The 71,680-nt window shown below is 44.6% G+C and overlaps 2 protein-coding genes and 2 long non-coding RNA genes across 22 annotated transcripts in view; 3 read left to right on the forward strand and 1 right to left on the reverse strand.

Annotated features, from left to right (window-relative positions):
- The first annotated feature begins 22,235 nt into the window (after positions 1-22,235).
- On the forward strand, positions 22,236-25,571 carry LOC109742703 (uncharacterized). Of its 2 annotated transcripts, XM_045229811.2 has the most exons (4): positions 22,954-23,984; positions 24,084-24,193; positions 24,320-24,542; positions 24,684-25,571. In XM_045229811.2, exons 1-4 carry the CDS (start codon positions 23,081-23,083, stop codon positions 25,082-25,084), a joined length of 1,638 nt encoding a protein of 545 aa, XP_045085746.1. In that variant the 5' UTR covers positions 22,954-23,080; the 3' UTR covers positions 25,085-25,571. The 2 variants fall into 2 exon arrangements, with proteins under 2 accessions (XP_040249921.1, XP_045085746.1); XM_040393987.3 differs by having other exon boundaries at positions 22,236-23,984; positions 24,320-25,202.
- Positions 25,572-34,130: 8,559 nt separating this feature from the next.
- Positions 34,131-40,031, forward strand: LOC109742700 (uncharacterized). 17 transcript variants are annotated; one of them, XR_012187460.1, is made up of 11 exons: positions 34,131-34,908; positions 34,994-35,089; positions 35,593-35,689; positions 35,934-36,117; positions 36,215-36,295; positions 36,401-36,525; positions 36,637-36,708; positions 37,137-37,202; positions 37,627-37,814; positions 39,500-39,689; positions 39,943-40,031. It is a non-coding gene; the product is annotated as an uncharacterized lncRNA (long non-coding RNA). The 17 variants fall into 17 exon arrangements; XR_002227920.4 differs by lacking the exon at positions 39,943-40,031 and having other exon boundaries at positions 39,500-39,926; XR_005759803.3 differs by lacking the exon at positions 39,943-40,031 and having other exon boundaries at positions 36,430-36,525; positions 39,500-39,926.
- Positions 37,549-45,788, reverse strand: LOC109742704 (sirohydrochlorin ferrochelatase, chloroplastic). Of its 2 annotated transcripts, none has more exons than XM_040392272.2 (8): positions 45,525-45,788; positions 45,187-45,251; positions 44,512-44,697; positions 44,195-44,397; positions 44,051-44,112; positions 40,864-40,974; positions 40,626-40,718; positions 37,549-37,823 (listed from the first exon to the last, which is right to left on the reverse strand). In XM_040392272.2, exons 3-8 carry the CDS (start codon positions 44,580-44,582, stop codon positions 37,755-37,757), a joined length of 609 nt encoding a protein of 202 aa, XP_040248206.1. In that variant the 5' UTR covers positions 44,583-44,697; positions 45,187-45,251; positions 45,525-45,788; the 3' UTR covers positions 37,549-37,754. The 2 variants fall into 2 exon arrangements, with proteins under 2 accessions (XP_040248206.1, XP_073357340.1); XM_073501239.1 differs by having other exon boundaries at positions 45,541-45,766.
- A 24,225-nt stretch (positions 45,789-70,013) lies between these two features.
- Positions 70,014-71,680, forward strand: part of LOC120967451 (uncharacterized) — a 2,964-nt gene continuing 1,297 nt past the window's right edge. The window contains exons 1-3 of the long non-coding RNA XR_005761223.3: positions 70,014-70,628; positions 70,807-70,892; positions 71,001-71,125. This is a non-coding gene — a long non-coding RNA (uncharacterized lncRNA). The remainder of the gene's footprint in view (positions 70,629-70,806; positions 70,893-71,000; positions 71,126-71,680) is intronic.

Raw genomic sequence — 71,680 nt, forward strand, 5'->3', positions numbered from 1 at the left:
CACTTATAACTGTCAGTAAATTTTGAGCATGCGTTCCGTCACATTCCAAATTGCAAACCTGTTCACATCGATCAAAACCTAAACATTTTCCCACTTAGGAGCGTATTACTACTCGGTTATAAATACTACTCTCCAAGATGACTGCACATTCCTCCTCGACTCCTCATCGACAAAAACAAACAAGTCATTCATCATCATTCCCTTTGCATCTGCCATGGCCAGCGTGAGTTCTGGGTCGAGAGATTGCCACCAGGGAGATGCGAGCATGGAAGCGGAAGCACGAGAGATGTCCCGCCTCGCCGCGGACGCAACCGGCATGTCCCGTCGCGCGGCCGTAGTAGCACAGAGGTCCCGTCGCGCCGCCGAAGTAGCACGCAGGTCCTGCCGCGCCGTTGATGCGGCAGACTGGTCCGGCCGCGCTGCGGAAGTAGAAGAGATGTCCCGCCGCCTCGCGAATGCAGCAGAGATGTCCTCCCGTGCCGCGGCAGCCTGGGAAAATGTGTCGTAGGCAGGCGAGGACTCTTACATGCGATCGCCCATAGCCAGATGGATAAGATCTCCGGCTGGGCGAGGTTGCAGGACGACATGAAAGCCTCTTTTAAAGAGGCTACCGACGTCATCCGGCAACTAAATGAGAGCAATGCGAAGCTCCGGGCCGAGCGCGACCTGCTGAGGGTGAAGATCGCCGGAAGTGCGGAGCAGTAGGAGGAGACCAATGCCTTGTTGAAGAGGACCTGCGTCATTGTCGAGAAACTTATGGACGAGAATGCCATGCTGCGCATCGAGCGCAGAAGGCTGGTGGAGGAATCCGTGGATGCTCTCAAGCAGCATCTTGAGGACAAGAAAGAGCTCATCGCGCTCGCCGCGGAGACTAGTTCCCGTGGCCTGCAGCAACGTAGAGATCAGCGAGCCAGATCGTTGTCTTCCTTCTTCTTTTGCCCTTGTGTATTTCGGGCGTTGCCGCATGTGGCTTTTTTTAATTATATTCCTAAATAGGTAACACAATTATTATCCACTGTCATCGTCCTTATATTCATCATGCTTGCTATAAGTCGCAGTCGATGCTATATAGGTCCGTCAGATCTTACATCAAGATCCGTGCAAAACTTACTTTTCAGATTTTCATTTTTCTCTCTTAAATCTCAGTCCAGTGAGACATATAGCCACGCCGTAGAGCAGCGGCTCGGGCGCCATTAATGGAGACGTTGGGAGAGAGGTGCGCGGTGGGTAGCACTCAAAGGGCTCTCCTCCCGATGAGCACGCGCAGGGGTCTGATCGCACGCCTACCGTACTCAAATAGCTACCCCGCACGACACCTCCTAGACAATAAAAAAGGGGGACGCGTGGCGGCACGTAATTGGTAAGTAGAACGCCCACGGTTTCAATAATACTTGTGTTTCTGATTTATAACGTGACAGCACTTGTTCCAAAATGACTTTGTTGATTGTTAATGTGTGCGCCTTCGCAAATCGGATAGAAAAAATACCACAGCATGTTGGTGCCATGTCATGACACCATGCCAAGTTTCATGATTTTCAGGTGTAACATCCCAATTTTCAATTTGGATGTTTATAATAGATCATTCATATGCATCCATGATTTATGCATTTTTGCCCCATTTGTTTTATTTGATTTTTGATCCAAGGAACTTTGAGCAACTCAAGGACCAAAACAGAGAGTTGGAAGTTTCCCTAAAAACCAATTTTGAATTTTTTCGAAGTTGGGAGTTTGGATCAAATTTGGTTTCACCAAAAAAAATCATTTCCATTATATCAAAAATAAAATAAAGAGAAGATAAAATGACTTATTCAAAATCAGAAAAGAAAATATTGGAAATCGAATTTGGAACCAAAATATATTTGTTGAGTTTTATTTGCAATTTATTTTATTAACATAGGAAAAAGTTTATTTTTGAAAACTTGCATTTTAGGCCAGATAAAAGTTCACTAGGTCATATATAAGACCATATTACTATGTGAATTTTCTGGGAATTCTTAGACTTATTTTCATTCGTCTTTTGGTGCTTTAATGCTGCTGTAAAAAAACGTTTAAAAAAAACGCAGCCCAGCAGGCCCATGCCCACGCGCTATCTTCTTCTTCCTCTCAACGTTACACAAACATGTACGCACCCACGCACGGCAGCACCCCACCTAGCGCCCCACCCTCTCCCTTCATCTCCCTCGCTCAACTGACTTCCTGAATCGGTTCCCCTCGCCTCCCTCTACCCCTTCCCCTTCCTAGTGCGCCTTGGAGTCGCCTGTAATGGCCATTACGAGGCAGAGAAACAGCCACCATTAAACACCACAATCTTTTTGGATTCTGACCTCCCCAAGCCCAATATAAAGCACCTCTGGGAGCCTCTCTCAACCCTCGTCCGAAGCCCTCTACTTCTTGAGATTTCCCCCCTCCCTAACCTCGCCAATTGCTCGTCGGAGTTCGTGGATTCCGACACTTCTCCACCACGCCAGGAGGCGATACCGACCCCGAGGTACTGTTCCTCGGATCTCATCGTCCACTACATCATTCCGCACGCGTCCTTCACCGAAGCACACCGGAGCCACCTTCTTCCTCGTTGCCAGCGACAAGTCCGGTGAGCACCCAGCCAGCCAATCAGAGGGCGCCACTTGGCATCTGGCCGAACTTTTTTTCTCTTTTTCCAGTATTTTTCCAATCTCAGATTCTATACCAATTTTTGTTTCTAGTATATCTTTTAATCTATAGATCCGATTTAGTTGATTCTTTTTCCCACGGTTTCATAAAAATCTCCTCTATCCAGAGAACCAAATGAAAAATATTTTTGAAAGTTTTAAATTTTGAATTTAAACAGATCTGAATTCAAACTTCGTTAGGTCGTAACTCGAGTTTCGGAACTCCGTTTTAGGTGATTCTTTTTGCAAAACGAAGCTCATAACATGTACTTTCTGTTAGACCCAAACACACATATTTTTGCTACTGTAAAAATTACGTTCTGTATAGAAACTTTATTTGGATGTTTTGGAGTTTTTCTGAAGTCTTTTATTTGTTTTCTTTTGGATCTTTGCTTGTATGCTTATGTATGTTATTGCTTGCTTACGTTAGATCACCCGGAGTGCGAAGCTTGCTACTACGAGTCTTTAGAGTTCAATGATCGTCAGCAAGGCAAGTTCACACTTTGATCATATTTTTCAATACCCAGTTTTTACTATGCATTAGTTTCACCCTCAAAGATTGCATGAGTAGGATTGGGAACATGTGGTTATGCTTTGTAGTTCATGTGGTAGGAATCTATGACCTTTGATCACCCCGGGAATATTCGTTATGCCATATATTGCTTAGCCATGCTCGTAGACGGGGATTGGTATGTGTGATCCATGCAAGTTGCGAGAGATAATAATTTTGGGACAACATAAGGTGGCAACTTTAATACACATCTGGGTGGATTGTTTGGGGCACCTGGAGTAACCAGTGCTTGCCCAAGGGGAATCCCGGAGTACCCGTGTGATTACCCTAGGTCTGCCACCCAGGCTCAAAGGGATCATAAGATATTTCATGTCTAGAAACTTTCGTGTGCAGCCACAAGCCATTATGGGCTCTAGCATAGTTGAGTAAGTTGTGTGGCCTCTTTCCGTGGTAGACTAGCTGATGTAGGGGAAAGTAGGTGTACCGGTCTACCCAGGGTTTGGAGGAAATACTTCAGAAAGGCTATGTCTCAATCTTCCGATCATGGAGGTGGTCGAGTCTTGTGGGGAAAAGTGTGCAAACCTCTGCAGAGTGTACAAACTAATCAAGATTATCCGTGTCCCCGGTTATGGACAATTTGAGTATCTATAAGTGAATTATTGGATGATCTCATCACTCTATTTAATGAAATTATTGGGCTAATAATAACTTGGGAATTTTGGGATTGAGTTGGAGGAACCTTCTCAATAATGGCATTTTAATTTAGTAGAAAAAAAGTTTATTCCTTTGTTGTAGGGTAAAATTAGCTTTATGCAAAATTAAACTTAGAGCCTCCACCAGCTAAATTTGCATATAGAGATAGTCTTTTCATATATTATTATTCTATGGTGTGAAATTGCCAGCATATTCCATGTGCTGACCTACACGGCTGCAACGTCTCATGTTGCAGACTTTTCCGACGAGGATTAAAGGTGCGATAGGTCGTTGTTCTGCACTCAGTTTGCCGTGGAGTTGGATGGACTCATTTACCTTTGAAGATTCCGCAGTTATTTTTATTTAGATGGCCTTTGGCCATATTATTGTAATAAATACTCTTTTGAGGACCTCAATGTAATAAAGTGTGATTGAACTCTGTTATAATTCCTCGAGTACTGTGTGTGTCAGCATACCGATCCAGGGATGACACTTAAGCACAGAGACTTCGATCCATTTTGGGTCGGGTCGCTACATCAGGCGTGTTTTGGATTTACAGGAATTAAAAAACCAAGTTTCTCAATCTTTCCGGCTGAGCCACGACGCCCAGATGTTTGAATTTCATTACCATTTCTTGCATGGGACCTAGAAATTCACCCAAGGACACACATGTGATTTTTCAAACAACTTTGGTGCACTGGAGCATGTGCTTGTAGTTCAAATTTGAATTATGCACATTAAATGCGCAGAAACTCAATTATTGTATAAAAAGGACAAACGAACCCGGAATAATTCCAAAATTTAGCACGATACTTTTATTTGGTCTAATCTGCCTGTGTAAAAAATTAAGGCGGGAGAAGGCAGCGTATGTCGTTTCACACACGAAGGTGACACGTTCCCTCTCGGAACCACGAGCCTTCTTGAGGGAAGCTCCGGTTTGCAAGAAGCTTACACCAAAGCTTGTCCCAATTCGGTCAAAAAAATTACCACAGCATGTTGGCGCCATGTCACGACACCATGCCAAGTTTCATGATTTTCAGGCGTGTTTTGGATTTACAGGAATTAAAAAACCAAGTTTCTCGATCTTTCCGGCCAAGCCACGATGCCCAGATGTTTGAATTTCATTCCCATTTCTTGCATGGGACCTATAAATTCACCCAAGGACACACATGTGATTTTTCAACCAACTTTGGTGCACTGGAGCATGTGCTTGTAGTTCAAATATGAATTATGCACATTAAATGCGCAGAAACTCAATTAATGTATAAAAAGGCTAAACGAACCCGGAATAATTCCAAAATTTAGCACGATACTTCTGTTTGGTCTAATATGCCTATGTAAAAAAATTAGGCGGGAGAAGGCAGTGTACGTATCTCGTTTCGCACACGGAGGTGACACGCTCCCTCTCGGAACCACGAGCCTTCTTGAGGGAAGCTCCGGTTTGCAAGAAGCTTACACCAAAGCTTGTCCCAATTCGGCCAAAAAAATTACCGCAGCATGTTGGTGCCATGTCATGACACCATGCCAAGTTTCATGATTTCCATGCGTGTTTTGGATTTACAGGAATTAAAAAACCAAGTTTCTCAATTTTTTCGGCCGAGCCACAACGCCCAGATGTTTATTTCATTCCCATTTCTTGCATGGGACCTATAAATTCACCCAAGGACACACGTGTGATTTTTCAACCAACTTTGGTGCACTGGAGCATGTGCTTGTAGTTCAAATTTGAATTATGCACATTAAATGCGCAGAAACTCAATTAATGTATAAAAAAGGCCAAACGAACCCGGAATAATTCCAAAATTTAGCACGATACTTCTATTTGGTCTAATCTGCCTGTGTAAAAAAATTAAGGCGGGAGAAGGCAGTGTACGTATCTCGTTTCGCACATGGAGGTGACACGTTCCCTCTCGGAACCACGAGCCTTTTTGAGGGAAGCTCCGATTTGCAAGAAGCTTACACCAAAGCTTGTCCCAATTCGGCCAAAAAATTACCGCAGCATGTTGGTGCCATGTCATGACACCATGCCAAGTTTCATGATTTTCAGGAGTGTTTTGGATTTAAAGGAATTAAAAAACCAAGTTTCTTAATCTTTTCGGCCTAGACACAACGCCCAGATGTTTGAATTTCATTCCCATTTCTTGCATGGGACCTATAAATTCACCCAAGGACACATATGTGATTTTTCAACCAACTTTGGTGCATTGGAGCATGTGCTTGTAGTACAAATTTGAATTATGCACATTAAATGTTCAGAAACTCAATTAATATATAAAAAAGCACGCAAAATAATTCCAAAATTTAACACGATACTTCTATTTGGTCTAATCTGCCTGTGTAAAAAAATTAAGGCGGGAGAAGGTAGTGTATGTATCTCATTTCGCACACGGAGGTGACACGTTCCCTCTCGGAACCACGAGCCTTCTTGAGGGAAGCTCCAGTTTGCAAGAAGGTTACACCAAAGCTTGTCCCAATTCGGCCAAAAAATTACCGCAGCATGTTGGTCCCATGTCATGACACCATGCCAAGTTTCATGATTTTCAGGCGTGTTTTGGATTTACAGGAATAAAAAACCAAGTTTCTCAATCTTTCCGGCCGAGCCACGACGTCCAGATGTTTGAATTTCTTTCCCATTTCTTGCATGGGACCTATAAATTCACCGAAAGACTCACATGTGATTTTTCAACCAACTTTGGTGCACTGGAGTATGTGCTTGTAGTTCAAATTTGAATTATGCACATTAAAAGACCAGAAACTCAATTAATGTATAAAAAAGGCCAAACGAACCTGGAATAATTCGAAAATTTAGCACGATACTTCTATTTGGCCTAATCTGCCAGTGTACAAAAATTAAGGCGGGAGAAGTGAAAGATCGTGGATGTCGCCTAGAGGGGGGGTGAATAGGCGCTTTAAAATAATTACGGTTTAGGCTTGAACAAATGCGGAATAAACCTAGCGGTTAGTTTGACAAGCACAAAACCTACAACAACTAGGCTCACCTATGTGCACCAACAACTTATGCTAAGCAAGATAAACAACTAAGTGATAGCAAGATATATGACAAGAAACAATAAGGCTATCACAAAGTAAAGTGCATAAGTAAAGGGTTCGGGTAAGAGATAACCGAGGCACGCGGAGACGACGATGTATCCCGAAGTTCACACCCTTGCGGATGCTAATCTCCGTTTGGAGCGCTGTGGAGGCACAATGCTCCCCAAGAAGCCACTAGGGCCACCGTAATCTCCTCACGCCCTCGCACAATGCAAGATGCCGTGATTCCACTAAGGGACCCTTGAGGGCGGTCACCGAACCCGTACAAATGGCAACCCTTGGGGGCGGTCACCGAACCCGTACACTTTGGCAACCCTTGGGGGCGGTCACCGGTACCCGTCAAATTGCTCGGGGCGATCTCCACAACCTAATTGGAGACCCCGACGCTTGCCCGGAGCTTTACACCACAATGATTGAGCTCTGAACACCACCAACCGTCTAGGGCGTCCAAGCACCCAAGAGGAACAAGCTCAAGGGCACCAAGCACCCAAGAGTAATAAGCTTCTCAACTTGTAACTTCCACGTATCACCGTGGAGAACTCAAACCGATGCACCAAATGCAATGGCAAGGGCACACGGAGTGCCCAAGTCCTTCTCTCTCAAATCCCACCGAAGCAACTAATGCTAGGGAGGAAAATGAGAAGAAGAACAAGAAGGAGAACACCAAGAACTCCAAGATCCAGATCCAAGGGGTCCCCCTTACAAAGAGGAGAAAGTGATTGGTGGAAATGTGGATCTAGATCTCCTCTCTCTTTTCCCTCAAAAACTAGCAAGAATCCATGGAGGGATTGAGAGTTAGCAAGCTCGAAGAAGGTCAACAATGGGGGAAGAACACGAGCTCAAGAGATAAGGTTCATTGGGGAAGAAGACCCCCTTTTATAGAAGGGGAAAAATCCAACCGTTATGTGCTCAGCCCGCACACGAGCGGTACTACCGCTCCACGAGCGGTACTACCGCTCCACGAGCGGTACTACCGCTCTGGCGGAAGAAGCAGGGAAAAGGAGCAACCAAACATGAACCTTGGGGCGGTAGTACCGCTTATAAGCGGTACACGGGACCAAAAATGCAGTAGCGGTACTACCGCCCGACCAGAGCGGTACTACCGCTTACAGGCGGTACTACCGCCCATCGGGGCGGTACTACCGCTTATAGGCGGAACTGCCGTGCCTTACTGCCGTGCAACTACTGCAAAACTCGACACGAAAAATGCAAGACCCAAAATCGAGGAGGTACCAGCGCGGAACCGTAGCCGTACTACCGCTTATGGCCATAGGCGGTACTACCGCTTTGGACAGCGGTACTACCGCTTGGGGTGATAAGCTGTACTGCCGCTCTGGCCGCGGTACTACCGCAGGGAGAAAACCAGAACTGCCATAACTTCTTCATATGAGCTCCGAATTGAGCAAACTCAAGCTTGTTGGATACAAGACGATGAGTAGCATCAAAACAGCGACTGGTTATAGTAAGAAGAGGCAGGGGAGGTATGCCAACAAATAGAGGAGTGAAACCTCCAACCGAGAAGAACCGGCATCCTCCAACATCGAAAACATCATAGAAGATGCGAGTGAACTCCGTTTTCGATGACCTCGAGCTTGTCATCAAGATGACCATAAGCTCCAAAACTCACAAAGAGAAGAACCAAACAAGAACCAACAAAGATGATGCAAGGATGCAATGGTTTGAGCTCTCTATGAACGATACGATCAAGCTACTCATCGAGAGCCCCCCTTGATAGTACGGCAATCGATCCTATAACCCGGTCTCCCAACTACCATCATGAGACCGGTAAAATAGAAAACCTATCAAGAGCAAACCTTTGCCTTGAACATGGTCCACTTGAGCTAGATGAGGACGATCTTGACTCCCTCAAGTTGGACCACCTTTCTTGGTTGTGTTGGCTCGATGAAGACTAGTTGATTGCTCCCCCATACTCCACTATGGGTGAGCCACTCTTCCGCACATCTTCACCAGTCCATTGTCACCACAATGGACGGCAAGCTTCAAGCATTTGATCTCGTCATGATGCTTCACTTGAACTTGCACACCGCAACATCTTCACAAGTCCATTGTCGCCACAATGGACGGCAAGCTTCAAGCATTTGATCTCTTCATGATGCTTCACTTGAACTTGCACACCGCAACCTAACCCCACAAAGAACTCTCACGAAGATCATGGGTTAGTACACAAAGCGTAATTGACAATGCTTACCACACCATGGGATCGCTTGATCCCTCTCGGTACATCTTGTGCGCTTTGTGTGTTGATCAACTTGATTCACTCTTGACTTAGTCTTGATCAACCTTGACTCTTTCCAACTCTCTTCATTTGGATGATGTCTTGAAGGTAAACATGAATGCTCACACAATCTTCTTCTTCAAGACATGCTTGCAATAAGCTCTACTCTCACATGACCAATCTTTGGATAATTCCTTAATAACACCTTGGTCACCACATAAACTCCTTGAAACCAACACATGGACTTCAAGAAAAGCCTATGGACAAATCCTTCAAATATAACTCAAGGCAACCATTAATCCATAGAGATTGTCATCAATTACCAAAACCAAACATGGGGGCACCGCATGTTCTTTCAAGAAGGGAGTGTACGTATGTCGTTTCGCACACGGAGGTGACACATTCCCTCTTGGAACCGCAAGCCTTCTTGAGGGAAGCTCCGGTTTGCAAGAAGCTTATACCAATTCGGCCAAAAAAATTACCGCAGCATGTTTGTGCCATGTAATGACACCATGCCAAGTTTCAATGATTTTCACGCGTGTTTTGGATTTACAGGAATTAAAAACCAAGTTTCTCAATCTTTCCGGCCGAGCCACGATGCCCAGATGTTTGAATTTCATTCCCATTTCTTGCATGGGACCTATAAATTCTCCCAAAGACACACATGTGATTTTTCAACAAACTTTGGTGCATTGGAGCATGTGATTGTAGTTCAAATTTGAATTATGCACATTAAATGCCTAGAAACTCAATTAATGCATACAAATGCCAAACGAACCCGGAATAATTCCAAATTTAAACACGATACTCATGTACTAGTTTCATGTTCACTGTACGTAAATGTTCTAGCAATTCAAACACCATCCTTTCCCTCCGTAACACCATTTTGTCTTTCAAAACATAATGAAAAAAATCAGGTACACCACAAACAGTTTACTAGAAATAATCGTGTGGGATGCGATATAAAATATCTTGGGGCACCGTCTTGTCTGGCTTATGCAGGAAGCTTCGTCGTCTACAGTCCACCGCCCCCGCTTGAACCATACTTGCGCGCCAGTTTCTCGCGGCACCGAGTGAAATTTTTTTGCCACCGCGGAAATATCTATCTCCCCGCCCCCTTCCTCCTACCAAAAGCCACATTTCCACTATTCCTCCTTGTTTTCCAAGTTCAAACCTTCACTGCTGCTTACTGGCAGCTCAGCCTCCTCGCCGGCGACCCTTCTTCTTGCAGCGCCGCCTCCTCGCCGGCCAACCTTCTTCTTGCAGCGCCGCCTCTTTGCCGGCGACCCTTCTTTTTGCAGCGCCGCCTCCTCGCCGGCGACCCTTCTTCTTGCCGCGCGGCCTCCTCGCCGGCGACCCTTCTTCTTGCTGCGCGGCCTCGTCGATATGGTCAGGTAATCCACACCCCACTCACACCATCCTCCTCCTTTCCCGTCCCATATGCCCCGACCGATGGCACGACACCTTCCACTGAAATCACTGCCCCCCTCCTCCAATTAAGCGCCGCCCACAGCCATTTTGCACGCAGTATAACGTGGAGCTCAGTAGCATGCGGCCGCACGCACACACGAGGTCGCTATGGCTGCCATGCGTGTCGACCGCCAGATCTTGGAGGAGCACCTCGTCTTCGAGGCCACCATCGACATCGCCACCCGGTTGTCTACTTTAAAATACAGTTCGTGCTATTTTCTCGAGGCCACCGCCAGTGCCTTCTAGTGGTTTGTCCTCCGTAATGTTAATATGCAATCTGATGTTCAGTTAGCAGTTTGGTCCTATGAAATGTAATGTTCAGTTAACACTTTGGTCCAACAATTGCTACATTTCGTAGTACTATTCTCAAGCATTCTTTGTTTTGTTAACTGTCTTATCTTCTAGTACATGTTTCTATTATGCAATGTCATGCTCAGTTAACTCTTTTGGTTCATTTAGTCTGCTGTCCATTTAACTGTTTGGTTCAGTTCTGCAATTTGATTTTCATTTGTTGTGGGTATAATTTTGTATTGTTATGCATGTGACACCAATCGAATTTTGGTTGTACTCAATACATATTCTACTGATAGTATGGCAACTCTCAATTAACCTGATCAAGATCTTCCTTATGTGTGTTGCAGGGAAACAATGGGAGACACTGCGGTTTACCATCGAGGTTTGTTCAAGCAGGGTCCTTTGGCTAATAGCACATTATTGTGCAGTTGCAGGAATCATTCTAATATTTAGGTTTCTTACAATTTGGTCTTGTACATGTAGGTCCTGCTGTCAGAGGCTTAGACCCACTGTTCGACCCATTTTCCATATGGGGAAATGAGATGTCCATGAATATTAGTCAAGTCAAGAAACTCAAAAAGATTGTTAGAATGAAGCATGGCCAAACTATATGATTTTGTAGGGATGAGCTTTCTTTGGCTATGTTATTTTGATAAGACATAATTGCTTGGTTAGTATGCTTGAAGTATTATTATTTTTATGTCAATATTAAACTTTTGTCTTCATCTTTTGGATCTAAACATTCATGCCACAATAAAGATAATTACATTGAAAATTATGTTAGGTAGCATTCCACATCAAAAATTCTGTTTTTATCATTTACCTACTCAAGGACGAGCAGGAATTAAGCTTGGGGAAGCTTGATACGTCTCCAACGTATCTATAATTTTTTATCGTTCCATGCTATTATATTATCTGTTTTGGATGTTTAATGGGCTTTAATATTCTCTTTTATATTATTTTTGGGACTAACCTATTAACCGAAGGCCCAATGCAAATTGCTGTTTTTTTGCCTATTTCAGTGTTTCGCAGAAAAGGAATATCAAACGGAACGAAACCTTCACGAGGATCTTTCTTGGAACAAACGCAATCCAGGAGACTTGGAGTGGAAGTCAGAGACGCAACGAGGCGGCCACAAGGCTGGAGGGCGCGCCCCCCACCCTTGTGGGCCCCTCGTAGCTCCACCGACCTACTTCTTTCGCCTATATATACTCTTATACCCTGAAAACATCCAGGAGAGCCACGAAACCACTTTTCCACCGCCGCAACCATCTGTACCCGTGAGATCCCATCTTGGGGCCTTTTTGGCGATCTGCCGGAGGGGGGTTCGATCACGAAGGGCTTCTACATCAACACCATAGCCTCTTCGATGATGTGTGAGTAGTTTACCACAGACCTTCGGGTCCATAGTTATTAGCTAGATGGCTTCTTCTCTCTCTTTGGTTCTCAATACAAAGTTCTCCTCGATGTTCTTGGAGATCTATTCGGTGTAATACTCTTTTGCGGTGTGTTTGCCGAGATCCGATGAATTGTGGGTCTATGAACTTGATTATCTATGAATATTATTTGGTTCTTCTCTGAATTCTTATATGCATGATTTGATATCTTTGCAAGTCTCTTCGAATTATCGGTTAGTTTGGCCTACTAGATTGATCTTTCTTGCAATGGGAGAAGTGCTTAGCTTTGGGTTCAATCTTGCGGTGCTCAATCCCAGTGACAGAAAGGGAACCGGCACGTATTGTATTGTTGCCATCGAGGATAAAAAGATGGGGTTTATATCATATTGCTTGAGTTTATCCCTCTACATCATGTCATCTTGCCTAATGCTTTACTCCGTTCTTATGAACTTAATACTCTAGATGCATGCTGGATAGTGGTCGATGTGTGGAGTAATAGTAGTAGATGCAGAATCGTTTCGGTCTACTTGACACGGACGTGATGCCTATATTCATGATCATTGCCTTAGATATCATCATAACTATGCGCTTTTCTATCAATTGCTCGGTAGTAATTTGTTCACCCACCGTAAATGCTATCATGAGAGAAGCCACTAGTGAAACCTATGGCCCCCGGGTCTACTTTACATCATATAAGTTTCCGATCTATAATTCTAGTTTACTATTTATTTTGTAATCTTTATTTTCCAATCTATACAACAAAAATACCTAAAATATTTATCTTATTATCTTTATCAGATCTCACTTTTACAAGTTGCCGTAAAGGGATTGACAACCCCTTTCTCGCGTTGGTTGCAAGGTTCTTGATTGTTTGTGCAGGTACTAGGTGACTTGCGTGTAGTCTCCTACTGGATTGATACCTTGGTTCTCAAAAACTGAGGGAAATACTTACGCTACTTTGCTGCATCACTCTTTCCTCTTCAAGGGAAAACCAACGCATGCTCAAGAGGTAGCAGCAAGTAACATACCGATGGAAAAGGGAATTACGTATGTTGTCATAAGGTTCGACCGATAAAGATCTTCGTAGAATATGCAGGAGCCAATATGGGCATCTAGGTTCCGCTATTGGTTATTGACTGGAGAGTTGTCTCAGTCATGTCTACATAGTTCTCGAACCCGTAGGGTCCGCACGCTTAACGTTCATTGACGATATAGTGTTACATGAGTTATATGATTTGGTGACCGAATGTTGTTCGGAGTCCCGAATGAGATCACGCACATGACGAGGAGCTCTGGAATGGTCTGGAGGTAAAGATTGATATATAGGACGATGATATTCGAACACCGGAAGAGTTTCGGAGTGCACCGGGTAGTCATCGGATCGCTGAAAGGGGTTCTGGACACCCCCGGGAGGTGTATGGGCCAAGGGGAGAGACACACCAGCCCACAAGGGGGCTGGCGCGCCCCTCTCCCTGGTCGCCGACCCTAGGGAAGGAAAGGGGGCTAGCCCCTCCTGCCTTGCCCTTCTCATGGGAGAAAGGAAAGGGGGGGCGCCACCATCCCCTGCCTTTCCCCGCTCACCTAAAAAAGGTAGGGGGCGCGGCTAGGGGTAGAACCCCAAGTGGGATTCGACCCCACTTGAGGCGCCTCCTGGCTGCCTCTTCCCTGTCCATAGTTTCGTCCCTCGGTCATATTTTCGTAGTGCTTAGGCGAAGCCCTGTGGAGATAGCTTCACTATCACCGTCACCACGCCGTCGTGCTGCCGGAACTCATCCACTTCGCCGTCTTGCTGGATCAAGAAGGCGAGGACGTCACCGAGCTGAACGTGTGCTAAACGCGGAGGTGTCGTACGTTTAGTACTCAATCGGTTGGATCGCGAAGAAGTTTGACTACATCAACCGCGTTATTAAACGCTTCCGCTTACGGTCTACGAGGGTACGTAGACACACTCTCCCCTCTCGTTGCTATGCATCTCCATGGATAAATCTTGCGTGTGCGTAGATTTTTTTTGTCTTCCATGCAACGTTTCCCAACAGTCAGAACTCTAACTTCCTAAGGCTAGCCATAGTGGGGGTAACATAAGCAGTATCATGCACTTGGGACTCACAAACATGCTTATGTGGCATACAATTAAAGAAGAAAGAGAGGGTTATAGTAATATTGATAGATACCGTATCATAATTAATGTTATGCTACTATGTGTCATGCATGACAATAAATAAGACCACATATGATACTAATCTATGATACTATGCACTATAGGTGTAGTATCATACACTAGTATCATATGCATAATACTAGTGTATGATACTCCTCACTATGACCAGCCTAAGAGCATGGCTAATAGGAGCGCCAACTATTGGTTGTATCTAGTAACCATGTTATTTACAGCCAACTTGATAGTCAACTCATATAATAGTTAGATATAGACATTTACTATTTTACCATTGTTTGACCCACCTTCTTCTCTCACAAAGTTTTTTGAAGTCTGTGTTGCAGCTGGCTACTAATCTATTGCTCTATTCTCTTCTCTCCTTTTCTCTACAACGCAATAAAAATATTAAATTTAAATCATTATACTCTGCTTACAACACCTTAATGTACTTGTTCTAAGCTAACCAGTTAATATTTTTGTTGCATCGTTATTCATGATTTTTTATATGTTTTTTTCATCCTATAATTACCCCCCAAGGCTTTGGTGAGCCGACCAGGAACCGGTGGCACACCCCGTCAGACACCCGACAATAGCATGTCCGTCCATTGCAGGGCGGGGCAGGGCCCAATGGCATTCAATGGAAACTTGGAGTTCAAGCGAAGCGCCCAAGCCATTCATTACTCATGTAATTTTGGGTCACACTTTTTACTATTATATATTTATTTCTCATACGAACTAATGTTTGACTTATTTCCCCTTGTTGTATGACACATGATGCATTGCTTGAATTTGGATTATTTGATAGCTAGAATGTGGTATTTCTTCTGATTTACTCAGGAGACGACATTCAAGAATTCAGGTGTTCTTTATCTTTCTTCTTAATTGTCACCTAAAACCATTTATTTGGTTTTGAGAAATAAAATAAGAGAAAACTTACAGATCAATTAATTGAATCACAAAAATATGCTATGCACAAATATTTTTACTCTTATTGAATCGCGGTAAAGTTTCTAATTCAATAAGAATTTCACGGGCGAACATTTACTCTTTCCTGTCTTATTTATTAATTTATGAACTTACCAAATAAGACAATTTTTTTGGTTTGTTCCGCCTTCATTTAATAAAATGCCACCGTTGAACATTGGAAGGTGATAGGTGTTCATATCCCCCCCTCTCTCCACACACACACACACACACACACACACACACACACCTAAATAGTTGATCCCTACTAACTTATTTATCTTACAAAGCAAGCATGCCAGCTCATCATATAACCATGCATGAAAAATGTTCACCTTAACATGCAACCATGCATGAATAAAGGTCCACCACAACATGCAATTATGCATGAAAGTATACTCTAGTTTATTAAAAAAACATATATTCAATTAATATATCACAAATATAAATATATATATATATATATATATATATTAATTCTCATGTTATTAATTTAAACATTCATGTTAATACAATCAAATCTCATTAAAGATGTTGCAACCAATTTCTGCTGCAACACACTTGGTATCATCTTTTTTAAGGGGACGTGGTATCATCTATAGTTGTTAAAGAATTAGGACTGAATTATAAGGCAGCACAAGGCCCATTATACTTAGTTCGCACAAGCGCCTCTAGGTGGGAGCAACTAGTTAACCAGCGCTTCTTCGGGAGCCTCGCAACGATCACTTGCGGGTGGGCTGAGAGCGCGCCACTTGGCGCGCTCTCCGCTACCGCCACGTGTCGCGTTCTGGGCGCTCCCTCTGAATTTTGTTTTTTATTTTTCTCGCGTTTTCTACTTTTAAACTGCTTTCCCCCGGGTTTTTTAGACTTTTTGGTTTTCTACCGGTCTTCCTTAGCTTTTGGACCAATTTTTTTTTCGAAAAAATGTTTTCGCGCGAAGAAAATGCATTTTCATTTTTTTGCTTTCGCGAGAGGCACAGTTTTGCTTTCGCGAGAGGCATGGCCGTGCCTCTTGGAAACGAAAAAAACGCGTTTTCTGTTTTTTTCTTTCGCGAGAGGCAGTTTTTTCGTTTGATTTTTTCGTGAAAAAGATGTTTGTCAAAACCTATCAACATGATATCTAGTTTTGAAGATCTCGATGCAAGCAATCCAATGATGAAAATAGTTCGAGATTTGGACGCACGGTTTAAAAGATAAAACGTTTTTAATAAACGAATCTACTGAAAAAGGGAAAGTCCCAGTTTGCGACAAATGGCACACATGCAACAGACCACTTGTCGCAACCTGGGGAGATGGGAGTGATCTTTGCAATAAGTACTCCTCAATTAGTGATTCTGACTCTAGGTTGTTAGGACCGGCCGGAGCATGGGCCATAGGAATTACCTCAAATAGTAGACCACCAGGGCTATATCTCGCCCGTACCTATACCTATTAAGAATCGCCTACAGGCGGGAGCATTCGGGTCGGCCCAACAATGTAACGGGACGTAAGGCCTTTTCTGTTGTTGTTTTTTTGTTTCAATTTTTCCACTTGTAGCACGGTTTTCCTATGGTTTTTCGTTTTTCCTTTTCCTTTACTTTTTTCTTCGGGTTTCTTCCCTTCTTTTCCCCTTTTATGTCAAATACACATTGGAACACTTTTTATTGATAAAAAATATAACTATGATTTTTTTTAAATTGTACAGACTTTTTTTGAAAATATCACGAATACATTTGTAGAACTCATCAATATTTTCTTAATGTAACGTACATTTTTCTGATTGTACGAAATATTTTTTTAATTATATATATATTTTTTAGATGTCACGTACAAGTTTTTTTGAAACACGTGACATTTTTTAAATGTTACAACAAAAAAAAGCCACGCCCATAGACCCCACACGCACTATGATTTGCAGACAAGTCCGGTCCAGAAACGTTCCAGTTCACGAACGGGTGTTGTTATGCAGCGATGCAACGAACCACACATTATAAAGGGTAGGGAAGGTGGCCTGATCGCTTAACAGGAGTAATTGGACCAAAATATCGATATATATGATCCCGACAGCGGCTGCGGCAAGAGCGATGGATGGCGGCGACATCGAGAGCGGCGGCGTTTGGATGATGGAGGCGGAGCCAGACAACTGTGGTCGGTTCAGGGTTACCTTCGCCGTGGGCCTAGTGACTCTCTCTATTATGGTACTCTCCATATACCTAATGGGTCCAGACGCGTTCGATCCCGACCCTCCAAAACCGGAGAGCATGTTTGTTTTCGTCGCCGGCATTATATGCCTCGCAGTAGGTTGCTGTTTCTTCCTGCTCTTTGGAAGTCTCATCCAGGAGTGGAGCTTGGCCATCCCGAGGGACGTAGACTTGTAGATAAGTTGCTGATGTAATTGACAAGTATACCTAGTACGTGTTGTGTTCTTTATTGATTAACTCTCACCCAGCCGGCTAGTATACAGGCCGTGTGCACGTAGGAGCAAAAGGGAATATCCCGATGTATGGTTCTTACTGGCTACTGGATGATACAGAGTTCACAGTCGGTCATAATCTTTTGTTGTTCCAGACTGTTGAGCGCTCTATACGCATGTACTTTAATTTCCTTTCATCTCATTAGCATTTAGTCTTAAACGTGATGATCTCTCTATTCATCTATATATTGGCACTCAATGCCCGTGAATATATGTGATTTGCATCCTATCAATCCTCTACATGATATCAGCCAAACTCGACCTGCCCACCCTCCCAACCCATGCTGCTGCCCCATCGTTCCCCTTTGTCGCCGCTTCTACCCGCACCCACCTCGCCACTGCTTCTGCCCGTCTCCTGCACCTCCTACCGCGCCACTCCCACCACCTCCTGCCACACCGCTTCTCTCCTACCCACCCAACTTGCCGCACCGCCGCTGCACCCAAACCCTATACCCCTCTCTAACCCTAGCCGCCTCCGAACCCAACCTAGTGGACTTCTCTGGCAACTCCTCCCTCTCCAGAAGTAGCAATCCCTTCGCCAGTCCACCCGCCCCATCAGCCGCTAGCATCCGGGATCTTCTGGTCTTTGATCATATCCCGGTGAAACTCTCCCACACCGAGGCCAATTTTTACGCATGGAAGACGTAACTCGGTCTTCTCTTCCGCAGGAATGGTCTCTGCGACCACGTCGACGGCACTGTTGATTTCTTGGCCATGCGTGCTGATAGTGATTGGATGGCCATCGATACCACCATCATCCAGTGGTTCTTCCTCACTATCTTGAAGGAGATTTTTCACACCGTGGTGCGTGACGGCGACTTCGCTCGCACGATGTGGACCAAGATCACCGACCTCTTCATCGACAACAAGTTGCGGCGCATCGTCTTTCTTCAGGGAGAGTTTTTTTGGTCTTCACCAGAATGACTCTTCCATAGACGAGTTCTCACTGCTTCTCAAAACTCTCTCTGATGAGTTGCAAGACTTGGAGTTCCCGATCTTGGATGAGCTTGTCCTCTCCATGTTGATGGTCGGTCTCAACGAGGATCTCGGCAACGCCGCCTCCAACCCGGCGCTTCTTGCCACACCGACATACGAGAAGGCCGTGGCATACCTTCGTCTCAGGAGCGCCGGCTGCGGCACTTGCATGTGCGCGAGTCACACTGCCCTCGCCCTCCGACTCTCCCGCGGTGCCGCAGCCCCGACCCCTCTGGCGCAGGCGCAGCCCCCCACCCCAACCCCCGCGCGCTCGTTGATATGTCTCCAACGTATCTACATTTTTTTATTGTTTCATGCTATTATATTATCACCTTTGTATGCTTGCCATTTTATATTGTTTTTATCGACTAACCTATTAACTCAGTGTCCAGTGCCCCTTCCTGTTTTCTGCATGTTTTTGGTTTTTTCCAGGAAATCCATACCAAACAAAGTCCAAACACGATGAAACTTTTTAACGATATTTTCTAGACAGAAAGTGGCCCTAGAAGCTTCGGGAGAAGACCAGACGACCCACAAGGCGACCACAAGGCAAGGGCACACCCTGGTGCCTTTTAGGCCCCCCGTGGCTCCGTTTTCCCTAATTCCTGGCCTATAAATTCCCATATATTCAGAAACCCCTGAGGCAAGACCCAAAAACAATTCTTTCGCCGCCGCAATCCTCTATTTTTTCGCTATCCCATTTGGAGCCCTGTTCCGGTGTGCTGCCAGAGGGGGAAACCATTGGGGAGGCGATCTCCATCAACCTTGCTGCCTCCATGATGATCTGTGAGTAGTTCCCACGGGACCTACGTGTCCATAGCAGTAGCTAGATGGCTTTCTCTCTCTTTTTATCTTCAATACAATGATCTCATCTAAGATCAATCCGATGTAACTTATGTGGTGCGTTTGTTGGGATCTGTTTTAGGTTATTGTCTAGGGAGAGTTGCCATGTGTTTATTCAGAAACATGGCAAGTAATGGGTTGTGGTTAAGAGGTACTTGTCATGTTCTTACTAACCAATATGGCAAAGTGTTCAGGTACTGATTCAGAGAAAGTTGCCATGTTTGTATTCAGTGACATGGCAAGTAAATACGTTGTTATCAAGAGGAAGTTGCCATGTTCTTATACAAATTGTGAGGATCAAAAATATTTGCTGTGATTGTGAACATTGACATGGCAACCGAAAATTCCAGAGACATACTACACAAAATTTCTGTGGAATCTTAAACAAAGGAAACAAACGTTTGCACCAAAAAGCATTCTAAATCCAGGGTTCATACAAAAATGAACAAAACATGCGTTGTGGGTGAAGCCTTACACGGTCAAAAATCTCAACCCCGAGCCCAAGGCTTAGCTACACCGCGGGGACAACCCCCGGCGACGGGAAACGGCCTCCCATACCATTCAGATGCGGGTTCGCCATGGAACCGCCGTGGAAAAACCAAAGGAGCGGCGTTGAGCAGTGAGTATTCTCGCGACGCTGTGGGTGGAGCTTCCCACGGGTGGAATGTCAACTGCGCGACGACGGGAAACGAGATCCCGCACCCTTCCGCCGCGGATTCTCCATGGAACCACCGCGGGATCACAGAGAAGAAAGGGGGCCATCGAGGGGTTCGCGGGGTTAACTTTGCGCGGCTTCAAAGTCGACGCGATGGAGCGGCTGCGTGGACTCCCGGCAACGGGAACCGGCCTCCACGACACTTCCACGGAGAGTCACCGTGGAATCGCCTCGCCGTTTCCCAAAATTGCCACGAAGATGGGAGAAAACGGAGTGGAATGCGGGGTGGACGGGAAGTAAAGGCGACTGGGTGATTAAACGGCTATGTGTCGATATAACCGCGAGGCAGCGATCGTGGAGAGTGGCCGTTCGGGCAAGGCAAGCGGTGGAAACGTCGCCGCGCGCTGACGTGGCACTCGAGCCAAGGGAGCAATGATGTAAGATTCGAAAATGAATGGAGATCACTATCATTTAGGTTGTTAAATGGTAAAAATTGCAAAAAAAAGTCAAGTCTGTCCCCTGTGTGACGGTGGGGTCCCTGTTTGGCGACAAGCAGAGCGATTAGGTTTTCCTCGCCCCTGGCGGCCCCTCTCGCCGGCGGCGGGTCGATCTGGTCGCGCCCCCCTCCGATCCCCTCCAGTCTCCCATCGAGGTGGTTGTCCCCTTGCTACTCTCATCTCCCCCCACCCCCCGGTCAGCCTTCGGGTATCAGTGCACGCGAGCGTACACCCCCACCATCCTTTGGTTCCTCTAGGATAGTTCGATTTCTTCCATCTCCAAGGTGTGGGGAGCACGGGGTTGGTCGGGAGCCATGGACAGCGTTGAAGACAAGTTGAAGCGCATGAATCTCTCAGAGGCTGAGAGGAGGGGTGTGAAAATCGGCTGGAGGAGAGCGGCGGAGCAGAAGGGGAGTGTGGCTAAAGCAATGGGGAAGTTGTTCTCTGATAAACCGGGACATGTAGGAGGTATGGAGCTGGCGCTAGGCAAGATTTGGTGCCCGATGAAGAGGCTGGAGGTGAAGGAGATGGGAGAGAACCGATTCTTGTTCCTTTTTCATCAGGAGGCGGGGAAGAGAAAAGCACTGGATAATGGCCCATGGACCTTTGGCAAGGAGCTGCTCGTGATGGAAGACTTCGATCCTCGCAAAACACTAGAGGATTACACTTTCGACACGGTGCCGATCTGGGCGAGAATCTACAATGTTCCGCTGGGAATGATGTGTCGGGAGGTGGGGGAAGACTTGGGGGAAGAAATTGGTAAATTGATGGAGGTTGATGCTGGCGAGGATGGGACGGCATTGGGTAAATGCTTGAGGGTAAAAGTGAAGATCAAAGTCACTGAACCTCTCATGAGGGGACTGTACCTAGACGTGGAACCGGAAGAGGGGGAAACAGGGAGTGACATGGAGGTAGGCATGACCGATGGAGAGAGATCAAAAAAGGATAAGGAAGGGAGGATCTAGTGCCATTTTGAGTACGAATATTTGCCTGATTTCTGCTATACTTGTGGGAGGCTTGGTCATGTGGACAGAGAGTGCAGCATCAGGCTGAGAAAGGGCCAGAAAGCTGAGTTTGGAAGATGGCTGAAGTATGTGCCGGAAAGAGCTCATGTCAATGAGGCAGGAAGAACAAACTGGAGAGAAAACAGTGGTGGCAGTTCAGGCAGGAGGTATGGGTGGCTGAATAGCGAGGGGAGGTCTAGGAGTGATGTGGAGTCCTGGAAGAAATCGAGTGGAAGTGGGGGAGACAAGGAAAAGAAGAGCACGATCGAAACTGAAGTTACAAGTCCTCTAAAGATCACACTGCCAGCCAGCGAGCAAAATAAGGAAAAGAGTGGGGATAAGAGCAAAAAATGTCTGAGGTTTGGCGCTTTGGAGGAAGCGGAAGGATCAGGGAGTGCGGCCACAAACGAGGCAGTCCCAAACAAGCAGGGGGACCCTTCTGCAGGGGTAGAGAGAGGAGCAATAGACGCCGAGAGAGGTGGAAAGAGTGATATAAAGGGGGAACTGCAGCCAGATGTGAAGGCTCATACCTTAAAAAAAGAGTAAGAAGGGCAGGAATGGCACGTTTAAGCGTGTGTCTAGGGAGAGTACGGGGGTAGCAGCTTCAGTGGTCATCGGTGAGAAGAGGAAGGGAGAGGACATGGATATTGATGTTATGGGGGGGCCAAAGAAGACGAAGGGAGGGGGGAGTGACAAGGAGGGAGACGGAGCCGTAAAGAAATGTGAGGATGCGGGGCTGCCGGGACAGCCCTGCGGGAACCAATGAAGCTTATCTCATGGAATTGCCGGGGGTTGGGGAACGGCCCAGCAATTCGCAGCCTTCTGGAGCTCCAGAAGGAGGAGGACCCCGATGTGCTTTTTTTGTCAGAAACAAGGATGGTGCGTGGCAGGCTGGAATGGTTGAGGTGGAAGATGGGCATGACCAATATGATTGTAAAAGACTGCGAGGGGCAGAGTGGTGGACTGGCTTTGTTTTGGTAGAATCATGTTAATCTTAAGCTAATTGGTTTTGTCTCTCGGCACCATATTGATACGGAAATAACTGAATCGGACGGATTCGTTTGGCGGTTCACAGGGATTTATGGAGAACCAAAGCATGATGAAAAGGATAAGACGTGGAAATTACTGCGAAACCTGAAACACCAAAGCAATAAGCCTTGGCTGTGTGCCGGAGATTTCAGTGAGATCCTACATTCATGGGAGAAGGATGGAGGAGCACCTCGAATTCAAGCTTGCATGGACCGTTTTAAGGCGGCTCTAGAGGTGTGTGAGCTACGAGATCTCGGCTTTGTGGGGGACACCTTCACTTGGCGAAATCACAGTCATGATGCTTCCCGGTACATTAAAGAAAGACTGGATAGGGCGGTCGACATGCAGACTTGGTGCAACAGATTCCCAGCATTCCGTGTCATCAATGGAGACCCTCGGCACTCGGATCACCGCCCGATAATTATTGAGCTGCAGGGAGCTGCTAAGCTAAGAAGGGGGTCGGCGAGGAGTTTGGAGCCCAGATTTGAAGCGAGATGGCTTGAAGAGGAGATGTGTCGAGAACTAGTTCGAAACAAGTGGGAGAGAGAGATGGCGGGCAGTGACAAGAAGGTAGCAGAGGTGACAAGAGGAGTGATGACAGACCTTGTTGATTGGAGTAGAAATATCCTGGGGGACCTAGATAAGAGAATTTGCAGAACAAAGGAGTTAGAGCGGTGTAGACGTGGTAACATTGGGCCGGAGCAAGTTAGGAGGGAGGAGGTGTTGCGATTCATGCTGAACCGGTTGGAGGAGCAAAGAGAAACCTATTGGAGGCAACGGGCACATGTACATTGGTTGAAGTGCGGGGATAGAAACACAAAATTCTTCCATGCAGCAGCCTCAGAGAGAAAGCGAAGGAATAAGATTAGAAGGTTGAAGAAGGAGGATGGAACGGTGGTGGAGGAAGAGGGGGCCATGAAAGATGTGGTGACTAACTATTTTTTGAATCTTTTTACCTCCCATGCAGGTACGAGGACGGAGGAGCTCTTGGGTCACGTTGACCCTCGAGTGACTCCGCAAATGAATGCCTTACTCGGCGAGGCGTTCACAGAAAAGGAGGTAGTTGACGCCTTGCAAAGTATTGGAGACCTAAAGGCCCCGGGTCCGGATGGTATGCCATCTATCTTCTATAAAAAATGTTGGGATATTGTGGGAGAGAATGTGATTACTGAAGTTCTGTGTGTGCTTAATGGGGGTCCTATGCCTGAAGGTTGGAATGATACATGTGTTGTCCTCATACCGAAGGTGCTTAATCCGGAGAGCATGAAGGACTTGAGGCCCATTAGTCTGTGCAATGTGGTGTATAAACTCATCTCGAAGGTACTCGCTAACCGGCTGAAACAAATACTCCCTGACATCATTTCACCAAACCAGAGCGCTTTTGTACCAGGCCGCTTGATCACGGATAATATCTTGCTTGCTTATGAATGTACCCATTACATGCAGAATAAGAGAACGGGAAAAGATGGCTATGCTGCGGTGAAGTTAGATATGAGCAAGGCATATGACAAGGTGGAGTGGGACTTTTTGGAGAAGATGATGTACCAGCTCGGCTTTGAGGAGAGGTGGATTAAGCTGGTAATGCTATGTATCTCCACTGTGTCATACAAGTTTAAGGTGAATGGAGAATGCACGGATGTGGTGGTGCCCCAAAGAGGTCTCCGTCAAGGTGATCCTCTATCACCGTATCTGTTTTTGATTGTTGCCGAGGGGTTTTCCTCCTTGCTTAATAGAGCGGAAAGGGAGGGAAGATTAAATGGAATACGTATTTGCAATGGTGCCCCGAGTTTAAACCATCTACTGTTTGCAGATGACTGTTTGGTACTTATGAAAGCTTCGCGAGAGAGTGCCATACATCTGCAGAACGTGCTAAATCTGTATGAGGTGTGCTCGGGACAGAGTGTGAACTACGACAAGTCTTCCGTTATGTTCAGCAAGACCACAGGTGCAGTGCAGAAACAACAGGTGCTAGCAGAGTTGCAAATTGGAAATGTGACCAGATCAGAGAGGTACTTGGGGCTGCCGGTGTATGTGGGCAGGAACAAAACCAAAATGTTTGAATACTTAAAGGACCGCATGTGGAATCGAATCCAAGGCTGGTTGGAAAGGCTAATGTCGAAGGCAGCCAAAGATGTGCTCATAAAAGCTTGTGCCCAGGCAATACCCACTGTCGGGGATATACCCCGTGGTATGACCCGGCCGGAAGTATGACCCGGCCGGACTTGGCATTTCGCTGATGACCCGGCGGAGGACTAGCGACTCATGGGTCTGGCGGCTCATTGGTCAGACAGCTCATGAACCAGACGACTCATGGATGGCCCCGACGGCGGGTCAGATAGAAGACAAGGCCCAAGGCCCAGAAGGCCGGCTCACGTTTATGATGGGCCGGCTTAAGAAGAAAGGGATGACGAATATTTCCTTTATGAGGAAGCAAGACCCGGACTTGTAATTAACTTGTAAGAGAAGATAGACTAGTCCTAGTCCTACTAGGACTCCACATGTAACCCGCCCCTCTAACTTATATAAGGAGGGGCAGGGCACCCCAAAGAGGGACAAGCAACAAGAAATAATCTCTAGGGCTAAACACCGAGAGCTGGAGCCGGCGACTCTCCCGTGATCATAATGAGGCCTAGCCTCAACAGCACGTAGGGTTGTTACCGGATGATGTTTCCCGGGGCCCGAAGCTGTCTAAACCCTTGTCTTGTGCGTTGATCCGCGCTGCGTCTCTCATCCCAATCAACCCCTCTCAAGCTACTACATAGATGCGCTGGCCTCACGACTAAGTCCTCACGCTAAGGACATCTGCCGTGACAATTCCACGACAGTTGGCGCCCACCGTGGGGCTTGCGCACGGTGGTGTTGAGTTCTTGAAGGGATCTCTTTTAGGGATCGAAAAGTCTGCAATTTTTCGGATGAACCGGTTTAAGAGGACTTGCGTCAACTTCAAAGGTCACCGGTCCAGATTTGGGATCTATGAAATTTAAGGTTCAGGAAAAATTAGGGTTACTGCTGCTCTCGTCTGACGATCCTTCGAAGCCAACAGGAGATATTTCCAGCTGTGCACTGCCGCACCGCCGATCCGCCGAGACCGGCAAAAGATCTGGTCTTGCTGAGATAGGTCGCCGCTTTATGGTAATATGCGAGTTGCTATCACTACTTCCAATACAACCGTCCGAACCCGAGTCACGCACGACGGCCGTTTGCGGCCTCGCAAGGTTTCTAGATCAGCCTAGCACCAATATCTACAGTACGGATCGCAGACAGACGTGGAAAAATCAAATGTCTACAGGGCTAATGGATGCCCACGTCTCGTCCACGGGAAGAGCCCCTGTGCAATTACTATACCTGCATGGATTCCAGGGAAAAGAGTTTAAAAAAAAAGAGGGCCGCCATGTAGAGGGCATGGGTGTGGACTGAGGGTCAACCGGCCCGGTTCATATCCACCACGGGCACCCGCGCTTCGCTGACCCGCCATGGCCGATGCATGAAGAGCCGCCCCGGTCTGCAATGCTACCTCTAAGCCGCCTGGATCACCCCTCGCCTCCCGACTGAGTCGTCGTCGCGCTTCACCTCCCCCGGGTCGCCGTTGGGCTTAAACGAGCCGCCTGCATTGTTTCTGAGACGACACAAGGGCGCATCTTGGTTTCTTTCATCGTGCGTGCGTTACCTCAAAACGCTGCAGAATCGGCCACGACCCGGATTACTCTGAGCTGCTGCTGAGGTCACCTCCGCCCTTACGCGACGTCGCCTGCAGATTGAGCCGGCGCGTCTCTGCGAAAACTGACGCCCACAAGTTCGCCTCCACCCTCGCGGTAGCGCCAAGCCGCCTCGCGTTGGCATCCTTCAGCCGTCTGGGCCTCGCACAACCTCCGCCGTGAGCCGCCCTCCGGGTTACGGCTGAACCGCACCCGTCTCGTCGCCTCCGCAGTCACGAGCCAACCGCCCGCAGTATCTTCTACCGCCACCGCGACTTCATCCTGCAGTTTTCCGCCACCGCGACTTCATCCTGCAGTTTTCCGCCTCCGCCGCCGTGGCCTACCGTATCAAGCCGTCCGGCCTCGTGGCCGTCTCCGTCGAAGCTTCAAGCCGGCCTCGCGGCCACGCGCCTCTGCGTCCGCGCCTCGGTCCTGGCTGCCGGTTTATGTGCCTCTTTGACCAGGACTGTGATCCGCTAAGGGCTTTTACGAGAACTGACACCGCTACGGGGCAAGCCGGTTTTAACCGGCCCGGTTATCATGAATCGCTACTGCCAAAGTCAAATCCCAGGCTGTTCACCTCGGCACCACGGCGCCAGTGAACCGGCTTCCCCCTGCGCAAGATCCCGCACCATGAGCCGCCTGATGCCTCCGCTCGTGGGTCACCGACGCACCTGTCCACCCGCCGCCGGCTCGTGCGCCGCCCTGATTAAATCGCCTCACTTCACGCCGCCACGGCCCGTCCCTGCGCGACTCGGCGAACGAATCATCGATCTTCACCAAGTCGAGCGCCGCCGAGTCATCCTTGCTCGTTTTTCTGCCACGAGTGTTTCTGCTTCTGCGTGACCCCCCCCCCCCCCCCCGTGTGACCCGCCGTGGTCGGCTGCTCCTCTGTTCCAGGGTTTGTCCGCACCCTCGTCTGCACCAAGCCGCCGCAGGCTTCTAGCCCCTGCGCCCCCGCAGTCCCTTCTTCTGCTGCTGCTCCGGGTCGCGGGAGAATCGCCCTTCTTCTACTATTACTCCGGGCCGCCGGAGAGCCACCCCCGCTTCTGCTACTGTGCCGGGGCTATATTGAGCCGCCCTTGCCGCTTTGAGCCGCCGGGGTTATATTAAGTCGCCGGTCTGCCTGAGCCGCCGGAACTATATTGAGTCGCTGGTCTGCCGGAGCCACCTCTGTCGCGATAAACGGATCATCCGTCGTCCGGACAAATCAGGTGATATCCATCCAAGTTTGTTTTATTAGCACATATTGTTTTTGTCAAAGAACAGTTTACCTTTGCCTTGGTCTGCAATATTGTTTATGCAGGGCAATTATTTATAACAAAAAATGATATTATACCACGGAGATGGAGGCACACCAACATCTTTTGGCACAGGTGGTCGTCGTTACTCAACGGACTCCCGCACCGGCTTACAACGCCATGGTTGTCTCTCGCGACCGCACCGGCTTACAACGCCGTGGCCGTCTCTCGCGACCACGCCAACTTACAACGCCGTGGCCGTCTCTCGCGACCACGCCGGCTTACAACAAGGAGGACAACTCACCCGTCCGCACCGGTTTACAATGCCACGGCCGACTCATCTGTCTGTGCCGCCTCTTATGTTACGGTCGTCTTTACCGTCCGTCTCTCGCGGCCTGGTCTACATCAACATACCAGGCCGCACTTGTCTAGATGAGTTGTTTATTGATTATGAGCAAGCCACTACTTGGGAAGCCCGGTTTTCTTCCAACAAACTGGAGGCAAATTATCATATATTATCAGCCGTCGTCTGCACCGGATGGTTCAATGGGCAGGCGCACGAGTCGCCGCCACTACAGTTTGGTTAACTTCGAACAACCAGTTGGAAGGAGCCATTGGCCGAGTTGTTGACACGGCTCATATGGGATCATTTATAACCCGCCGCAGTCAATTCAACCTTCTGTGGGTTCACATCGCGCTATTAATGCGCTGATGATATACACCCTCTGCTCTGGTACAATATGGAGAATCTCAAGCCAACTCCTCGAATCGTCTTGAGACTCGGGGGCTACAATGGCATGACTCGGGAATTTCGAGTCATTGGAGGGAATGATAACCCGGTTCCAGAGGCTACTACCATATTGATGAAAATTTAAAGGCCGTCAGAAATTTGCTGGTTCAAAATAAAGATTCCGGTTTAAAATCCGGTTTAAGAGATATCTTTCTCCCGCAAAAGTTTTGAAGCTCTCAAATCCGGTTCAAACATCCGGCTCAAGGTAAATTTATATCTTACGAAGCTTTGAAGCTCTCAATATCCGGTTTACAAATTTCCGGTTCAAAAAGAAGTTGTCTCTCGCAAAGTTCGAGTTCTCAGGAAAAATTAAAGGGGCCAAAGAGAGTCTGTTACAAAGCACAACTCAAATATAGATACCCTGCTTTAATGACCATTGGGAGCTGATCGTATTCCAATTTAGCTTAACCCTTTGGGTGTGACCCTGATCGTATTCGAATCAGAGTCGTTAAATATTCTCATGATCACTAGGGGGCTTCCTGTTCAAACATAGGTCGTATTCGAACCAAAGAGAACATAGCTGTCGGTACCCTCTTGATCGGCACACTGCCGAGCTCACTAGGGGGCTTCTTGATCGTATTCGAATCATAGCTCAACCCTTTTTTGGGAACCGACGTGGATCGTATTCGAATCAGCGTCGTTAAACAACTCTCAAGGTCATTTGGGGGCTTCCTGTTCAAACATAGGTCGTATTCGAACCAAAGAGAACATAGTTGTCGGTACCCTCTTGATCGGCAACGCCAAAGCCACTGGGGGCTATATGATCGTATTCGAATCTTAGCTTAACCCCTTTGGGACGGTTTTCTGATCGTATTCAAATCAGAAGCCTCAAAATTGTTGAAGTCTCTTTTTGCAAACAATTTTTGGGATTTTATTTGAAGCTCTTTTGAACACATCTAAAGTGTATATGAGTGGTTTCTATTTAAACCCGGCTTGATTTTCGATGATAAGTCGCCGGCTTATGACAATCATCATCTATGTGGAAGCATTGGCTTCTAAGGATTGGGTTATCACCCTTACTGCATAGGTATCTTAAACCGGCAGTATGATTCAATATCACAGGAACCGGTTTTCCAAATCGGATTATACTATTATTCAAATCTTTAATAGCCAACATGGCTGGATTTCTATTATGGTTATCAATAGCCAATATTTTGATGGAGGTCTTCAAAGTCGCTTTAGCGCAATGATTATTATTTTATTAATGGACATGATTTATTTTCACAATGGAGGGAATAGTCCCGAGTCGCTGCAGGCTTACGACCCGGCACTTGGGGCTACATTATTCAAATTGAGATCACATCAAATATGAAAGTCCCATGTCACTGCCAGCATGCACCATGGCACTTGGGGGCTAATGTAAAGTCAATTTTTGACCAACTTATTGAAGACCCGACTCATCCCATTGTAATGAGACGGCCCTTGGGGGCTACATGTTGTTGCTCAAGTCTACATCTACAAAGTCCCTGCTCATTATTGCATAATGACCCGGCCCTTGGAGGCTACACCGGTTGAAGTTTTGTGAGCATAAGACAATTACAAGTCCCAGGTTGATGCAAGCATGACAACCCGGCACTTGGGGGCTACATAATATGGAGTATTCAGTTGTTACTAGTGACTGAGATGAACAATATGGATTTCTTCAAAGTGGCAGCATTTATATTGAAGCAAGGCTTAAGCTATCACTTTGTTTTACTCAAGACTTGGGGGCTACAGGTATTATATTATTATCGAAGAAATATTTTCAAATTCTTTGTTTTTAGCAAACCAAATTGACCCGGCGTCACCAATCATTATGACCCTGTGTCTACAACCCGGCGTCATCCATAATCATGAACCGGCGTTGGCAACAATCATGACCCGGAATTATCAGCTTTTATAACCCGACAATGGTGGTAATCATAAACCGGCAAGTTTTACATCTTCAAGCCAGCTGGATATCAGTTGAATATTTCAGAGACTAATATTTTTGTCAAGTCAGAGCATTGAAGGCCAATTCAAATGGATTCTTTATTTACAAGAGCCAATATCAGCAAATGGGTTATGAAGCTGGCCTATTGACCCGGATATTCCAGGAGAAAATGTCAAGGACTCAAGGATGATCAGGTGCCGGTTTACAAGAATATTTAACCCGGAGCACAACCTGTCAAATTTGTTCTTGTGTTTATGTTGCAGGATCAGTTTAACATGGATAAATCCAAATTAAACGGGGGGCTAATGTTGGGGATATACCCCGTGGTATGACCCGGCCGGAAGTATGACCCGGCCGGACTTGGCATTTCGCTGATGACCCGGCGGAGGACTAGTGACTCATGGGTCTGGCGGCTCATTGGTCAGACAGCTCATGAACCAGACGACTCATGGATGGCCCCGACGGCGGGTCAGATAGAAGACAAGGCCCAAGGCCCAGAAGGCCGGCTCACGTTTATGATGGGCCGGCTTAAGAAGAAAGGGATGACGAATATTTCCTTTACGAGGAAGCAAGACCCGGACTTGTAATTAACTTGTAAGAGAAGATAGACTAGTCCTAGTCCTACTAGGACTCCACATGTTACCCGCCCCTCTAACTTATATAAGGAGGGGCAGGGCACCCCAAAGAGGGACAAGCAACAAGAAATAATCTCTAGGGCTAAACACCGAGAGCTGGAGCCGGCGACTCTCCCGTGATCATAATGAGGCCTAGCCTCAACAGCACGTAGGGTTGTTACCGGATGATGTTTCCCGGGGCCCGAAGCTGTCTAAACCCTTGTCTTGTGCGTTGATCCGCGCTGCGTCTCTCATCCCAATCAACCCCTCTCAAGCTACTACATAGATGCGCTGGCCTCACGACTAAGTCCTCACGCTAAGGACATCTGCCGTGACAATTCCACGACACCCACCTTCGCTATGTCATGTTTTGATCTAACAAAAACTTTGTGTGAGCAAATGGGAGAGATGATCTGTCGATTTTGGTGGGCAAAGCAGGAGAAGACCAAGACTATGCATTGGCTAAGTTGGGAGCTCATGACACAACGGAAAAAAACTGGCGGTCTCGGGTTCAGAGACTTGCATGGGTTTAACTTGGCCATGCTTGCTAAGCAGGCATGGAGGATACTCACTGAACCAGAGTCCCTCTGTGCACGGGTTTTGAAAGCCAGGTACTTCCCGAGCACCTCGATCCTGGAGGCACAAGCTAACCCAGGGATCTCTTACACTTGGAGAAGTATTCTCAAAGGGGTTGAGTTGCTGAAAGAGGGACTTATCTGCAGAATCGGGGATGGAACCAGTGTTAAAATTTGGTCTGATCCTTGGCTGAATAGAGAGGGTTCTCGGCGACCGAAGACGGAGCGGGGTAGATGCTTGCTGACTAGGGTCTGTGAACTGATCGACCCGGATACAGGCTCATGGGACGAACAGTTGGTGCGATACATTTTCGTAAGCGAAGATGCAAAGGTGATCCTGTCTACACCCATAAGAGATGATTTTGATGACTTCTACGCATGGTTTTTTGATAGCAAAGGTACATTCACGGTGAAGTCTGCATACAAGCTGTATATTAGATTGCGTGATGCGGGGCTGCCGTCCACCTCCCACCCTGTTGATGGTGACATCGATTGGAGGAACATATGGAAGATCACATGCCAACCAAAAATGCAGCAGTTTATTTGGAGACTGGCGCACAACAGTCTGCCTTTGCTTATGGGCCTGAAGAGAAGAGGCATTGAGTGTGATACTTTGTGCGATTGTTGCAGAAGGCTCGACGAGGACGGGGCGCATCTGTTCTTAAAATGCAAAGAGGTGAAGCAGGTATGGCGAGCACTACAAATGGAAGAGGTACGGCTGCGTATGTGTGCGTGTTCTGATGCAAGAGGAGTGGTTAAATTACTGCTAGAACTGGACGAGGAAAAAAAGACCCTAGTGGTCTGTATGCTATGGTGTTGGTGGACGAGGCGGAACAATATAAATGCAAAGGAGAAGGGGGAAACGATTGATGGTTTACTGTCGAGAATCCGTGCGTGTACTTCTGACTATCTGAACCTGTGTGCAGCAAAAGAATGTTCAGAGAATGCCAGTGTTCAGGAGGTTTGGAGAAGGCCAGTGGGTGACAAGCTAAAGATCAATATTGATGGTTCTTTCCATGCAGAGACTGGTACAGGAGGCTGGGGCTTCGTTTACGCGACAACCAGGGGGATGTGAGAGGCTCGGGTGCGGGCTGCCTCCGGCATGTGGCCACGGCGGTACAGGCGGAAGCAATGGCGTGCTCGGAGGCCATGCAAGCTGCTGTTGAGTGGGGAATGACAGACATAATTGTTGAAACAGACTGCCAATCTCTGGTGCGTGCAGTACAGGGAACTGAATTTGATCTAGCACCTGAAGGAGTTATCTTCAAGGACCTGCGTCTTTTTGCTCTTCTGCACTTTAATTCTGTTAGCTTTTCTATTACCCCAAGGGGCTGTAATATTTTGGCCCATGTACTTGCTGCCATGGGTGCTCGTGGACAATCTCCAAAACAGCTGTGGTCTGAGGAGTTGCCGGACGATGTAAAAGTTAGGACGGCCAGCGTTTCTACGGAGCCAGTGGGTTAATGGGATCGGGTGTTCCATCTCAAAAAAAAAATATGGTAAAAATTGCAAAGATAAATTCAAGAAAAATAAAGGTTTTTCAGTGGCAGGAGCATATGCCCACATGGAAGCATATGCTCCTGGTTTTCAAAATGTGTTTTAAAAATATTTTGAAATGTCACAGAATTTTGACAAAATGATTTCTGCATACATCTCGACATTCTACGTGCACACAAACTTGTTTTGCAGAAAACCGACAACTTATGTCACATGTAAAAAGACAAAATTTAGTGTTAAAATAGGCTTTTCATGAGATATTTTTTTGTCTTTTTTACACAAGGCGTATAAAATGTCAGATTTTCACAAAATTTGGCGTGCGCACATACAATGATGAGATGTACACGTCAAATTTGTGTTCTGAATTTTTTGACATTTTGAAATATATTTTTCAATGGCAGGAGCATATGCTCCCATGCGCCAAAGTGAATTTCGAAATAGCATCTTTATAGTTGACACGACTAAATGGAAATCATACCGCAGCGGAGTTGAGTGATCATACGATGGATCGAGAAGCTCTAGGTGGATCGGGGCGAAGGGTCTAGTAAAATCTCCGCATGCCCTTCACTTTGATTAAATTGAGTGTTTCATTCACATCTTTACCTGACAAATTTACACAGTCCATATCTACAAACTGAACAAAACCATTAACATTAATCAGTATAATAGTGATAGGTTCTGTAACATGGCATGGGACACAGGGTTAAGCTCGCACAAAATCAAACTTAGGGTCTCAGCCATTTGAGGCGCTCATTTGCAAGAAACAAGGTTGGTTGTATACAATTTTCAAAATTATGGGGATAGGACTGTTGAGCAAAGTAGCCTCCATTGTCTTTCCCATAGAACCCATTAACGGTGGCGCAAAGGGCGCATCCTGGTGACGTCCACGTTGGATTAGCTAGAAGACAAAGAGATTTACTTCGAGAAGAAAGAGAGAGAGGGATTGGCCAGCGATGAGAGAAAAGGATTGGCCCCCACTCCCCATTGCCCGATTCCTCTCCCTCTCCCTCTTGTTGCCGCTGCCGCCACCGGCGACCTCCCTGCAGCCGCCGCCATCAGCCACGCCCTCCCCAACGGCTGACTCTCCCACCCCTTTTCTCCTCAACATCGGCGACCTCTCCTCCCCCTCGCACCAGATCGAGCAGCATGTCGGGCAGGGCAGAGCGGAGCGGGGATGGGAGGAGACGGGCAGACGGCGGCGGAGCGGGGATGGGAGGAGATGGGCAGACGGCGGCGGAGCGGGGATGGGAGGAGATGGGCAGACGGCGGCGGCGGCGTCCTCCTCGCCCATCGGCGCGCGACACCTGTCAGAGCCCCGTCGGCTCCGTCGATCTGCCAGACCTAGGTCGCCGGCGTGGCTGCTGTCTCAGGCGAGAAGAGTGGTCGCGTTAAGACGCGGGAAGGGGGAGCAGCCAACCATGCTCAAGGCCGTCCGTGGCGGCTGCAAATCGAGGCTGCGGCTACAAATTGAAGGTCAGTGCGCGGCGGCCCTCTCTCCTTCTCATCCCCTCTCGCTCGAGCGAAAGTTGCGGACATAGTGGCGGTGGCCCGTCCGTGGCGTCGTCCTCAGCCAGAGAAGGGGAGAGGAGGGCGAGATGAAGAGAGGAGGTGGAGGGAGATGGTGAGTCCATGGAGAAGCACCACCGGGAGCAGATCCGGCCATCCGCGGCAAGAAGGCCACGCCCCCCTCTACCTCCGTGTCGTCACCCAGGTACTCATCCATCTTCCTTCTCTACCTGCTAATGGTTGTTTAAGTGTGTCTCATATCCGTGTGTTCTGGTGTCATGTGGTATTAGGTTCAGGCATAGCATACTGATGCAATTGAGGTGCATCCGCTGGTGCCGAACAAACAGCATAAAAGCCATCTTCAGCACCAAACCATCTATGCATCGGTTGGTTAATTATCAAGTGGTCTTTGTCTATCAGTTTATTTGTTGTTAGTCTAACATTTAGTGAAGTGCCAAGACCAATTATTAATTATTAATTAGCAACGAAAAACTCCATGTTTATATGTATACTTTTTTATGATTGACACCAACATGTTTGTTTGCGTCAAATTCAGCATCATTTTCTTACTGGTAAGTCTCCATCTTCTTTAAACTATATAACACAATCAGATCTTTACTTTCAACATTCACCCAACTGGACACCGTTATTTCTATTGCAAAAAAGAAAGGATTGTTCCAGTCAATTGTTGAAATGTACTGAAGAATATTTTGTTATTGACACTCCCTTTTCCTATGTAGTAGATGCCTCTGGTAATTGTGGCACACAGCTGCATATTACTCATGCATCTAGAAGTTCATTTGCGTGATAATGTTTGCTTATGTTTACATGCCCAGTTGACAAATATTCCAAAACTTATATAGGGTGTTACTTTTCCTTGGTTGCTCAGTGACTGAATGAACTGGTGCACTCTACTATGGCTGGAAGTAGGCAAGGTGGACTAATCGCAGGAGCTTCGGCTGCAATGATGTTTGCTAGATTGAATGGTAGCGATTTCATTCTCATATCCATCAGAATGGTAGTATTTTTTCGGAGTTATGTATTAGGGCCCTGTTCGGAGGTACTCCGCTCCCCAGCTCCACTCCCGGAGCAGGTGGAGTCGTAGTTGAAATTTGTGGAGCGGCTGTTTACCAGCTCCGCAACTCTCAGGATTTCTAGGAGCTGGGGGGTTTCCGAACAGCCCCTAGAACTACATTCCTGATGTAGCCTGGCTCTGTTGTTGTTTTCCAGGTTACTTGGAAAGTACTGGCCAAATCATGGAAATCTCGAAGAAGATACTAAAAGAGTAAAAAAACTGTTTGATTATCGTGCTTGAAAGGTTTCTAAAAAGTACACACCGATCTGTATGAGGACTGACGCTAGCAGGGGTTTGCCATTTTTCCTGAGCATTTTCCAAATAAAAATGTTTATACAAGTAATATGTGTCCTTCTCGTAAATGTGCTGCAACTGGATCCTTACAATTCTCTGTTTTTTCAGTTGTACTAATAGTAGTTGTTTGTGCAAAATGAAGGCCTTTGTGATGCGGGTTGAGGAGGAAAACGACTCGGAAGAGGAAGATCATAGATTACGAGCTATACAAGACTAATCCATGGTTGGTTTACATCATCCTCTTTGTTTTTTTATGCTCTTATTTTCAGATTTTCCCCCATGTATGGTTGCTTCCCTAGTGATCCTGTTTGTTGTGGTTGGTGCTTAGGGTTTGCTCCTACTCCCCTCTTCCACCAGATTTTGCCTAGTGAATCATGTAATGGAGGACCAGTGCTTCATCGAGTCCATCCCGCCCCTTGGCACTGCCGTTGGCGTCTTCAACAACCTCGCTAGGTACGATGTAGCATGCTTCGACGTATAAAGTAATTTGTGCCATCATCTTTGCCATCTATTTATGTTTAGGACTGTGACATGTTACTACTAACTGATTATGCATGTTGTTAGTATATGATCTGTACAAGATCAACGCCTAAAAGGGTGCCTGCATCGGAGTTGAGTTGGATACCTGAAGCTCGAGTATGTTTAAGTTCTTTCCTGTGCAGTTTCTTACTGTTGCAGTAACACCGGAGCCTTTCTTAGTAGTGCCTAATATTTGATTGATGTGCGTGCATAAAACTTGAACTTTTGGGATTGATACCGTAAGTTTGTCTGTTAGGTAATTTTTCTCTTAGACACTAAACTGTTTAATATAGGTTTTAAACAACTACATCTTTGAATAGCAGTAGCTCCTCACAGTTTTTGCTTATTTAGCCGAGTATTTGGAGCCAAGATCCAGTTTGCCTTGCTGTAAGTTAATGTTGATTACTATTTCTCTGCCTCAAGTGGGTAGTCTTGTCTTTTCCTAGCCAGTGTATTGCTTCTTTTGAATGACTCATTGTAAATAGTACTCCCACCGTCCCAAAAAGTTTTTTGTACTAATCCATTGATCCTCTGTTTCATTTCAGGGATTAGGGTGCCGACACAACGTCGCCAGCCGCAGGCAGGAGCTCAGCCCCACATCCTTGCTCAAGGTTTGTCCTCATTCCTACTTGGAATTAATGATAATTGAACATGGAAACTGAGGAACGTTAGAGCAGCACAAATCTTCATAAAGAGAAGCAATCTTAATTTAGGCATGGATATTGATGTGCAAATTTGAGGTAGAAAAATATTTATTTTCCTAGGTACTAACTCGCAAGTGTTCTACAAATTCAGTGAATAAAAAAATGTAGATCAAACATGAGATCCTACTGTCATTACATCCTTTTGTGGGCAGGTAAAAGAGCAGCCCTATTTTTGGTAAAACTTGCTTGCCTTTCAGTATTTTTTGTTACATTGTGTGCTTCCAGTTCCTCTGTTTTGCTCTGATTTGTTGATCTTCTGTACTGCCTCTGTATCAAAATACCCTCTCGATCTCAAGATGTGTTGATTTGATTGGGCTGCTGTTCGATTCAGTGCTTCCGAGCGAGAAAGACTGCGAGGAGTTGGACGTGCAATGGCCTAGCGGAGTCGTCCGCGCCGCGACGCCGCCGGTATGGAGGCCCAGGCTCGGGTTTAACTCAGCAAGCTTTAGTGCTTATTTGTTAATAATCCTGGGTTCTGACCACGTCAGTAGCGTCCCCTCGTCGTCGACGGCGGCTCAGGTGATTGATCTATATATCACAAGTGATTAAGCTGGTCTTACATGAGCTTGCAGTATACAAAATCTGATTTTTTTTTCATCATGTTCTGTACTACTCCCTCCGTTCGGAATTACTTGTCTCGGAAATGGATGTATCTAGAACTAAAATACGTCTAGATATATCCATTTCTGCGACAAGTAATTCCGAACAGAGGGAGTAAATAGGAGGACGTAGGATGTATTGTATGCATTAACTGGATTAATTAACGGCAAATAAAGGATTTATTGAAGTCAAGTTACTAAATATTCATGATGGTATCTTTTTCCCTGAACTTCTTATCAGGATCAACTGGGAGTTGAATACTTAAGTGGTTCAGGAAAGCTTCAAATGCAATAGTGGCAACATCTCCATTGATGCTACAAAGCATCTCGATGATTTTGAAGCGAATCTCCATGTTAATTAGGGAGGCCACTACACCACGTTTTTACAAATAATTAAAACCTAAGGTTGCATCTTTGGAACTTGGCTGAGTTGTATATCCACTCAACGAGTCAATTATGACAGGACAAAGTGGTGTTGTGAATTCAATAGAAAATGACGCAAGCAACAATATATGTCAATGCAGTAACAAAGTTAAGTCGGTGCAAAAAGAATAGGATGTGAGAGCACACTAGTAGAAAAACGACTTTTAGTACCGGTTCGTAAGGACCTTTAGTACCGGTTCTGGAACCGGCACTAAAGGGTGGGGACTAAAGGTCCCCCCCCCCCTTAGTCCCGGTTCAACACGAACCGGGACCAAAGGCCCACCACGTGGCACGAGGCGCGTCGTGGTCTGGGGGACCTTTAGTCCCGGTTGGTAACACCAACTAAAGGATTTTTTTTGAATTTCTTTTTGAAATAAAGCAAAAACAGCCCGCCTACTGGGCCGGCACGGCCTGCATACGACTAGAAACCCAACCTCTAGTTGGGCCAGGATGAAGGCCCGTACGGCCCAGTAGGCCCCACAGGGCAGGAGACTTGCAATAGGCCCACAAAGGCCTGCTTAGAGAGGAGCTCGACACGGTTCCCGCGGCGGGGCTTATAAACCGGTGCGAGCTCCTCTCAACTAGCGAGGTGGGACTAAACATTGTGCACTGCGGGTGGCAGCGCACCACCTTTAGTACCGGTTGGTGGCTCCAACCGGTACTAAAGGGGGGGTCTTTAGTACGGGTTGGAGCCACCAACCCGTACTAAAGGCCACCACCTCTTTAGTACCGGTTCGTGACACGAACCGGTACTGAAGGTTCGCCACGAACCGGTACTAATGAGCGCCGCCCGTCTAGCCGTTGGAACCGGCACTAATGGTCACATTAGTGCCGGTTCAATTACAAACCGGGACTAATGAGCTTCACATTAGGCCCTTTTTCTACTAGTGGCAATTAAAAAGACAAGTTACAATGGAAGTGAGCGAGCCATAAATTGAGCCATTTTTTATGAATACAAATGGAGATTATGCAATCAAAATTATTGAGGCGAAATCCTATCATGTCGTGGCGAGGAAAAGCTAAATAAGTAGTTGATGCCTCAAAAAATACCCATACAAGATAGTTGAATGGTTAATTACGTACCTAATATGTTCGCTTAAATATGCTGTAAGACATGATGATGACTGTCAAATTGACATTTGATAAAGTAGGAAATGATGGTTTCTTTCTACCCCTTGACAGGGAAATCGAGGAAGGAGGCGAGTCCGTCCCACGGCGTCGCTGTCGGGGAGCACTAAGGGAGCTCCCTGTCTTGGTTTGCAGCAAGTATGTTCAGCACGCCGCCTCCAGCCACAAGCATCGCCGTGAGGAGGACAAATCAATCTCATTCCCCCCTTCTTCGCGACGCAGATAGATCACACTTATTCAACAAGTATGTCCGATTTGTTGTTCACAAATTAAACATTAAGGCAATTAGGATCTGGATCTTTGAGATGTTTAGCTTTACATGTTCATTAGGGATTTGTTGTTGCTGAAAGGGAGCAAAATAGAGGGAATATCTTTTTCCAAAAAAAGTTTACATACTGAGCTGTACGCCTGTACTTTAGAATGTAATCTTAGTGTTAACTGCATCATACCATTACTAAAAAGATTTGGAATTTATCTTGTATGTGATTGGTTTGTAGGGCTGTAGGCTGGTGAGGTCTGGTTATAGCACAATGCTTCAGACTAATATCAAAGGAATAAATTGATCAATAAGTTTCAGCCATGGTTAGCCTCTCTTGCAATTTTGTGATGTCAGGTTTTAGCCATACTTTTTGTGTCAACGGATGCAGATTAGGTTGGTAGCCTACATCTATTTCTTTGCAGTTTTTCCGTGTTGTTTCGCTAATAGTTCTACTCTATATCATCTCCAAACAAGGGTTAGTTAGCTATCTTTAGCCCTTACATGCAGCAGAAACATTGCATGCATTTGTACATATATAGTAGGATTTAGATCCCTTTGTTTTTACATGGCAGAACTACCACTATGTGTGTTATTAGCCTTATTCACTATGGGTAAGAGGAGAATGCTTTAGTTGCTATCAATTCACTGACATTTTTCAACAACAAACACTCAATGACTCTGAACCCTTCGTTAATAGTACGTAGCAAACAAAATTCTACACTTCCTTCTCAACATTTCTATCCTGAAAAGTTGTAGCACATCATCAAAAGGGTGGCTGTTCCTGTAGATCTACTTATAAAAAATATCACGTTAGTTTGCTTTTCTACTAACGACAATTCTCGTAAAAGATGGGCTACTGAATGCATAATTCAGTGTGACATAGATAATCTTGCACAATCCAGAGAATTAATTAGCACATACCACCATAAGCTCATGTAATCCAAGAGGAGCCGTGATGATGTAGGGTACGCTTGAGTGCTCTTTAGAGGCTTCTGATGCTAAAGAAGGGATATCCTGAGAAAGAACAGTGCCAAATTGCATGAGAAATCATGTCTTACTGATGCGATATAAGCAATAGAATAGAACATAGGCACCGCTGACATCTTCCGTATTAAACATTTTAGAACTATCCATCCAGACAAAAAAAACGACAACATACTTGCTTCCAGTGTCGCCCAGGGGAAAGGAAATATGGACTGACAATAACGCGAGATGCTCCCTGCTGCACACATTTTCCAAGTGCTTCCTTAATAGTAGGCTCAGCCAGCTCCTTCATTTTGTCAAAGCAAAATTTTAGCAACTTCATGCATCTCAAAATGAAAAAATATCTCCGGATAAGAACTAACAGTGATATGATTCATTAGCACAAAAGCCTCCAGCTTTGAGTTCGAAAGAAAGATGCCTCCAGCCCATTAATTTAATATAACAAATAAATAACAATTGGAGAATGATGAAACAAATATCAATGAGATTTTGGTAATAGTAATACACCTTTCCGAGAAACCTCAAGAAAAAAGCATACAGGACAGTGGCTAAAAATATACGTTGGTAAATTATCGCTCATTAACAAAAGCATACAGGTATAGGCTGTAATGGAGGCCTGCATCAAGGGCAACTGTACTTCATTTTAATGAAGTTAGCGTCGGTGATTAATCTAAACTGCCCTCCTGATGGTCAACTGAAAATGTGTGATTAATTTATAACAAGAGATCCAATGAAACAGATGCTTATATTTTGACTGAACTAAACCCAATGTGCAAGCTAACTAAATGTACATGGACACTCCTAATAGAGAATAGTTAGACGAAAACAGGAATGCTTGTGCACAGCATATGTTTCACTTCATGTCTGACAGGCATTGGTAAGAATACAACATCTTTATACTAACTCAGAGTCACATTATTTGTCATGTCCTACATGTTTTTGTTCAAAAATAGAAAAAAATGATATTAGTGAAATGGAAAGAGAAGTCATTTATATCGGCTTGGCTATGAAAGTCACATTGTTTGTCTGGTCCCAAATATATTCATTCAAAACAAAAAACATTTTTTAAAGAAGCGAAAAAGATCTCATTTCTATTGGTTTAGCTATGAAATTAATTTCTTAAGTGAAAAGATTACCAAGACCAAGAAGTTGTGAAAGAAGTTTCTTGCAGAAAGGGTGCGGACACTGCCAAAGACGATCAGTGCCTGGTTAATTAGGACATGGCGTGTAGGCCAAAGAAGCTAGGAGGCCTCAGGATTCTTAACTTATGTCATACGAGCACAGCTGTGAAGGTTTGTTGGCTATCGCTACAGCGCACTGACATGACAAGGTCATGGAGAATCCTTCCTCTAGTTGCTGGTGCAGATGTTGCTATCTTACTCGCTGGAACCAATGTCCTAATTGAGTAATTGGGGATGGTAATTTCACGCGGTTTTGGCAGGACGCCTGGATCAACGGTTTTTCAGTTGCTGAGATCACACCAGACCTTCTCTCTGATCCCCCTTTATCGATCCAGCAGAAAGGAACAGTGGCTGGGGCTTTGACCCTTGGTACAAGGCCCTAACCTCCGTTGCCAAGTTTATGCCAGTTCTGAACGTGCTGGGGGTACTCAAAGGGTTGACATCGATCTTCAAGTATCAGTACCTGGTCGTGGAGCCGGGATTCATCTGGAAAATACACATCCAGAACTGTCTATAAAGCCTTTTTTTTTGGTGGCCATCGAGTCTCAGTATGCCTGAGTCATCCGGAAAGCCTGGGCATCCCTTAGTTGCAATATATTTATGTGGCTTCCTATCTGAAAGAGATGCTGGACTGCAGACCCCCTTGGGAAGCATGGGTTACAGCACAACGAGACCCGTGTGTTCTGTCAGACTACGAGCAGAGACCTGGGCCATTTACTCATCAGGTGCGGCATCTTCAACATGATTTGGACCAGGGTACTGCAATGGTATGATACTTCAGCCAATGGTTGGAGCTCATTTTGAAGAATGGTGAATGGCATCCAGAGGCAGGCTGCAAACATGACCGAAGAAGCAGATTTGATAGCCTGGTAAAGCTGATCGCCAGAAATACGTTGAAGAGAAGGAATGGAAGAGTCTTCGAACAGGAGTATCACAGCTTTACAGCAGGTCTAGGACGACATCAGATCAAATACAGATCATGAATCACAGTTGGTGCAAAGTGAAATATCAAGGAAGACATACACAATTAGGGTCGTTTTTTGGGGTCACTAGCTACAGGTTTTTGCCCGCTTCTGTGTTGTAGTTGTTGTATCACTTTTTGGGGTTTCTTTTTCCCTGTTGCATTTCTGCTGGTGGTCATACCTTCTAGGCATTATAAAACTCTTTTCCCTAATTTATACATGCAGCTCTCCTACATGGTCTTGAAAAAAGAAATGATTTCTCCATATCCCGAGCTATTTCTTCATGCATGGAAATTGGTTACGACGTCGTATTTCTCAATCTAAGACAAGGCCATTGCAAGAAGTGAAATACTCCCTCCGTTCCAAATTAAATGAAGTTCTAGCTTTGTCCTATGTCAAACTTTTATAGGTTTGACGAAGTCTATATAAAAATATATCAACACCTACAAGACTAAATTAGTTTCATTAGATTCTTTACAAAATGTATTCGTTATATATTTTTGATATTGTAGATCTTAAATATTTTTTGATAGACTTGGTCAAACTTAAAGAAGTTTGAATTAGGACAAACCGAGAACTTCAATTAATTTGGAATGGAGGGAGTAGAAGATAGCAACATGGAACGACACCAAATGCTGGGTTTATAACAAACTTTTAATTGAAACAGAAAGCTTTCAATATAAGTGAAAAGGACACATATACTGCAGCTACATGTGTATTGTCATGTAGCCTATGGGTAAAAGAAGTGCAACAGTGTGCAAACCTTCATAAATAGATACACAGGAACTCACTGGATATATCACTACTGCATAAAATCATGTCAGAGTTCTAAATGTGTGACTTTGTGAGTTGACCAGTACAGGGTGCAATGCAGTAGCTTAAAAAATAGTATCAGCTCCATATGAATTTAATTTGACAAATTTGAAGTGATGAGTAAAATACTTTACTCAGTCTGCATCCTAAACATGCTCAATGATGGACAAGGAATTTAGACCCAGAAATACTATGGCAACTCGAACCCCAGATTGCGAGTTGACATAATTGTCAATAGTTTTTCCTTCACAAAATAATGGAAAGCTAATGATGCCAACAACTTTCACTTTGCTAATAAGGAAATTTCAAGAGAGCTACAAGCTTCAAGCAAAGCTTAATAAATTCATAATTTGCACCTCCTCATTGAACAAATACAATTTCAGAAAAAACAACAATCAAAACATACCATGTGAGCAGGCCCAACAATCTTGTAGCAAGTCCTGGCCTTGAACATGCTAAAAAAATCATCTGCAATTTTCAAGTGAGACTAATATAAGGTAGGCGTCGATATAAACACCAAAAAACTCACAAAAAATAATCAGTCCATTACGTAGCATGAGATTAGATTCTTGTCGACGTGATCCGTGATCAACTATGATCACACCATCATTCTCTCCCACTACACAATCATGTCCTACAGAAGTTTCAGGCCTAGACACAGAATTTGGTCTGAAATTTGTGGCCCAATGTCCACTACTTCTTCCAATTGGCACCAACTTTATAAAACCACGGTCATAATTTGCACTAGTGCTCCTAAAGCCAATAAACAAGAAATGGAGTTAAAAATGAATGCAACACAAGAGATAGGAAATGACAAAAATTTAATGGAGGCCGGTAAATTAATAAGAGCCATCAGGAAAGAAATACCTTAAAGAATATTTGTTTATTGAATTTGCAGTGAAGGGTTGTAAGGAGAGCGACATAGGGTGCATAGACATATTGGAGCACCCACTGTTATTCTTAAGGTAACAATAGGATCTTGAAGGAAATGCAGAAACTCAACTTAATAGGCCCTTCTCCGTAAGATAACTTTCAGACGGGACAACAATATTCCTGATCAGAGCATGCTCATTAGACATTGCAAAATGCAAGAAAAAAAATCTCTGGTACAAACTAAGGGCTCAGCAGTCCCTGCATTTTCCATATAAGCAGATCCACTTTCATTTGGAAAAATTAATAAGTACATGTACTTAGTGGCATTTAATTTGAAATTGGTTCCACTAGTAGCTAGGGCTCAACCTATGCACACAAACTCTATTTTATTAGAATTTAAGTAGAAATATAACTATCATGAAAGTAGGGCTTAAATCAAACCATTGTCAAATAAGAAATAGGAATCTTACTATTATCGGTGAGCAGACTCCGGACCAAAATCTAAGCACTGATAGCTACCCCCAAAAAATAGATCATGCCAAGGCATAGAAAATATGGCTCGATTGCACAATGAATGTAGAATTTAAACTCAATGCTTAACGATCCAACAAAAATAGATAAAACCATGACAAAAAATACAGATTGTAGTGTGGAGATACGAAAGAGTACCAAATCAGTGGTTTGATTCATCTATGCCTCCCACGACCTGATCAACAGTGGAAGGAAGACAATACCTTCAAGACATCAAAAATATAATTTCATAAGAAAAGGCATAAACATCAAGTGAAATAATTAATCATTGATACAAATATGAAAGCCTCCACTAAGACGAGGTCAAACTCCTTTGAGAGACCTATAGGCTTGAAAACGATAAAAGGAAATGAATTTGAGTTCAGTTCAGTACATACGCATCTTCTAGCTCAATTCATTTTAACTTCAATGCCCCAATTTAGACGCATCTTCTCTTTCTGTTCACTATAATTTCAATGCACCAACTTAGAAATTACCTGGTCAAGAATTTACCCGGGGCGAAGCGAAGCAGCAGCCTGGCTGCGGCACGTCGCCGCGTCGGCGAGAAGCAGTGGGGCGCAGAGCAGCTGCGGGAGTCGGCGTTCCTCGGTCTCGGCGGCGCAGCGGAGGCAGGGGCCGACGACAGCAGCACGGCGGCCGAGGCCGGGGAGCACCGCCAGACCGAGGGGGAACGGTGCGGTCGCGGTCTCGCGGAGCAGCCAGCAGACGGGACTGCGGGGGAACGGGGAGCTGGGCCGTAGCAGCAGTCGCACGGGACTACTGTTTCTCAAAAAAAAAAAAAAAAAGCAGAAAACACTACTCTATTTTTTTCAGAAAACACCACATCTTCTGTAATCTATTTGCAAAAATCATTGATCGGCGGATCTCGTTGTGTTAAATGAGTTTATGATAGATGCACCATTTTTTGCCTAGTATCCACTATGTTCTGAGATTGATGTTGCTATGACTTTGCTATGCTTAATGCTTGTCACTAGGGCCCGAGTGCCATGATTTTAGATCTGAACCTATTATGTTTTCATGAATATATGTGAGTTCTTGATCTTATCTTGCAAGTCAGTAGTCACCTACTATGTGTTATGATCCGGTAACCCCGAAGTAACAATAATCGGGACCACTCCCGGTGATGACCGTAGTTTGAGGAGTTCATGTATTCACTAAGTGCTAATGCTTTGGTCCGGTACTCTATTAAAAGGAGGCCTTAATCCCTTAGGTTCCAATAGGACCCCGCTGCCACGGGAGGGTAGGACAAAAGATGTCATGCAAGTTCTTTTCCATAAGCACGTATGACTATATTCAGAATACATGCCTACATTACATTGATGAACTGGAGCTAGTTCTGTGTCACCCTATGTTATAGCTGTTGCATGAGGAATTGCATCCGACATAATTATCCATCACTGATCCAATGCCTATGAGTTTTTCACATATTTATCTTTGCTTAGTTACTTTACCGTTGCCACTGTTACAACTACTACACAACTGCTACTGTTACACTTCCATACTACTTTGCTACTAAATACTTTGCTGCAGACATTAAGTTTTCCATGTGTGGTTGAATTGACAACTCAACTGCTAATACTTGAGAATATTCTTTGGCTCCCCTTGTGTCGAATCAATAAATTTGGGTTAAATAATCTACCCTCGAAAACTGTTGCGATCCCTTATACTTGTGGGTTATCAAGACTATTTTCCGGCGCCATTGCCGGGGAGCATAGCTCTATTCTTTGAGTCACTTGGGATTTATATCTGTTGATCACTATGAGGAACTTGAAAGACGAAAAAACCAAGATTTATCCCTCAACTACGAGGGGAGGTAAGGAACTGCCATCTAGCTTTGCACTTGATTCACCTTCTGTTATGAGTAAATTTGCGACACCTACACCTGCTATTGATTCTGATAGGTCGCATGTTATTGATGATGCCACTTCTGCTATGCATGATACTTATGATGAAACTACTTTTATGCTTGATAATACTGTGCCATTAGGTGAATTTCTTGATGAACAACTTGCTAGGGTTAGGGAGAATGAAATTATTGAAACTAATAATATTGATGAAAGTGATGATGAAGATTCTCCCCCTAGATATGAATTGTCTGATGTACCTGAGGGTTATGTTATGGATGAAGAAACTGCTAGAGACTTTTTTGCTTGCAAAGATAGATCTTAAGAAATTGTTAGCTAAGCTGAAAGAAAAGTGTTTGAATGCTAGAATGAAATATGACCCTGCTTTTGCTACTTCACCTATTTGTATTTCTGATAAGGATTATGATTTCTCTGTCAATCCTGAGTTAATTACTTTGGTTGAATCTGATCCCTTTTACGGCTATGAATCTGAAACTGTTGTGGCACATCTTACTAAACTAAATGATATAGCCACCCTATTCACTCATGAGGAAAAAATTCGTTACTATTATATCCTTAAGTTATTTCTGTTCTCATTAAAGGGTGATGCTAAAACATGGTTTAATTCTCTTGCCCCTGGTTGTGTGCGTAGTCCCCAGGATATGGTTTATTACTTCTCTGCTAAATATTTCCTCGCTCATAAGAAACAAGTTGCCTTAAGGGAAATGTATAATTTTGTGCAAATTGAAGAGGGGAGTCTCCCACAAGCTTGGGGGAGGCTTCTCCGATTACTTAATGCTTTGCCTGATCATCCTCTCAAGAAAAATGAAATACTTGATAGCTTTTATAATGGACTAACCGATGCTTCCAGAGACCACATGGATAGTTGTGCTAGTTGTGTTTTCAGGGAAAGAACTGTTGATCTTGATAACCCACAATCAAATAATCAACGTTATGATAAGAGAGACTTCGTTGCTAGGAAGCACGGTAAAGAAAGAGAACCATGGGTTCAGAAACCCATGCATTTTCCTCCTAAACCATCCATTTTGAGCGCTTTGCTGAAATGATTAGACCTATCTTTTTGCGTATGCGTTTGACTGATATGCTTAAAATGAATCCTTATGCTAAGTATATGAAAGATATTGTTACAAATAGAATTAAGATACCGGAAGCTGAAATTTCCACCATGCTTGCCAATTATACTTTTAAAGGTGGAATACATAAGAAACTAGGAGATCCGGGAGTACCAACTATACCATGCTCCATTAAAAGAAACTATGTCAAAACTGCTTTATGTGATCTTGGAGCCGGTGTTAGTGATATGCCTCTCTCTTTATATCGTAGAGTTGATTTGAATAAGTTGACACCTACTGAAATATCTTTGCAAATGGCCGATAAATCAACTGCTATACATGTTGGTATTTGTGAGGATGTGCCTGTTGTGGTTGCAAACGTTACTATTTTAACGGACTTTATTATTCTTGATGTTCTCGAGGACGATAGTATGTCGATTATCCTTGGTAGACCCTTTTTGAATACTGCGGGGGCTGTTATTGATTGCAACAAAGGCAATGTCACTTTTCATGTTAATGGTAATGAGCATACGGTACACTTTCCGAGAAAACAACCTCAAGTCCACGGTATCAATTCTATTGGGAAAATTCCAACGATTACTATTGGAGGTTTTGAATTCCCTCTTCCTACTGTCAAGAAGAAATATGATATTATTATTGTTGGGGATGTGCATATCCCCGTTGAGGTAACTTAGTGTTACTCGAAAATTCTTCGGTTTCATGCGATTCAAAAAGAGTTTGTTAACAAGACTTATCAACCTTGTTAGTGGATTCCTTTTGATGAGCATGAGATGGATGAAGTTAGAAAGCACAACTCTCTGTACCCTCCTTTTACTTTCTGTTATTTAGATTAAATAAAGCAAAATAGTATTTTCTGTCTGTTTTCTGAATTATCCTTGCAATGAAAAAAATACCCTAAAAATAAAAGTTCTCCAAATGTCCTGAAAATGAAATATGATTTTTTGTAGAATATTTAAGAATATCTGGCACTGAGAACACACCAGAGGGGTCCACCACTTGGCCACAAGGGCACATGGCGCACCCACCCCCCTAGGGCGCGCCCCCTGCCTCATGGACCCCACGTGGACCCCCTCCACTTATTCCAGCACCCACTCACTTCGTCTTCCTCCAGAAAAAATCCTCCCATAGCTCAAACCCGTGTTCTAGCTCATCTTGCTGCGATTTTCGATCTCCTTGCTCAAAGCTCCATTCACAAAACTGCTTTGGGGGATTGTTATTCGCTATGTGACTCCTCCAATGGTCCAATTAGTTTTTGTTCTAGTGCTTTATTTATTGCAATTTTTTGCTGCTTAGGTGACCCTGTTCTTGAGCTTGCATGTTAAATTTATATGGTCCCAAGTAGTTCTAATGCATGATATAGCCTCTAGGCACTTGTGGGAGTAGTTGCTATCAATCATCTTGAGTCTGGTTCACTTTTATTTTGAGTCACTAAAAATTTCAGAATTTTTTCAGAGGAAGAAATATGTTTAGGAAAATGTACCAAGGTGGTTCCTCAAGAAAGCAAGGACCCAGGCTCGCGATACGTGAGCCGGACAAAGAACTACCAAGGGAAGCTCAAGTGCGGCCTTGTGAATGGCCGTTAGAGGAGTTTATGGTCGAAGCAGGTATCAAGGATGAATTTGACGCGTATGTGCATAATGCTGATCTTGAGGGCTTCGTGTCAGATAAGTGCCCGCAATACCGTTACCTAATTGATTCCTTTGTGAGAAGGTTTAAATTTACATCCTCACGCAATTCTCACACTGTTTTATTTGATCTTTATGATAAATCATATACCATGGATTTAGAAGATTTTAATATTGCTTGTAAACTCCCGCAGTGGGGCAATGTTAGTGAACCTCGCAAATCTGAATATAAAGACTTTCTTGCTAGTATCACCATGGGGGAATCTAGAGAAATCACACAAGCTACCATAGGGAGCATTCATTTTCCTTCCATACATTATTTCGCTCTCTTTATAGGTAGATGCATTAACGGTAAAGATGAAGCTTGTCACATGTGCGTTCCGGATCTTTGTGTCCTCAAGAGTGCGGTATTAGGAGATAAACAATATAATTTGGGGGCCATTGTTGCACGAAGGTTGCATCTTAACGGTTTAAGTGGAGACTTGTTTGGTGGAATTTATGCAACTCATGTAGCTAATTATCTTGATGTACCCATACATGCAAATGACATGGAATTGCCTCCTGCTTATCTAGATTATAATGCTATGGTTCGTCATCAGTTTGTTGAGAGGAATGAACAGTTCCTCCAGTACCGACTAATCTTCGACAAACGTCACACTGTCCATGTTGCTCTCCCTGCCCCTGCTTTCTTTGACTTTCAGGCAAAAAGGAGATATGTTATAACCTGGGAGGAGGCGAACGAGTATGAGAGGAGGACGGAGGCAGCTCGCCTCCAGGCTGCAGCTCGTCAGGCAGTAGCCGCTGCATCTCAGTAAGACCCCAACTACAACTTTGGATATCTGCCAGGCCATCCGTGGGCATAGACCAACTTAGGCCAAAAGCCTAAGCTTGGGGGAGTACGTATTTCTCACCGACATTACATTCATGTTCACACACTCATTCTAGTTGTCGGTGTTCATACTTTTTCATTGTACTATCCATGCTAGTTTATTTTCTGTTTTAAGCCTTCTTCTTGTGTGTTTGAAAAAATCTTAAGAAAAACAAAAAAAATTAGTTGTAGTTTTTAGCTAGTTTACTTTCCATGCCTGTAGTAGTAATAATTAAAATAAAACCCAAAAAGATTTCTCGTTCTTCTTTTGCTTGTTGGGAGCTTTCCCGTGTAAATAGTTTTATTTCCTTTCTTTGGGGGTCAGAGGAGAAGACCATGATGAAAATGTTGAAGTGGCTCTTATATGCATCATTGTTGATTTAACAAAGAGCCCATGTTACCCTGTCTTCTCCTGTGTATTAAATGCTTGCAGATTCCAGCTTAGTCCAAGGCACGTGCACTATTATTATTATCCACACCGTTCGGTCGTGCGAGTGAAAGGCAATAATGAAGATATATGATGGACTGATTGAGATGAGAGAAGCTGGTATGAACTCGACCTATCTTGTTTTTGTAAATATGATTAGTTCATCGTTCCTGATTCAGCCTATTATGAATGAAACATGTTTGCAATGACAATTAGAGATTATAGTTGCTCATGCCATGCTTAATTAGCTAGGAGTTTATAATGGTTTACCTTGCGTGCCAACATGCTATTAAAATGGTTGTGATGTGGTATGATAGGGTGGTATCCTCCTTTGAACGTCTTGAGTGGCTTGACTTGGCACATGTTCACGCATGTAGTTGAAACAAAATCAACATAGCCTCCGCGATATTTATGTTCATGGTGAATTATATCCTACTCATGCTTGCACTCAGTGTTGATTAATTTTAATGCATGTTCATGACTGTTGTCGCTCTCTAGTTGGTCGCTTCCCAGTCTTTTTCTAGCCGTCACTTGTACTAGGCGGGAATACTGCTTGTGCATCCACTTACATAAACCCCAAAGTTATTCCATATGAGTCCACCATACCTTCCTATATGCGGTATTTACCTGCTGTTCCAAGTAAATTTGTATGTGCCAAACTCTAAACCTTCAAATTAAATTCTGTTTTGTATGCTCGAATAGCTCATGTATCAACTAGGGTTGTCTATATCTTCCATGCTAGGTGGGTTATTCTCACGACGAGTGGACTCCGCTCATCACTCACGAGAAAATGGCCGGTAACCGGGATGCCCAGTCCCATGCTCAAATCAAAATAGTTGCAAACAAAACTCCCCCAGGACTGTTGTTAGTTGGAGGCACCCGTTGTTTCCGGCAAGCCATAGATTGATGCTTGTTGGTGGTGGGGGAGTATAAACTTTACCATTCTGTTTGGGAACCGCCTATAATGTGTGTAACATGGAAGATATCGAGATCTCTTGGTTGTTATGTTGACAATGAAAGTATGCAACTCAAAATATTATTTATCTCTATTTTAAAAGTCGAGCTCTAGCACCTCTACAAATCCCTGCTTCGCTCTGCGAAGGGCCTATCTATTTACTTTTATGTTGAGCCATCATCCTCTTATTAAAAAGCACCAGTTGGAGAGCACCGCTGTCATTGGCATGCATTACTATTAGTTTACATTGAGTATAACTGTGACTGGATCTCTTTTACCATGAATTACAATGTCTAGTCAGTCCTTGATCCTCATAGGTGCTCTGTATTTATGTTTTGCGGTCTCAGAAAGGGCTAGCGAGATACCATCTTGTTATATTATATTATGATTGTTTTGAGAAAGTGTTGTCATCCGAGATTTATTACTATTGCTCGCTAGTTGATTATGCCATTTATATGAGTAAACATGAGACCTAAGTGTTATTGTGAATATGGTTGGTTCATAATCTTTGCTGAAAACTTGAATGCTGGCTTACATATTTACAACAACAAGAGCAAAAAGAGTTTGTAAAAGTTTTTCTTTATCACTTTCAGTTTGTCAACCGAATTGCTTGAGGACAAGCAAAGGTTTAAACTTGGGGGAGTTGATACGTCTCCAACGTATCTACTTTTCCAAACACTTTTGCCCTTGTTTTGGACTCTAACTTGCATGATTTGAATGGAACTAACCCGGACTGACATTGTTTTCAGCAGAATTGCCATGGTGTTATTTTTGTGCAGAAATAAAAGTTCTCGGAATGACCTGAAACTTCACGGAGAATATTTTTGGAATTAATGAAAAATACTGGCAAAAGAATCAACACCAGGGGGGCCACACCCTGTCCACGAGGGTAGAGGGCGCGCCCACCCCCCCGGGGTGCGCCCCTGCCTCGTGGGCCCCCTGAGGCTCCACCGACATCAACTCCAACTCTATATATTCACGTTCGGGGAGAAAAAATCAGAGAGAAGGATTCATCGCGTTTTACGATACGGAGCCGCCGCCAAGCCCTCATCTCTCTCGGGATGGCTGATCTGTAGTCCGTTCGGGGCTCCGGAGAGGGGAATCCGTCGCCGTCTGCTACCTATTGAGCGCTGTGTTGGTTTTCCCTTGAAGAGGAAAGGGTGATGCAGTAAAGTAGCGTAAGTATTTCCCTCAGTTTTTGAGAACCAAGGTATCAATCCAGTAGGAGATCACGCTCGAGTCCCACCCACCTACACAAACAAATAAGAACCTCGCAACCAACGCGATAAAGGGGTTGTCAATCCCTTCATGGTCACTGATAATCCCCAAGTGCAGGGAATCATCGTAGCAATTTCCAAAGGTGGAAGCGATAAGTATGGAGTGTCGAACCCACAAGGAGCTAATGGTAAGATCAATATTCTCTCAAGCCCTATCTGCCACTGATACGACTCTACGTACAACGAACGTTTGCTTCCAACTAGAAACAAGAAATAAAACTACGTTGTGGGTATGAAGAGGATAACTTTGCATGATAACAGAGAGCTAAAACATAAAAGTAGGTGCTGTTATCATAAAGTTAGAATATATTACTAAATATTATAAATAGCGAGTGTGGAATAATGATGGGTCGGTGTGCGGAATTATCCTAGGCAATCGTTAACAAGACCGGTAGTCGTCATTGCAATTTCATATGAGGGAGAGGCATAAGCTGACATACTTTCTCTTCTTGGATCATATGCACTTATGATTGGAACTCTAGCAAGCATCCGCAACTACTAAAGATCATTAAGGTAAAACCCAACCATAGCACTAAAGCATCAAGTCCCCTTTATCCCATACGCCACAACCCCCTTACTCGGGTTTAAGCTTCTGTCACTCTAGCAACCCACTATAAGCGAATCCTGAACGTATTGCAACACCCTACAGCGGGAATCCCTCACGCTTGCGCGACACGGAGGGCACCATAGGACAACACCAAAATAAAACATACAACTCGTACCAATCTAGATCACCAATCAACCCAAAGACAAAGGATATCTACTCAAAACATCATAGGATGGCAACACATCATTGGATCATAATATGTGGCATAAAGCACCATGTTTGAGTAGGGATTACAGCGGGGTGCGGGAGAGTGGACCGCGTCAAAGAGATGAGGATGGTGATGATGATGGTGATGTTGATGAAGACGATCACCGCGGCGATGATTCCCCTCTCGATGGCACTCCGGCGCCACCAAGAGAGAGGAGGATAGGTTCTCCCCCTTGTGCTTCCTCCTCCATGGCCTCCCCCCTAGATGGGGAAAGGTTCTCCCTCTGGTCCTTGGCCTTCATGGCGATGATGGCCTCTCCGGGATACTCCTCCATGGCCACCGATGATGATGGCCCCCTCCGGCAGGGTGCCGGAGAGGGCCTGGATTGATTTCTCATGGCTACAGAGGCTTGCGGCGGTGGAACTTCTGATCTGGGTTTCTTTCTGGAAGTTTGGGTATATATGAGAGGTGTTGGCATTGATTTCACGTTAGGGGGTCTCCGGGCTGTCCACGAGGCAGGGGAGCACGCCCTCACCCTCGTGGGCAGCCCGGGACCCTTCTGGCCCAACTCCGATGCTCCGTGGTCTTCTTCTGGTCCAAAAACAAGCTCCGTCAAGTTTCAGGCAATTGGACTCCATTTGGTTTTCCTTTTCTGCGATACTCTAAAACAAGGAGAAAACAGAAACTGGCACTAGGCTCTAGGTTAATAGGTTAGTCCCAAAAATCATATAAAATAGCATATAAATGCATATAAAACATCTAAGATTGATAATATGATAGCATGAAGACTTCATAAATTATAGATACGTTGGAGACGTATCAGCATCCCCAAGCTTAATTCCTGCTCGTCCTCGAGTAGGTAAATGATAAAAGAAATAATTTATGAAGTGTGAATGCTAGCAAGTTCTTAAGTTTGATCAACGATAGTTTCAATCACTTTTTCTAGCATCATTTTATGTCATAACAATAGCTCATCTCATAAAACTTTTCATGATCAAGTAACAAGCTATTCACATGTTGAAGTATAGATCATAAACTTTCTTGAAACTAACAAACTATATTCTCAGTCATCAAACAATTGCAATTCATCTTATTTTCAGGAAGGGTCTATGTCAGAGCTTTGATTCAGAAAACTCCACATACTCAACTATCATTTAATCTTTCATAATTTTCTAACACTCATGTGATATTTATGGGTTCAAAGTTTTAATTGGACACAGAGAAAGATAGGGGCTTATAGTTTCGCCTCCCAACCTTTTACCTCAGGGGTAATGTCAACAATAATAACTCATGAAAACCTACATCCAAGTAGATATATATATCCGGATCGCTCCAACACAAAGTGCTTGCCACAGGAAAAAGTTTAAAAAGGAAAGGTGATGATCACCATGACTCTTGCATAAGGTAGAAGATAAAAGTAAAAGATAGGCCCTTCGCAGAGGGAAGCAGAGGTTGTCATGCGCTTTTAAGGTTGGATGCACAAAATATTAATGCAAAAGAACGTCACTTTATATTGCCTCTTGTGATAGAGACCTTTATTATGCAGTCCGTCGCTTTTATTTCTTCCCTATCACAAGTTCGTATAAAGCTTATTTTCTTCGCATTAATAGATCATACATATTTAGAGAGCAATTTTTATTGCATGCACCGATGACAACTTACTAGAAGGATATTACTCAATCCATAGGTAGGTATGGTGGACTCTCATGGCAAAACTAGTTTAAGGGATATTCGGAAGCACAAGTAGTATCTCTACTTGGTGCAAAGAATTTGGCTAGCATGAGGGGGAAAGGCAAGCTCAGCATGTTGGATGATCCAAGACAATATACTTTATTTCAGATATAAGAAAGCATAACCCATTACGTTGTCTTCCTTGTCCAACATCAACCTTTTAGCATGTCATATTTTAATGAGTGCTCACAATTACAAAAGATGTCCAAGATAGTATATTCATATGTGACATCTCTCTTCCTTCAATATTCTTTCATGAATTGTTAAAGTGACCAATTCTACGTTTGCTAACTTTCAATGAGTTTACTACCTATAATTATTATGTGTGAAGTCATTACTCCCCATGTTGTAAGCATATGAAACATATATAAATTCAGATTTATGACATTCAATTCATTCAACCTTTTACTCATAGGATATACGTGAAGTACGTGAGTTATTAACAAACTACTTCAAAAAGATACGAGTGAAGAACACTGAGTAGTCAAATAATTAGCTAGCCATGGGAGGATTCTTTTTCATTCAATAATTCAGATCCAATGATTTTATTCAAACAGCAAGTAAAATTGAAAATACGCTCCAAGCAAAACACATATCATGTGACGAATAAAAATATAGCTCCGAGTAAGGTATACCGATAGTTTTGAAGACGAAAGAGGGGATGCCTTCCGGGGCATCCCCAAGCTTAGGCACTTGAGTCTTCCATGAATATTACCTTGGGGTGCCTTGGGAATCCCCAAGCTTAGGGTATTTCTACTCCTTATTCTCCTCATATCGATATTTCACCCAAAGCTTGAAAACTTCAATCACACAAAACTTAACAAAACTTCATGAGATAGGTTAGTATGATAAAGAGTAAACCATTCACTTTGGTACTGTCAAGGAAAAGTTTCATAATTGTTCTCACACAATTACTACTGTACCATATCATTTCTACAATTTATATTGAGAATTATAAGTCATAGAAACTAGAAAACAAGCAAACTATGCAATGAAAACAGAATCTGTCAGAAACAGAACAGTCTGTAATGATCTGAACATAAACCATACTTCTGCTACTCCAAAAATTATGAAATAAATTGTTGGACATGAGGAATTTGTCTATTAATCTTATGCAAAAAGAATCAACTCAAAATCACTCTTCTGTAAAAAATGACAGCTAATCTCGTGAGCGCAAAGTTTCTGTTTTTTACAGCAAGATCACATTAACTTTCTCCCAAGTCTTCCCAAAGGTCTTTCTTGGCACTTTATTGAAACAAAAGCTATAAAACATGATTAATACAGTATCTTAATCATGTAAACACAAAAAAAAGTAAGGGTAAATATTGGGTTGTCTCCCAACAAGCGCTTTTCTTTAATGCCTTTTAGCTAGGCATGATGATTTCAATGATGCTCACATAATAGACAAGAATTGAAACACAAAGAGAGCATCTTGAAGAATATGACTAGAACATTTAAATCTAACCCACTTCCTATGACTAGGGATTTTGTGAGCACACAACTTATGGTAACAAGAATCAACTAGCATAGGAAGGCAAAACAAGTATATCTTCAAAACCTTAAGCACATAGAGAGGAAACTTGATATTATTGCAACTCCTACAAGCATGTATTCCTCCCACATAACAATTTTCAGTAGCATAATTAGTAGCAAATTTGTTCTCATAATCAATTGGAACCTCTTCCGAAATAGTGGAATCATTACTAGCTAAAGTTGACACTCTTCCAAATCCACTTTCATAAATATCACACTAAGATTCAACACCCTCCAAAATAGTGGGATCACTAATTCCTAAAGTTGATACTCTTCCAGACCCACTTCAAATGATAGTATTATTCATACTCCAAAAGATATAAGTGAAGTTCATGGAGCATTCTACAATTAATATAGACTAACCAAGCTCAAAATGTATAAGTGAAGCACATGAAGCATTCTATAAAACCATACTCAAAAGATTTAAGTGAAGCACAAAGAGCAATTCTATAAGATCATTCTTAAAAGATATAAGTGAACACATGAAGTATTCTATAAATTGATGAAGGGACATCTCACACTAGCATGGTTCTTGAAGAAAAAGGAAAAAACACAAAGGACACAAATCATGTGAACAAAACAAAAAACCGAGGTATACCGATATTTGTTGAAGAAGAAAGACGGGATGCCAACCGGGGCATCCCCAAGCTTAGATGCTTGAGTATCCTCTTAAATATTTACTTGGGGTGCCTTGGGCATCCCCAAGCTTGAACCCTTGCCTCTCTTTATTCTTCTCATATTGATAGCTCCTCGGTCTTCGAACACTTCATCCACACAGAACTTTAACAAAAACTTTGTGAGATCCGTTAGTATACAAAGCAAATCACTACTATAAGTAATGTTGCAAACCAATTCATATTTTGTTTTTGCATTATAGCTACTGTAATATAACTTTTCCATGGCTTAATCCACTGATATAAATCGATAGTTTCATCAAAACAAGCAAGCAATGCATCAAAAACAGAATCTGTCTTAAACAGGACAGTCTGTAGTAATCTAGAAGTTTAGTAAACTTCTGTAACTCCTAAAATTATGAAATAAATTTGAAAATTTAAAAAAATTGTACATAAGTAATGTGCAAAAAGTTTCAGACCCATTTGACTCTCCAGTAAAAAAATTAAATTCATGCACTACAGCCAAAATTTCTGTTTTTGTTTTGCACATAGTAAACAAGCAATCTAATCATCCTAAAACCAAAGCTTGACACATTATTTTTATAATAAAATGGGTATATACAAGGGGATAATTATTTACAGAGAAACTTCCATGAAAATTCTACATTGTTTCCGTGAGCATGAACACAAGTGCTCAAGGTCGACCCTCACTTCTTCAATGCATAACTTTCCAATCACTTCTCTTTTTGAAAAACTTTTTAGGCATGAGAGGCAAGTAATAATTTTTTTTGTGTTTTCATTCTTTTAATTTTTTTGGTATGTTTCACCCACAACTAAACAGAAACAAAAAGGAAAAACAAACCTACTTAGTGAAGAAAGCAAACAAGCACACACGAGAATATCAACCCCACGCTATTGCTCCCCGGCAACGGCGCCAGAAAAGAGCTTGATAATCCCCAAGTGCAGGGAATCATCGTAGCAATTTCCAAAGGTGGAAGTGATAAGTATGGAGTGTCGAACCCACAAGGAGCTAAAGGTAAGATCAATATTCTCTCAAGCCCTATCTGCCACTGATACGACTCTACGTACACCGAACGTTTGCTTCCAACTAGAAACAAGAAATAAAACTATGTTGTGGGTATGAAGAGGATAACTTTGCATGATATCGGAGAGCTAAAACATAAAAGTAGGTGTTGTTATCATAAAGTTAGAATATATTACTAAATATTATAAATAGCGAGTGTGGGATAATGATGGGTCGGTGTGCGGAATTATCCTAGGCAATCGTTAACAAGACCGGTAGTCGTCATTGCAATTTCATATGAGGGAGAGGCATAAGCTAACATACTTTCTCTTCTTGGATCATATGCACTTATGATTGGAACTCTAGCAAGCATCCGCAACTACTAAAGATCATTAAGGTAAAACCCAACCATAGCATTAAAGCATCAAGTCCCCTTTATCCCATACGCCACAACCCCCTTACTCGGGTTTAAGCTTATGTCACTCTAGCAACCCACTATAAGCGAATCATGAACGTATTGCAACACCCTACATCGGGAATCCCTCACGCTTGCGCGACACGGAGGGCACCATAGGACAACACCAAAATAAAACATACAACTCGTACCAATCTAGATCATCAATCAACCCAAAGACAAAGGATATCTACTCAAAACATCATAGGATGGCAACACATCATTGGATCATAATATGTGGCATAAAGCACCATGTTTGAGTAGGGATTACAGCAGGGTGCGGGAGAGTGGACCGCGTCAAAGAGATGAGGATGGTGATGTTGATGAAGACGATCACCGCGGCGATGATTCCCCTCTCGATGGCACTCCGGCGCCACCAAGAGAGAGGAGGATAGGTTCTCCCCCTTGTGCTTCCTCCTCCATGGCCTCCCCCCTAGATGGGGAAAGGTTCTACCTCTGGTCCTTGGCCTTCATGGCGATGATGGCCTCTCCGGGATACTCCTCCATGGCCATCGGTGATGATGGCCCCCTCCGGCAGGGTGCCTGAGAGGGCCTAGATTGATTTCTCGTGGCTACAGAGGCTTGCGGCGGCGGAACTTTTGATCTAGGTTTCTTTCTGGAAGTTTAGGTATATATGAGAGGTGTTGGCGTTGATTTCACGTCAGGGGGGTCTCCGGGCTGTCCACGAGGCAGGGGGGCACGCCCCCCACCCTCATGGGCAGCCCGGGACCCTTCTGGTCCAACTCCGATGCTCCGTGGTCTTCTTCTGGTCCAAAAAAGCTCCGTCAAGTTTCAGGTCAATTGGACTCCGTTTGGTTTTCCTTTTCTACGATACTCTAAAACAAGGAGAAAACATAAACTGGCACTGGCACTGGGCTCTAGGTTAATAGGTTAGTCCCGAAAATCATATAAAATAGCATATAAAACATCTAAGATTGATAATATGATAGCATGAAGACTTCATAAATTATAGATACGTTGGAGACGTATCAGTCACTTACGAGAGTGAGATCTGATAGATATGATAAGATAATATTTTTGGTATTTTTTGATAAAGATGCAAAGTAAAATAAACGGCAATAAAAATAGCTAAGTGTTGGAAGATTAATATGATGGAAAATAGACCCGGGGGCCATAGGTTTCACTAGTGGCTTCTCTCAAGAGCATAAGTATTACGGTGGGTAAACGAATTACTGTCGAGCAATTGATAGAATTGAGCATAGTTATGAGAATATCTAGGTATGATCATGTATATAGGCATCACGTCCGCGACAAGTAGACCGAAACGATACTGCATCTACTACTATTACTCCATACATCGACCGCTATCCAGCATGCATCTAGAGTATTAAGTTCATAAGAATAGAGTAATGCTTTAAGTAAGATGACATGATGTAGAGGGATAAACTCATGCAATATGATATAAACCCCATCTTTTTATCCTCGATGGCAACAATACAATACGTGCCTTGCTGCCCCTGCTGTCACTGGGAAAGGACACCGCAATATTGAACCCAAAGCTAAGCACTTCTCCCATTGCAAGAAAGATCAATCTAGTAGGTGATACGTCTCCAACGTATCTATAATTTTGATTGTTCCATGCTATATTATATTCTGTTTTGGACATTAATGGGCTTTATTATACACTTTTATATTATTTTTGGGACTAACCTATTGTGACAGCCTGATTTTTGGCCCTTTCTTTTTCTTTTGTTTTTCTGAGGTTTTTGCTTGAGTTTTCTTTTTTCCGTGGCTTTGTGGTCTGGAAAGTGAAGAAGATGAACTCTTCTTTGCTTCCTGAGTGGCTTGTCATACCCAAATCCTTCCCTAGACCCTGTCATTTTCATCCTAGCCCAAATCCCAATATTCTTTTTATTGGGAATATTCCTTTTCTATTAAAGGAATAACTCAAATTGCCATAGGTTGTGAAGCAACCTTTATTTACATCACTCCTAAAATTCCCAAATAATTCTCATAAATTGTTTGGGTCATATCTTTCTCAAATATGGCAAAATATTTCACTTGTCATGTTTATCATCATGCTCAAATAATTCATTTCCTATTCTGCCCTAAATGGCACATTGTGAAGCAAGTGCTATTTTCCTTTTCCCAATTGAATTCAAACTCCTAGGACACATTTTCCTGTCCATATAATTGCCACATGCCAAAATGCAACCTCATTTGCCTAGCAATTATTTAATTATGATTTTCCAAAGTTTCTATCCATAAAGAAGCTTTGTGAAGGAGGTGCAAGCTAGGCATATCCAAATGAGTTGCATTTTGCATGGTCCCTCATATCATCATATCATGGCCCTCCACCAAAGTATAGCTCATGTCATGCCTCCATCTGAGCTCATCTTCAATTCTTTGATTCTGTCCAAAATTTCAGTTTGTGAAGCAAGTATATTTTATCTTGCTCCATTTTGGCTGCCAATTTTTCTAGGCCTTATATTATCCATATAACCTACCTCCACCCATTTTGGGCATGGTTCATCAAGCCATTATTCCTCTAGAATATTTGCAAGTTTCTGTCCAAAGGAGATGTTTGTGAAGCAAGTACCAGTTTGGCTTGGCCAATTGGTATGCGACTTTTTGAGCATCTTCATAGGACCAAATGACTCTGCCTTGCCCAATTTGAGCTCAAGTTGATGCTTCATAAGAGTGCATCATCCAAATCTTGATTCTGGACCATATTTGGCAGTTGCAAAGCAACTCTGTTAAATCTTGATCCAAACCCCTCCATAGTTACCAGGATGTAAGTCCTTCTTTACCTCAACCTCGCAGACAACTCCATTGTCACCAATCACCTCCCTGTTGAGCAGCAGTACACGATCAAGTTTACTGCAGTAAACTTCAAAGGTTAATTACCTTTCAACCAAAGCTCTTTTAACCAAACTACCACCGCAGTAGGAACCTCCCCTGGATGAACTTGCCACTAGACAACACGCTCCAGCTCATCTCCCCCGCTACATGCCAGTGCACGCGGTGACCGCGTTAATGGCAAGCCTGTGCGCGCGCTCTGCTGCCGTTGGCCGCGCCCAGGATGGATTCTTGCTCGGGCCCCTCTCCCCCTTGTCATCTTAGCGCGCGTGAGCATGTCAATTGTCTTCCTCTCGTCGTCGCCGATCACCTGGACCCCGCTCCCCCTCCGGCAGTTTCCTCACCGACGCAAGCCACCGCGCGTCCACGAGCACACAGTGCCGACCGGGCATTTATGGCGTTCGACTTCTTCTCCTCTTGTCCATGAGCTCGGCCTCGTCTCCGTGAGCCCTGCCCCTGATCCGTTCCCTCCCCGTCGCCTTCCCCGAGCTCATGCGCGTGCACACGCGTCCGCGGCGCCGGCCGCGTGTCCGCGGCGACGCCAGCGCGGCACGTCCTCGCCCCGCCTATATATAGGCCTTCCCCGAGCCCTTCGAGCACAGCATCGGCCTCCCCTCACTCCCAGCTCCCTCCCCAATCAGTCAGCCGAGCCGGAGGACCTCTCCCCGCTGCCCATCGCCGCCATGGCCGCCGTCGGGCTTCGCTCGAATCCGAGCAGCCCCGGGCTCCTCCCTCTTTCTTCCACCTCCACTAGACCACCTGGAGTACCCTGAGCCTCCCCAACTCTTTGCTTTCTCTTCTGGTGGCCCGGAGCGCCGTGCCCGCATCTGCCCGACGCCACCGTCCGCCGACCTCATAGCCACCGCCGCCTCGGTCCTCCTCACCGGCCGCGGGTGGCACCACCAGATGCGCCTATCCGCGATGAGCTCGCCCATAGGCGGAGCACTGCGGGAGACGCCCGGAGTCGCCGGCAATCCCCGTCGTGGCCGGCCGGTCCTCTGACCCGCGCGGGAGCGAGCGAGGTTGAAGACGAGCCCAGGCCAGGCGGGCCCCATCGCCCGGGGTCCCCTCGTCCTTGCCTCAGCCGTTGACCCCGCCGCGCCACGTCAGTAAGTGGAAACGTATTTTGTGGAAGTGCGCTTTCAGTTAGCAGAAACGTAGTTCTGCTCCTCTTTGGAACAGAATGAGTTTTCCTCTTCCGAAAGCGTATTTCCTTTCTTCTTCGGCTGCAAATGCGTTTCTCCGTTCTGAAGGCGTATTGTCTAAAATACGTTTTCTCTTTTTCAGCCCAGGGGCCTGTTTGTAGAGTTTATTTTACAGATTGGTTCTGGATTTCAAATGCTTATATCTTTTTGCTTGAGACTCCAAATGAGGTGATTCCAAAGCCCACTTCTTCGTCTCGTCGAGCCCGTTCTGTTGGTTTCATTTTCACTATGGTTTGACACTGTGAAAATGACCTTTTTGCCCTTGCACGTAAACAGCCCCTCCGAGAGAGAACTGTTTCCGGCAAATTTTTCCGCGGCTTCACCACACTTCTTCCCGGTGCCTTCTTCATCCCCATGCAAGCCACAATACCCACTTGCATGATATTCATGCAATAGCCATAGTTTTCAACTTGAATATTTATTAAATGATTGCTTGTTTAAAATATGGTTATCGTTGTTTGGGTAATGCTTCTGGGTTAGTGCTTACTTGCTTGCTATATTGTTATGCACCTGGTTAGCATGTCCTGCTAGTTTCTAGTATTACTTTCATATTGCCATGCTTGATAGTAGTACATGTTGGGTTGGTCATGTTCTTCGGTGCATGACTAACGTCGGTTATCGAGTACTGTTAATATGCGTTGTTCCTTTGCTGTTAGTTGGTTAAGTGTTACTCGGTAATGTTATTGATGAGTCCTTGCATGGTATTTATGGTTGATGCTAGTGGTCATGTTATACCATGAGTAGTGTTGCACTTGTAATATTTATGCTCGTCATTATGCCATGTTCAGTTTGAGATTACTTCATATGATGGATAATTATGTTGCATCCCGTGCTTATGTTGATATCATGCTCATGCTTTGTATATGCATCATGTTATTTTATCATGGCTCGGCATATTGCATTCAAGTTTAACCGGATTAAATTGAACTTGAACAACTGTTGGCTGAGTCATGGTGCCACCATATCGAAACTGACCAGTGCAACCACGCTTACCTTATGGGGAGGTCCTAACTGGGTCTATTGTCGTGCCTCTCGCCGGTGCCTCCAACTAGGGAAGGTTATGGGCGTGCGTACCCTGATCAGGTAAGCAGACATAACCTTGTGTGCCCGTTGTTGTTATTTTTATGGATCCGGTCCCCGTGAGGGACGTTTGGCCACGACGGTGGTCGTTGTGTCTTTGGTAGACACGGGGCCACCCAAGACTAGCCCAGTTGGGAGTGGGTCGGAGTGGCCGGGAGAGTGTCATGACAATAGATCGGTTTTGTCAGAACGCCGTTGGTCCACCCGAATGGGAGTGCGAGGCCATGGGTTCCGTGGTGTGGGTACAGTGTACTAACCTCTGCAGAGTGTATATTAAATCTATCGATAGCCGCGCCCGCGGATAAGGGCCCAGTTCGTGTTGGTCCCACCGTGAGTCAACAGTATTAATAATAACTTGATCAATGACAACCCCGGTTTGATGATGAGATAAGTTGGTTGTGATCGCCGGAAAGGTCACCGTTTGAGACCAAGTGTTGGTCATGGTTGTGATCGCCGGAATGATCACCGTGGTATCAAGGATACCGAGTTGTTGGATATTCGTGATGTTGTGCGAGAATCGTGGGTAAAGATCAAGCTCATTGTGGTCATTTAATGATTACTACAGTATTGTTTATACCAAGCTTCATTTGATCCTGAGATGATCGTGTGATGCCCGAGGATGGTAAGTGATGCATGTGATGGTTACAAAGTAACCCGAGCAGAATAAATAGTGCATATAGTGTCATCATGTTGCATGCTAGTAGCGTCGGATCTATATGTTCATGCCATGCTCATGTTGTTCTACCTATATCATGTTCATGTTGTTCATGCCATGTTATTCTGATGATCTCATGTTAATTCCTGCTTAACCTGTAAATGCCATGCTGATGTTTGTCTTGAATGCTTCTGGTTATTGTGAGCTTGCAAGTACATTCAATGTACTGACCTGGCGTGTCATGCCAGCTTGCAGGTCCAGCCTGGATTGCTTGCTTGTTTGGTGTGTTCCTGTGTTTGCGAGCTAGGATAAGCGTTCCAGTCAGAGTCCTTGCGGAGTGGAGTCCATCATCGCCATTCGTTTTTCCGCTGCCAGTAGTTGTTCCACTGCCTCAACTTGTTATGCTATTTGCATAGAGCAACTGAGGATGGCGTAGTGTCGCCGTGCCGATGTTATTCATTGTAATATCAGAGACCTTGTATTCATATTCGTGTAATAATAGTAAGCTGGTTGGTTCTATGCTAAGCAGTGCCGTATTCCAGAAGACTTCTCCTTGATCTCTGGGCTGGAATACGGGGCGTTTCAGTTTTCTTTGAGCCGGGGTGCCACAGGCTTGGTATCAGAGCAGGTCTGGCTGTAGGATGCCCTAGCCTGCACGAACGTTAGAAAGCGGTAGTATAGACCCCAGTTGGTTTTTGCACTTGATTGTTGCATTTGTTTGTCGCATAGCATGCATATAGATTATTATTTTGTCACTAACGGTTAATCTTGTGAGTGTAGGTGGCATCGTTTCGGTCCACCGCCTGCACCATCTTTCTTAGCATGCCTGCTCCTCGGAGTGATGCGACCACATCATCATCCATGCCCTCCATCTCGTCCCCTTGGCAACCCTTGCTGATCTTTGTTATCAGAAAAGGGCAATGCCAATAAACCCAGTCTTCCACTGTTATCTTGCCATGTCATTTCATTCTTTGGACGGGTACGATTCCCTTCGTACGCTTGATAATGAGGTGGTCGTGACTTTTGTGTCTCGCTACTTGATCGTCAAGTCCGTCCTCACCTGTGTATCCATCCAGATCCAGCCACTGTTCAGCCAGTGCTTGGTGTAGCTTCGGTTACGCCAACTCCTTCCACACATGGATATAATTTTCGTGCACACCGTCACAGCATATTAGACCGTAATACCGGAGTTTCTTTGTGATTTGTCTGCTTAGGTGTGCATGCATATTATGGTGTGAGTAGCAGTAATATGTGATGATTGCTTGATTAATTATATTAGTAGTATGCTTGTGTGCTTTTGTTTTAGTCGTTTCTTTTGTTTCTTTCTTTGGGCCTTCGGTGTTACAAAATTTTCCCCTATTAAAGTTGCTCGTCAGCCGACACCGGACCCGAAGAGTCAGCAAGAAATGCATATATTTGGAAACTCAGCTGAACAGAATGGAATTTTCAGCAGACAACAGTGAAATTGGAAATAGCTCGTCTGAATACAAAAGAAATCATGGATGGAATGTCAGTATAAAGTTTGCATTAACGTGCACTCCCCATAGCAGTATGGAATTCTCAGTCGACTACATTCAAATTGGGGGATATCTGATCATGTTACTGAGTGTCAAGTCTCTCTCAGCGTGCACTCCTCATAGCAGAAATGATCAAATTGTGTGCAAGGTTGACAAAATATTATCAAAGGTACCCGAGAAGCTTCCAAGGCAAGATTCATCTATCTTCCTCAGTACGATACATGGATGATTTCCCGTACAAGGTACTCTGCCTTCTTCAGTAGGCAACCAGAAAAGCTTCCGGCATAAGGTACTGAGTCTTTCCCCAGCAAAGTCTTTAAGGGGGTAAGCTTCTGAAGCACGATACCAGTCTTCTTCAGCAAGCTGTCCAATGAAAGTTTCAAGCACAAGCCAGCCAATCTTCCTCAGTAAGACATTGGTACAAGGTAGTACGCTGTGAATTGAGAGCATATGGCAGTGAATCCCAAGAATCAGATCTGCAACATTTTGGTCAGAAGCAAGAATCAGTCAGAATACACGTCTGTCTTGGGAATCAGATTCTGATATGTATGCGGTGAGCATACCACCAAGATCTTACAAGTCACTCGGATGAGGATCTAACAACCACATGAGGATGGTTGAGAGAAGAAAGCCAGTATACACCGCAGTGTGACAAAGGATTATGAGGATTGACGACATCAATGAGCTCAATGCAAGTACCTGTGAACTTGGAAAATGATCGTGATGAGTCCTTGTCCCCTTTTTCTCCAATGACGGCACCGCGCTTGTGATCTAAGCTGTTTTTAGCTATCCGAGGTGGATGCCGATTTTTATTTCTCTCTTCAATGACTGTCACGAGTTCTGAGCTGCTTTTCGGCCGTCTCGTACAGCTGTTGAATTTCTTTTTGTGACAGTAGCCCTATAGCTGTTTTTTGGCTATTTTAGGGAGCTGCCACCTTCTTCTTATCAACCCGGTCTCATGTTCTGAGCTGCTTTTCGGCCGTCTTGAGCCCTGTTTGAGTTATTTCAGTAATGTCCCAGATCTGAGTTGTAAAGACCATTCTGGTGGCTACTGATTTATATTTCGATTTCTTGCAAAGGTTCGGATGATCATTTTCCTGTGGTCAGAACTTGAGGGGTGTTGAACCTGCCATTTAATGGGGTACCCTGTCAGAAAAATGAGGATAAGCTACGATTGCCGAAAAATTGCACCAACAGTACCTATGGTGATACGAAGAAGCAATATGCACCATCTCTTTCAGCCCAGGATCCAGACCAAGAAAACAATAATGAAGGAGCAAGACCAGTGATGCAGGCGACAATCAAATATTTGGTACGGGTCCGATACTCAAGACAGTGGAACCAGTTAAGATGATTCAGAAACTTCCGCGATAAGCCAGAATCTGTCAGGAAAGCGGTTATGACCCAACTCACTGTTTGGAACCCGAAGGACCTGCATCTAGTGGAGAAACCCAATGCAAGGAGTTAGAGCATGGGTGTCCACTAGAGAAATCTGATCACCACTTCATGAAAGATTGTCAGTGCCGGATGACACACCCAGCGGAAGTCACTCTTGGATTTGGGAGACCGACATATATTTCAGTCGTGAGAATCCATCACAGTCAGTTAAGTCAGCAGATCTAAAAAGAAATTTTAGCCTGTATAAGCATGAACAAGCAAGGTAAGATCTGTCAAAATATGGATATATTAAAGCAAACCACCCCAGGGCCAGTCAGATAAAAATTTAGTGGGAACAAAAATAAGAAAAAGGATACCCGAGTTGGAAACGGTTTCCTTAAGTCAATATCTTCATACTTGTTCCCAGAGCAACCAAATCTCGAGGACGAGATTTCTTTAAGGGGGTAAGGTTTGTGACAGCCTGATTTTTGGCCCTTTCTTTTTCTTTTGTTTTTCTGAGGTTTTTGCTTGAGTTTTCTTTTTTCCGTGGCTTTGTGGTCTGGAAAGTGAAGAAGATGAACTCTTATTTGCTTCCAGAGTGGCTTGTCATACCCAAATCCTTCCCTAGACCCTGTCATTTTCATCCTAGCCCAAATCCAATATTCTTTTTATTGGGAATATTCCTTTTCTATTAAAGGAATAACTCAAATTGCCCTAGGTTGTGAAGCAACCTTTATTTCCATCACTCCTAAAATTCCTAAATAATTCTCATAAATTTTTTGGGTCATATCTTTCTCAAATATGGCAAAATATTTCACTTGTCATGTTTATCATCATGCTCAAATAATTCATTTCCTATTCTGCCCTAAATGGCACATTGTGAAGCAAGTGCTATTTCCCTTCCCGAATTGACCTCAAACTCCTTGGACACCTTTTCCTGTCCATATAATTGCCACATGCCAAAATGCAACCTCATTTGCCTAGCAATTATTTAATTATGATTTTCCAAAGTTTCTATCCATAAAGAAGCTTTGTGAAGGAGGTGCAAGCTAGGCATATCCAAATGAGTTGCCATTTTGCATGGTCCCTCATATCATCATATCATGGCCCTCCACCAAAGTATAGCTCATGTCATGCCTCCATCTGAGCTCATCTTCAATTCTTTGATTCTGTCCAAAATTTCAGTTTGTGAAGCAAGTATATTTTATCTTGCTCCATTTTGGCTGCCAATTTTTCTAGGCCTTATATTATCCATATAACCTACCTCCACCCATTTTGGGCATGGTTCATCAAGCCATTATTCCTCTAGAATATTTGCAAGTTTCTGTCCAGAGGAGATGTTTGTGAAGCAAGTACCAGTTTGGCTTGGCCAATTGGTATGCGACTTTTTAAGCATCTTCATAGGACCAAATGACTCTGCCTTGCCCAATTTGAGCTCAAGTTGATGCTTCATAAGAGTGCATCATCCAAATCTTGATTCTGGACCATATTTGGCAGTTGCAAAGCAACTCTGTTAAATCTTGATCCAAACCCCTCCATAGTTACCAGGATGTAAGTCCTTCTTTACCTCAACCTCGCAGACAACTCCATTGTCACCAATCACCTCCCTGTTGAGCAGCAGTACACGATCAAGTTTACTGCAGTAAACTTCAGAGGTTAATTACCTTTCAACCGAAGCTCTTTTAACCAAACTACCACCGCAGTAGGAACCTCCCCTGGATGAACTTGCCACTAGACAACACGCTCTAGCTCATCTCCCCCGCTACATGCCAGTGCACGCGGTGACCGCGTTAATGGCAAGCCTGTGCGCGCGCTCTGCTGCCGTTGGCCACGCCCAGGATGGATTCTTGCTCGGGCCCCTCTCCTCCTCGTCGTCTTAGCGCGCGTGAGCATGTCCATTGTCTTCCTCTCATCGTCGCCGATCACCTGGACCCCGCTCCCCCTCCGGCAGTTTCCTCACCGACGCAAGCCGCCGCGCGTCCACGAGCACACAGTGCCGACCGGGCATTTATGGCGTTCGACTTCTTCTCCTCTTGTCCATGAGCTCGGCCTCATCTCCGTGAGCCCTGCCCCTGATCCGTTCCCTCTCCGTCGCCTTCCCCGAGCTCATGCGCGCGCACACGCATCCGCGGCGCCGGCCGCGTGTCCGCGGCGACGCCAGCGCGGCACGTCCTCGCCTCGCCTATATATAGGCCTTCCCCGAGCCCTTCGAGCACAGCATTGGCCTCCCCTCACTCCCAGCTCCCTCCCCAATCAATCAGCCGAGCCGGAGGACCTCTCCCCGCTGCCCATCGCCGCCATGGCCGCCGTCGGGCTCCGCTCGAATCCGAGCAGCCCCGAGCTCCTCCCCTCTTTCTTCCACCTCCACTAGACCACCTGGAGTACCCTGAGCCTCCCCAACTCTTCGCTTTCTCTTCTGGTGGCCCGGAGCGCCGTGCCCGCATCTGCCCGATGCCACCGTCCGCCGGCCTCATAGCCACCGCCGCCTCGGTCCTCCTCACCGGCCGCGGCTGGCACCACTAGATGCGCCTATCCGCGCTGAGCTCGCCCATAGGCGGAGCACTGCGGGAGACGCCCGGAGTCGCCGGCAATCCCCGTCGTGGCCGGCGGTCCTCTGACCAGCGCGGGAGCGAGCGAGGTTGAAGACGAGCCCAGGCCAGGCGGGCCCCATCGCCCGCAGTCCCCTCGTCAGTGCCTCAGCCGTTGACACCGCCGCGCCACGTCAGTAAGTGGAAACGTATTTTGTGGAAGTACGCTTTCAGTTAGCAGAAACGTAGTTCTGCTCCTCCTTGGAACAGAATGCGTTTTCCTCTTCCGAAAGCGTATTTCCTTTCTTCTTCGGTTGCAAATGCGTTTCTCCGTTCTGAAGGCGTATTGTCTAAAATACGTTTTCTCTTTTTCAGCCCAGGGGCCTGTTTGTAGAGTTTATTTTACAGATTGGTTCTGGATTTCAAACGCTTATATCTTTTTGCTCGAGACTCCAAATGAGGTGATTCCAAAGCCCACTTCTTCGTCTCGTAGAGCCCGTTCTGTTGGTTTCATTTTCACTATGGTTTGACACTGTGAAAATGACCTTTTTGCCCTTGCACGTAAACAGCCCCTCCGAGAGAGAACTGTTTCTGGCAAATTTTTCCGCGGCTTCACCGCACTTCTTCCCGGTGCCTTCTTCATCCCCATGCAAGCCACAATACCCACTTGCATGATAGTCATGCAATAGCCATGGTTTTCAACTTGAATATTTATTAAATGTTGCTTGTTTAAAATATGGTTATCATTGTTTGGGTAATGCTTCTGGGTTAGTGCTTACTTGCTTGCTATATTGTTATGGACCTGGTTAGCATGTCCTACTAGTTTCTAGTATTACTTTCATATTGCCATGCTTGATAGTAGTACATGTTGGGTTGGTCATGTTCTTCGGTGCATGACTAACGTCGGTTATCGAGTACTGTTAATATGCGTTGTTCCTTTGCTGTTAGTTGGTTAAGTGTTACTCGGTAATGTTATTGATGAGTCCTTGCATGGTATTTATGGTTGATGCTAGTGGTCATGTTATACCATGAGTAGTGTTGCACCTGTAATATTTATGCTCGTCATTATGCCATGTTCAGTTTGAGATTATTTCATATGATGGATAATTATGTTGCATCTCGTGCTTATGTTGATATCATGCTCATGCTTTGTATATGCATCATGTTATTTTATCATGGCTCAGCATATTGCATTCAAATTTAACCGGATTAAATTCAACTTGAACAACTGTTGGCTGAGTCATGGTGC

The sequence above is a fragment of the Aegilops tauschii genome, chromosome 6 (genome assembly GCF_002575655.3).
Source record: "Aegilops tauschii subsp. strangulata cultivar AL8/78 chromosome 6, Aet v6.0, whole genome shotgun sequence".
NCBI classification, from domain to species: Eukaryota; Viridiplantae; Streptophyta; class Magnoliopsida; order Poales; family Poaceae; genus Aegilops; species Aegilops tauschii.

Coding starts and splice junctions, on each gene's coding strand:
- LOC109742704 (XM_040392272.2), bottom strand. CDS start 44,582: ATGTCTATGCACCCTATGTCGCTCTCCTTACAACCCTTCACTGCAAAT. Junction 44,113..44,194: donor AGAATCTAATCTCATGCTAC/GTAATGGACTGA, acceptor TGAAAATTGCAG/ATGATTTTTTTAGCATGTTC. Junction 40,719..40,863: donor CTGGGCGACACTGGAAGCAA/GTATGTTGTCGT, acceptor GTTCTTTCTCAG/GATATCCCTTCTTTAGCATC.
- LOC109742703 (XM_040393987.3), top strand. CDS start 23,081: ATGGACCGTTTTAAGGCGGCTCTAGAGGTGTGTGAGCTACGAGATCTC. Junction 23,985..24,083: donor AAAGGCCCCGGGTCCGGATG/GTATGCCATCTA, acceptor CTATGCCTGAAG/GTTGGAATGATACATGTGTT. Junction 24,194..24,319: donor TGTATAAACTCATCTCGAAG/GTACTCGCTAAC, acceptor CATTACATGCAG/AATAAGAGAACGGGAAAAGA.